The following is a 60948-nucleotide window of genomic DNA, read 5'->3' as shown; positions in this document are numbered from 1 at the left end:
TTATCTCCATTGCCCAGGAATCATAGAGATGTGAGCAGATCTTGCTGGCCATGTATTATCTGCCAAAGGACAATACCAGGAGGGAGGGTGGTTGAGGTGTTACTGGGGAGAGTTATTAATTAAAGATTAATTAATAATGTGATTAATATATGGTGAAGTGCGAATTCTTAATTAATATCTAAGTAATACTTTATTTAATTAAATATTAATAAATTAATTAGGTGATGGACATGTATGTGATATGCAAAATTGAATTAATTAATCTACAAGTTGGAGTAATAACCAAATTTAATATCAATTTTCTTTTTAAATAATTAATATGAAAACCTATGTTTTTCCAAAAACGAGGATGCTATCAGGCAGCATAATATGATCATGTCACTAATGTCAGAGGGCGTACTGCTAGAAGTGATGCCATCACCACAAGACGAAGTGTCAACATTGATCTATTCATATTATAACACTAGATTTATAGTTTTCGCTTTTAGAGTCACTTTAAAAGTATCTTCTGATTGAAAATAACAACACACTATGATTTTAGTAAATGTAGTTTTACTCCATTGTAAAATAAGACTTCAGATATATGGCATATTTTACATTTTTAAATACGTTTTTTTTTTTTTACTTATATAAAACTCCACTATGTTTTATGGAGGTATATGTTAATATGTGTTACTTAAACAATGACTCAATGGCTTTCACTTCTCTATTTCTGTGGACTTATAATGCTAGAAAATACGTTTAGGTGAGCGTGATGGGCAGCCACAGATAGCCCATTGTGTATTTGTGTAGCTAACTTTAAACTGTCAGTTTTAACCTCCACTCACCAGTCTCACATGAACAAATCCAAGAACAATAAAATAATCAAAATCAATTAAAATTAGGAGAGCGAGATGTGGGTGTTCGAGCCCATAACGTCCCACATCTATATCACCCTTTACTTCCAGCAAACAATTGTGGGAAAGTGACTGCTCTCAAAAGTAAAGAAGAAGAAATCAAAATAATAATATATCACCACTTGGGGGTAAGTAAGATAAACTTACCTCCTGAAGTTGGCATTTCAGCCCCAAATATGAAGGTAAGAAACTAATTAATAGCCTGTCAGACAAGTAATACTAGAGTGAAGGGACCCAACCAATTATTCAAAATAACTAGTATAACTCTGAACCACCATCCACTGTATTGTTTGTTTGTTTTGAATTTCGCACAAAGCTACTAGAAGGCTATCTGTGCTAGCCATCCGTAATTTAGCAGTGTAAGATTAGAGGGAAGGCAGCTAGTCATCACCATCCACCGCCAACTCTTGGGCTATTCTTTTACCAACGAATAGTGGGATTGACCGCACATTATAACGCCCCCACGATTGGAAGGGCAAGCATGTTTAGTGTAACGTGGATTAGAATTCGCGATCCTTTGATTGCGAGTCGATCGCCCTAACTTGGCGATGACTGGTAACGACTCTTTGTTAGATTATTGAAGTAAAACAATTTGTGATACAGAGTTGGGTCACGGTCTATTGTAAAGTTACAAAGCTGACATTCTACCTTGTAGTCCTTTCTTCAACTCTCGACACAGGTTTCATTGTAATGCATTGAGGTTAATACTGTCCTCCTCTTCAAACATTCTCGCCCTTTCAATCATGGGGTCGTTATAATGTGATGATCAATCCCATTATTTGTTTGCAATAGAGTAGCCCAAGAGTTAACGGTGGGTGGTGACAAGTAGCTGCTTTGCTTCTAGACTTACCCCAGCATTGGCTCATTTGTTGTCTTTGACTCTGGCATTACAAGTGTGGTTTATTTGTTATTGTAATCTTTCCACTCATGATACTGTTTTATGTAAAACCTGATTCTCTTCTTTATCGTCAGAATTTACACATGACTCCGTTTTTAGTACATTTCATTAGGGACGGCTGGAGCATATAGCCCTCGTGTAATTTTGAGCGAAATTCAAAACAAACCAAACCAAAAGTCAAATTACATAAAATGTGCGCAAATAACAACTTTTGAGGGTTTGTTTGGTTAAATCGTAGGAATAGGTGCTTATGAGTAATGTTTTATCGTACGTGTATTTTGCAAATAAATGACACGTTGATTTGGACATGCTTTTGGATGGTTTGTTTTGAAGGAATCGTATTTTGGAAAGTGAGTTTGTACAAATTGGTACTTCCTCGCGTTATATTGGAGATGACACGTTAGCCTGAAAGTATACAGAGGTCACCTTATCCTCTGATATTTGTTTGTTTTCAAATTGCGCGCAAAGCTACACAAGGATTATCTGCGTTAGCCGTCCCTAATTTAGCAGGGTAAGACTAAAAGGGCAGCTAGTCATCACCACCCACCACTAACTTTTGGGCTACTCTTTTACAAACGAATAATGGGATTGACCAAACATTATAACGCCCCCACGGCTGAAGGGCGAGCATATTTGGTGTGACATAAATTCGAACCCGAGACCCTCAGATTACGACTCGAGCCTCCTAACAACCTAGCCATGAGGAAGCTTCTGATATTTGACTTATCTTCAGAGCTATATATAAAATTATCACAAATTAATCGAAAAAAAATTTTTTTGGTCATACTCTATACCATATTGTCCCGCAAGACGATAATAATCTAATTAAACATTTGCAAACACTCCCATATGATTCGCCCAGTATGACGAAGTGCTTCCAATTACCATATGTCTGAATTCTGTTTGTGCAGCTCTTAACAGTTGGCCTTTGGAGAATGTTGTGAGAGTTTTTTTTGTTTTTTTTTAAATTAAGCACAAAGCTACACTATGGGCTATCTGTGCTCTGCCCACCACGGGTATCGAAACCAGGATTTTAGCGTTGTAAGTTCGCAGACATACCGCTGAGCCACTGGGGAGGATGTTGTGAGAGAAAAACATATGTCACTTTTGTGGACCTAAATCTGTGGGAATATTGTAAGAGCAGATCTTACGTTACTTTTGTAGGCCTAAATTAATGAAGAATATTGTGAGAACAGGTATTTTGTCACTTTTGTGGACCAAAATCTGCGGCGAATATTGTAAGAGCAGATCTTACGTTACTTTTGTAGGCCTAAATTAATGAAGAATATTGTGAGAACAGGTATTTTGTCACTTTTGTGGACCAAAATCTGTGGCGAATATTGTAAGAGCAGATCTTACGTTACTTTTGTAGGCCTACATTCGTGAAGAATACTGTAAGAACAGATGTTATGTCACTTTTGTGGACCTAAATCTTCGTGAATTATATGTTTACAGTTATGTCTCTTTGTTTCTTGGAGTAATTCCTGTGACAAGTTGTTTAACTAATCTCTGGTGTGAACTGGTAGTCGATAGTGAAGTTGCCAGTTTTCCTTGCTGGAATTATGCATTTCTTTGCTTTACCGATATGATTCAACACTGTAAGTAACTCATTCTTTAAGGTACTAAGTTTCATGCCTTGCATACTCTCATAATCACTGAATAGTAGAATATGTGAAGAAATATCAGAATCTTCTCAGAAGATGTTAATTTCAAGCGCCATCTGCACTTGTAAATAACAAGCAAATAAATTTATCTTAAGCAATCTTTCAAAGTCACCCAGTCTTATGTTTTATTAAATATGTTACATATCGACTATTTTCTGCCATGATTTTACTGGCTGAATATTCTAGAACTACGGTTACGTGTGGTTAGATGAACAGAATTTTATGACCAGTGTTACATCGTTCTTGGTTTTACCTATATAAGAATACCTGCCCTACAAGACAACTAACAGATTGCACATGATTTGATGCACGTTAAGCGAGAAGTCACTTATTTTACGGAAAGAGTTTCTAGTGAACAAAGTTCGGGAAACGTTACAGCTGTCGTTGTTCTAAGTATCAATATATCATTGAAAGCGGCCCGGCATGGCCAAGCGTATTAAGGCGTACGACTCGTAATCTGAGGGTCGCGGGTTCGAATCCCGGTCGCACCAAACATGCTCGCCTTTTCAGCCGTGGGGGCGTTATAATATTACGTTTAATACCACTATTCGTTGGTAAAAAGAATAGCCCAAGAGTTGGCGGTGGATGGTGATGACTAACTGCCTTTTCTCTCGTCTTACACTGTTAAATTAGGGACGGCTAGCACAAAGCTACTCGAGGGCTATCAAAAAATAGTAGCAAGAGTATTGAAAGTGATTATTTAAGTTTGTTTGTATAACGTGGAATGTTTGTTTGCCACGTTATACAACCAAACTTATATAATCACTTTTTTTAAATCATTAAATATTAATTCACCAAATAAATTGAATAATAACTCTTAAACTAAACAGTTTTGTATATCCAAAAAATATTAATTACTGATTTCAAATCATTCTTTCCCCAACTTGTGTGTCTACAGTGAAGTTATAATTTATAAAGCTTCTGTAATAAATAATCATTTTCTTTGAAACAAACATGGATTTTTAACGCGATAAAACAGGCAATTTTTAAATACTCTATAACTTTTTATTTTCTATTTACACAGATTTTATTTTAATTTTTTTATCGATGTGAAGTTTGTGAAAATTCGGGACAAGAAAACATAAATCGAGTTCATTGTCTCTTATTAGTGAAGAAAATCGTCCGATCATAGAAGTTCTTCTGTTGTTGTCTTGCATCTGGCTTTCTAATTCAGTTAAACACTTGTCAAAAAATTCTTGTGGATCTAAATATGTTTCAGGGGCTTACTTTTCTCAATTTTTCTTTCTACTCTAGTCGTCGGAACACTCTGACTCTGATGATTTCCTTTCGTGAAACAAATCTCGCAGTTCTTTGAAGTAAAGAGGTCTCTTTGATTTATATTTCTTAAATTTTTTGTTACGTCTACAATGTGAAGGTACCTCCTTCCTTTCAGTTAACAGAGTTTCTGATATATATGAGATTATTGGTTGATATTTATGAGGCTGTATTGGTATAAAATATTTTGTATGTGATCCTTCAAGACTCGTGATAATGTTTGTTATTTCATTTGAGACATTACTATTTTGGATGTCCTTCCTGTTGGTAAAACATTCGCCTTTCTTTCTCTCTAAAAATAACAAGAATCAGGTTAGGTTGATGTTAGTTATCATTATATAGAAATTACCTCTTGGAAATTAATACAATGAAACTACCGATAACTGGGCTATATCAATTTAGTGGATATCAATTAAAATACGTTTTCGAACAACACTTTTATTGAAATATCCAAATTTTGAGCAAACTAATTGACTCTATAAATTGATTTCTAATAAGTAAAAAGGGAAGGGAATGTTTATCTTATGCATATCGAAATATTTACAACTTTACTTTGGGGAAACACTCTGTAGAAAGTATCATATTTTTCTAGTACTAAACAGAATAAAATGTAAACAATTACTAACAAGCGTTATTAGAAATTTGAGAATTTCAAAAATAATCAAACTGAAAAAGAAATTGAAATAAAAAAACGTTGGTACTAACAACTATACTTTTGAGAATGATAAATTTCGTGATGTATATTTTAATTTAGTTGCTGCAATTATCGAGAATTTCACTCTACGTTGTTTTTGTTGTTCTTTTTTATCAGAAAACTTCAAAACGGACTATCTGTGTCTGCTCACCAAGAGCATTAATACCAGACTGTTAGAGTTATAAGTATTCGGTCGTATTACTGGGCTGCACCAGATGTCCTTAATCTATAGGTGCCTTGTATTAAAAATTCGAATATTTTAATATTTGTTTGGAAGCAGTTTAACATCGAGATGGCGCTGCGAAATTCATCAATATCGATTTGAACTAAAACGCAAGAAGAATACAAACACGATAATAATGATGCTTCATAAAAAGTAAAATAAAATACATTTTTAAACTCTATGTGGTGCGTAAATGAGTCCAGTGTTTTTAATTAGAAAGTTTCTAGCTAGCATAAATGTTAACTTGTTAGAGAATTTCTGCTGTTTAAAATTTTGGCATGACGAAAGGGGTGTTTGAACATCAGATAAGATACATCAAAGTTCTACAGTTATCCAAGCAAAGAAAATTTGGCTACTGCCGGGTTGTTAAACAGCAAATGAAAATAAGCAAATATAAATGTCCCGCCATGGCCAGGTGGTTAAGACGCTCGGCTCGTAATCCGAAGGTCGTGGGTTCGAATCCCCGTCACACCGAACATGCTCGCCCTTTCAGCTGTGGGAGCATTATAATGTGACGGTCAATCCCACTATTCGTTGGCAAAAGAATAGCTCAAAAGTTGGCGGTGGGTGGTGATGACTAGCTGCCTTCCCTCTAGTCTTACACTACTAAATTAGCAATTGTAGTATGTGAAGGATGGAAGACCTTACATCATACGTATATATGTCTCTCTACTACTAAATGGAATGAGTACAACCCAACTTTACGAGGTAATGACTCATAAACAGAGTCATACAATACAAATCTATAGAATAAACATTTATTAAAGGTTTGGAGACGGCTTGAATGGTGATGAAGAAAATGTTATTATATACTAGCGCAAGTACTAGTCCCCTGGACGAAATTTACGTAAATTCAAAATTAATGAAAAGTCATCTAACGACATGAAGAATTGTCTCTCTTATATGTGACCAGATCATGAAAACCATGAGATAAAATACTGATAAAACGTCTTCCTTTCCCCGTAGCGGGCCTAGAACCATAATTTGAAACAGCTTCTATCCAAGCGGAACCGTTTTAAAATGGTCATATTAGAAGCATCTTTCATATATCTTCCCAAATGTTAATACAGTAGAAAATATGTAATTTTTACAATTTTGTTGTTCATACATTTCACTTTATACTTTGAGTATATAGATTAACAAGAATATCAGGTTATACTTTTGTTGCTAAGCGACATGGCATAAAGTTGTTGTATTCCTATACCAAGTTAAGATTCATCCGTAACTGTGTCAATAGCGCAATAACTGTGAAAACACATGACTCATAAACAGAGTCAATAGAGTACAACAATTTCGAAAATGTTTTGAGATAGATGCAACGATAAAGAAGAAACCTGTATTATATGTATATATCTACACACAACGTCTCTGGAAGCTAGTTATCAAGTATCCATTTAAACCGACTACAATTTCCTTCTAAAAATCGATACCGCACCATTAAATTGAAACGTTTCTTATGAGGTGGAAGATTAGAGTGTAAAGTTTATAGCCTTAATATATTATATTTATAACGGTGTCTAAACTTCACGCAGAACACCAGCATAAAAATGTATAGAAAGTAAGTAAATAAATGTGACTGGAGGTACATTACATTCTTGTTATGTTCGTGCTCTACCCACCACGGCTATCGATAGCCGGTTTCTAGCATTGTAAGTCCCAGACACTCGGTATGAAAGAATGAAATGTGATGACATTTCCCATTATCACAATACTTACTTCAGGAACATGAAAATTCTGAACTTTTTTGGCCCTCTTCTCTTTTACACTTTTACATTTTCTCTTCTCGTTTCTAATAACAGACTGATCTTCATCTTTTTGTGGTACAAGTGAATATTTAATTTTTGTTCTGTCATCTTTATTCGCATGGTCTTCTGTGTTCACCGATTTTACTGCTTCACATCCACAAGAATTGCACTTCCAAATAATGACACTACAAAAGAAAAGCGCGAATAAATAACATAGATGATTTAATTTGACTCTTATTTGTACATTAGTGTTATGTCAATTAAAAATGGAATATAATTATAATCTAGAAATAATAATATTTAACAACGACAGCCACAGATACGTTCTCTCCCAGTGGAACGTCAGTAAGTATATGAACATATAACACTAAAATAGGCGGGTTCAGTTCCCCACGGTGGACATGACAAGTAGTCCCCTGCTGCATCTCTTTAAAATAAAGTTAACAAATGTAAACAGGAATAAAATGTTATAGCTTAAGAGGGATAATTTAATAATTATTATACTCGCTGATAAATTTCAATTTTAAGACCATATTGAAATAAACTGGAAATCATTAATTAGTTAAAGAACTTTTTTGGATGAAAATGCCTTTTATATTTATCTCAAGTACTCGAATTTTAATAGTTTAGGTTACCCATATTTTACACGTTTCAATTTCATGTATTTCTACTGACACGCACAATACCTTGAGGTATTTACATACAAAAAACAGGTTGAACAATAACATACTTACAAGGAATGTTTTTCATCAGAAGAACTTGTAATATTGTAAAAAGTGATCCACAATTTAAGCTTTAAGTGAATCTCTACACTTAAAATACACTTTATTGTAAACTAATGATGCTAATTTCCCCTTATATATTTCTTTTTAATGCAAGCGTTTGTAACCTTTTGATTATTTATCATTCTAATTAAAATAAAGTAACTAATATTTTTTTTATTTCTCAGCCCCTATAAATTCATTATTAAGTATATACACACATGGTTCAACTATTAATAACATATAAATTATATTAAGATCTATTCAACAAAACATAAAAAAATACTGTTTTGTTCTTGCCTTAAAGAAATGAACAATAGTGGTATTCCTACTGCAGCAGTTACCAATGGAATCGGATTTTCTAACATGGATGGTGCTGAAATGGAAAAATACAAATTAAAAAGAAAGTTAGTTTAGTGCAACTTGTTTTTGTTATATGATAGTATTGGAGGAGACTACGTTTCATTTGGTATACTTACAGTGAAAATAACAAGATAACCACAGCGTTCTAAGTTACTGGAATCGAAGAAGTTCCACTCTTTATTCAAACACGTATAAGTTTAATACATATGAAAAAAAACAGTACGGGTAAAGAAGTGTAAAGTATCACTTTAGATTTACTTTCTTCCTTGATAATCCAAGTAAAGATATTAACTTATCATATCTTATGACAACCAAATACACTGACTGTGTTTTCTTATCAAATCAGGATAATCATTTGATGCGTCACATGACTGACCACCATTACAGCAGATATATGTATTCGTAACAATGCAAAAGTGACGAGTTCTCAGACTTCCAAGGATGTATGATTCTTGACACTGATTTACTAGCAATTTGTAAACTGAATACTGTTTATATGTTTCTCTATTCAAAGAAATCTGTAATTAGTGTGTAAATGAACTACAAACGAAAGAGAATATATTGGAAACTATCTGTAATAATTCGAAGCGAAAGTGCATGGACGATCTTTTTGTTGTAAACAAATCTAAAACTCTGCTCTAGACAACCAGTTTTCTAAAATAGTCAAGGTTTAAATAATACAACAATACTAGGAGGAGAAAAATACTTATGGCATGCAGTTACTGGTCCAAAAACTTACTTCAGACAACAGAAAAGCTCAAACTGCGAACAGTGAATTAGTGGGAATGATAGACATGGTTTGGTGAATCATGTTTTACCTAAGTTGCTATGAGTGGTGAAATGGTAAGAGATTTATTATTTAGAATAGAAAATAATGTCCACAATGTACTGGAATATTATAAGAGATCGGATCTTCACACCTTACTACATTTTTTACCTTCATGAATAAGGGATTGAAGAAATTTAATGGGAAGAAAGAACAACACGCGTCAACACAAACATCGTCACTGTAATATTTTTACATCACGACATTTTGTCACCAACCTTTCCACACATATTGTCTCACGTTAAAGGTACGTTTTACGTAATTTTATATGTAGCATAACTTACTTTTCTTTGGAGAAGGAACGTATGTTTCTTCCTCCGTTTCTGTTTGACTTGGATCTAAGAAAAAAGCTTGAAATGTAAACAATGTTAACTTTGGCAATTAAAAATAAAATAATGGATGAAGTATATAGTAACTAATTTACTGCTTAGTTTGTTCAAAACAGTTTTTCCTTTTCGATTTATTTAAAAATTAGAATTCACAAATACTGATCACACATATAAACGCTTTAAAGGAAAGCACAACTTACAACACAGGTTATTTCTCAGTGTGAATCCTTCAGGACATTGGTGGTTTTCACTAGGTTGTACGCATGCTAAAATAAAGTATAAGATTTTTTGTAGTTCAAGTATTGTTGACATAAGAAATAATATTTTGCACTGTTTGTTTGGAATTTATCATAACACTACATCATGGGCTATCTATGCTATGCCCATCACGGATATCGAAACCCGGTTTCAAGCATTGGAAGCACGCAGACATTTTGCTGGGCCACTAGGGGAATTTTTGACCTGATATGACACTTTAGACTCATAACAAATTATTAACTACTTTTCTTCGTGAAAGCTCATACATTGGAAATCTTGTAAGGTATAAACAAAATCTAACAAATATAGTTGATGGCTTATCTTGTTCTTTATCTATTGTATCGTAAGTCACAGGAGGTTTCGAATCAATGTATTTTCATAATTAATAATAAATAAGGATTTACAATGCTAAAGTTGAGGGTTCGATTTCCCCTCGGTAGGTACAGCGGATATCTCTTTGAAGCTTTGCTATATGAAAAACGCAACTTTTGGTAATTAAAGGCCCGGCATGGCCAGATGTGTAAAGGCATTCGACTCGTAATCTGAGGGTCGCAGGTTCGAATCCCCATCACACCAAACATGCTCGCCCTTTCAGCCGTGGGGGCATTATAACGTGACGGTCAATCCTACTATTCGTTGGTAAAAGAGTAGCCCAAGAGTTGGCGGTAGGTGGTGATGACTAGCTGCCTTCCCTCTCGTCTTACACTGCTAACTTAGGGACGGCTAGCGCAGATAGCCTTGTGAAGTTTTGCGCGGAATTCAAAAACAAACAATCGTAATTAAAAATTTATATAACATGACTGAACGGAAAATAAAATGAAGCGTGAGAAAGAACATAAACTAAAAAATTTAAATTATTTACGAACTCATGTGTTTTTTCTGCTTTACGGAATAGTGAATAAACAACACGCAGTGCTGTATTTATTCTAGATTTTTTTTTCATTAATATGTGACGTGTTTAATATTAACTTCCAACAAATGAAGATGTCTACCCAGATCAGAATTAAAGATATGCTCAGTAACAGATATAGTTAATCAAATAAGCTCTTCAAACTTTCTTATTTCAAATGATAAAAATGTATTGTTTCATCGCTTGGATGTGAAAAGTGGCTAAACAATGTCTCTGAATACCAGAACTTGGCTGTGTGTTTGTAACAAAAGAAACATTTTTCTGCTATAACACCATAGCATTTTGCAATTTCAATATTTTCACAGACGATTAAAGAAATCATTCAACACTTTTTATTTTTTAAATTATTTGTTCTATGACTTGTAAAGAAAACAACAAAACCTTTCTAATTTCTAACATAAGGTTATCTCGTTTTCTGACTTCACGGAATGTCTAATTTCATTAATTGTGTAATGCTATTGATTACATTTATTCATATATATATATATGTATTTAGTTATTGTATATAATAATAATAAACCAAAAATTATTTCGTAATGATAAATTTATATCCAGACAAGTTTGATTTTCAACGTTTTAACACCTCTGGTTTAACGCGGAAACAATGGCGGTGAGCTGTATGTGGGTAGTTGGAAAGGTGATTTCATGGATTTTGGAAAATTAATGTACAATCATTAAATATATATCGAACTTATAACACTTTACATAAATTGTAGTAAAAATGGATGGAATCCGATTCATAATATAAAGTGTGTTTTTTTTTAACTTCTAAACACTACCAAAATCAATTCTTATAGGCATTTACCTTCTAAGAAATGAGTGATGGAAATTGGTTTGTGTGCTTTTATCTCCCAGTTTCTTGAGTATTCAATAATGCACTTATAAGCACCGGCATCAGAAATATCAAATTTATCAATCACCAAATCACCCGTGGCTTTGTTTACGCGAATTTTCTCGTCATCTGTTGCTATTACACCGTATGGGCCAAACCAATAATATCTGAAAACATCAAAGGTATAACATTTGATCTTATAGTTGTCAGGGACACATGGAATCACCTGTGGGGCGCCAAGTATAATATTTTCAGGTTTAAGTTTTATGTGCCCAGGCACTGCTGTTATTACAGCATATAATGCCATAAAAAGCAATGTTTTGAAAAAGAACTTCACCATCTCTATATCTTAAAGTTTGCTTGCAGTAGTATGTTAAACGTTTTACAAAATGTCTCCTAATTATCTGTGTTGCTAAGATACTGTTTCATTGTTAATATTATAAATATTGTAAGCACGTAAGAACCACAAACAATATGTCATATAAGTTACGGAGTTACGGATTAAACACTAAAAGCTGATAAAAGTTACGGAGTTACGAATTAAACGCTAAAAGCTGACAAAGTACAGAAACTAAAAGTTGTAAAATTTATGATGAGGCTACAGAAACCACAATTCCATTTTTAAACAGCTTTGAGTTGAATTTAAAATATACAAATTCAAAAATGTGTGAAAATAAATCTAATGTTTACGTTATTTTTATTACAAAATAAGATATTGTTGTTTCACAACATGCTTAGAGGCAACAAAGAAACACCACAAACAATATATCATACGGAGTTCCGATTAAACACTAAAAGCTGATAAAAGTTAAACGCTAAAACTGACAAAGTACAGAAACTAAAAGGTGTGAAATTTATGTTACGGATTAAACACTAAAAGCTGATAAAAGTTACGGATTAAACGCTAAAAACTGACAAAGTACAGAAACTAAAAGGTGTGAAATTTATGATGAGGCTACAGAAACCACAATTCCATTTTTAAACAGCTTTGATTTGAATTTAAAATATACAAATTCAAAAATGTGTGAAAAAACCTAATGTTTACGTTATTTTTATTTCAAAATAAGGTATTGTTGTTTCACAATAATACTTGCTAAATAATCACAGTTATTGTTGTGAAAATAGTTCAAACAACTCGCCTGGCAGGTAAATTACATAACTTAAAAACAAGTCTCTGAAAGACTCAAACCACACTTTTATCTTGCAATTCACAGGTGATGTTGCAGTCTGGAAGAGTGTCGAAAAACATATAACAGCAACAAATGGCCACTACTAAACAATATAGAATTTTAACTGCAGTAAGTGGAGAATTAAAATAAATGCGCACAAAATACAAGTCATATTATTTACAAAATCGTACAAAAAGAAAACAAATTAATATATTAATATTACAGTTATATCTAAACGTGACTCTCTTACAAGTAACAATATAAAAGGGCCTGGCATGGCCTAGCGCGTTAAGGTGTGCGCTTCGTAATCTGAGGATCGCGGGTTCGCGCCCGAGTCGCGCCAGACATGCTCGCCCTCCCAGCCGTGGGGGCGTTATAATATGCGGTCAATCCCACTTTTCGTTGGTAAAAGAGTACCCCAAGAGTTGGCGGTGGGTGGTGATGACTAGCTGCCTTCCCTCTAGTCTTACACTGTAGATTAGGGACGGCTAGCAGAGATAGCTCTCGAGTAGCTTTTTGCGAAATTCCAAAACAAACAAACAATATAAAAAAAAATCATAGGGGTTACTTTGATTTAAAATTAAACTGGATACCACACTATATAACATAAAAACCAGAATTTGTAAAATAGCAAGTTACCTTAGGAATTTAGATGATTAAAACAAGAAGATTCAACAATAAACATATGTAAACTTTACAGAACATACATGACCAGTCATAGAATATGTTTGTGTAACATGGATAAATGTATCAAAAACACTCATCAATAATCAAAGTCCTTCGTCTGATACAAGTGTATCATACAAGGTCCCATATACGACAGTCATTCAGTTCAACAGCAAAACATTGGCTTGAATTATAGTGAATAACATCATTCAACGCGTACTTTCCGATTATTACTAAAGTGATATTGTTATGACAGTTATAAAACATCAAAATTATGAGATTTGATGATTTTTACCTCTCGAATATGGTTTATTTCCATGCATATTTCAAGATCTCGGATTTTATAGGGAATTTAAAAAGTTTCTATTCTTCCCTTAAGTTTCCCCAATTTGAGTTAAATTATTAAAAAATAAAAGCATCATAAACAAACTGTTTACATACTGGTTGGAACAGAATTACAAAACAAAGAAATTTATTTATTTTCTCCCATGAAGATACCTAGGGGGCTGAATAGAAAAATCGTAGAGTTAATAACATCACAGGCCTACTACCAATGTCTTCTCACAAGTATAATTAATTGTGATCACACTCTATCAGTTTAGAAAACGTTTTCACCGTAAGGCAAAGTATAGTTGATATAATATTGTACATGTTTGTTTTGAAAAATTCGTGAGTGCTTATGAAGCTCGTGAGGTAGATAGAGCACAGAGTGCCGGTTTTGTAACTTTGCCTGGAGGTGCAAGCAACCCTGTTAATGGAATTATCTGCAATTATTCAATGAGAGACTGATCGTTTTGTGAGTCAGCCACTTTCTCTTGAAGTTATTCACCTCATGAACAATCTGAACCTGTTCATTCCGAGAAAGATTTTTATAGCCTTTTCCCACCACAGGATTTTCTCATGTTTCCCTATACACCTCCTGCAGAGTCAGCTCGGTTTAATATTGCGTATTTAGGTATGATTCCTCAGGTATGTGATGTTTTATCCTTTTTTATGATTTCCTACAATCCTCATCCTTTTTTGTTGTATGATAGTTCTTAGTTCTTCTTTACCTTATTCAGTTTCCCACTTTCTTTGGTTATTAGGGTTCATACAAAGCATTTTACTTCATAATTGGTTGAGAGTTCCAGCATGTCTTGCTTCCTATGTGCTGTGGATAGTTTGTTTGACGAACCATCAAGTAGCCTATCCGTTTTAAGACTCACAGGTGTTGGAATCTATTTTACCAATTTGGGAGTACTCCATGATTTCCAGTGCTTTTAACCCATGCCTCTGTCTTATCCTTACTTTTGTGGTATTTATCTATCATACATTTACTTTCAGATACTGTGTACCAAAATCCTGAGGTTTTTGAGGAACAGCCTCTCCTTTGTTACTTCTAAGATGACTCATTTTTCATTCTCTACTCTCACCTTGCATACATAATTTTTCTGTTGTTGAAACATACTGGGTCAAAATGCAGCCTTTTGTCAGACTTATTTGCTGCCCACTTAGGGAATCATGTGTAGCTCTGTTTCTTAGTATATTTTCAAACGTATTCCAGACACTTTGGAATTGCATGCTGGGAACACCTGCATCAACACTCTACCCTTTCGTTTTTTGGTAGCTCATTTGCCACAGTTGGAATCAAGAACAAGCCCCTATTCCTGTTTCCCATCCTAGTGCTTCCCAGCTTTTACCTGTTCCTCTTTCCAGGTGTTTTCTTCAGTGTAGATCATCATAATATCAACAGTACCAGTTGATAACTGGATGGGAGCTCAGTTGTGTGACTTTCTTACCCTTTGGCAATGTTTCACCACAGATTGGTGGATTATTTGGGCATGTCCTATGCTTCCTTTACCTTCCTCTTTTTATCACAGATATCCATTTCTTTCCTTCTTCCTCAGGATCCCATTAACAGCCAGCTTCTGTCGGAGGTAGTTCAAGACCTTCTGTCCAACAGAACATTGAATCTGGAAATCATCTCTCTCACATTTTCTATTCCAGCTGTTTGTTGTTATTAAAACTGAAGACTGGCTATCTGTCATAGTCTTTCAATGAATTTCTCAGTCTCCTTTTTTTGTTTTATAATGAAATTGTTTCTCCCCTTGGTGGGTGTTTTTTCTCCTATTAGCTTATGGATGTTGGCAGTCTGATTTATTTGCTGTTAATGTTTCATATACTCTTTATCATTTAACATATTTTATTTATCCAGATTATTCTTTCCTCCATAAAATCTTGGCTGCTAGATATGGTTACTCCAATTTTCCTTCCTTCCATTTCCTGACCTTCTGTGTCCTGTATGTGCTCTTCATTGTTGTATTGCAAAGCTTCCATTCATGATTTCCATTTCCACCTATTTATCCCTTAGAAACCATCTTCTGTTTGTGATTTTTCTCCTTCCACCATATGGGTTCAACTTTTGATTTGGTTGGTTTATTCCTATGTTTCTTTATCCTCCCATACATTGCTCCAGGTGTCTTCTCATCAAATTAGGCATCTTACCTTTTCTCTGGCATCGCATCTTCATTGTCTGTCGGAGGAAATTCTTAGGCATATGGACTACATGTGATATGTTTCTCTCTCATTATTTGCATAGGCTTTCTACTTCCTCTTCAGGATGTTGTCTTCCACCTGTGACTATTCTTTAGACTTCCATGTGACAACAAGCCTGGATAAGTTATATTTAATCTTTTTCTACATTTTCAGAGGTCTTATTTCCATTCTCATTGTAATTCTCTGTTTGGATCACACTCCATGGCAAGTGTTGCCTGATCAAGTATTCTTTAACCTTAAAATCCACACTTTTTTGCCATGTATACGCACCTAAATATATTCCATGGCCATTCAGTGCACACTGTTGAGATGGGGTATTCAACAAGGTTGCTTGAGGATTAACTTTGCAACAAAAGTGCTTCACAAATACACCCATCCCAGACTGTACCAATCATGGACTACAGGAGTAAAACAGAATGTGATAGCTGCCTATCCTGCCATGCCTTATATTGAATAAATCAGCTTGGTCTACTTTAAAAACAGTTTCATGGTCACCTATTTCACTATCTGAGGTGTTGACATATTTCCAAACTTTCCACCACGTATCACACTCCCTTTTTTTTCTAGTGGAGCTGGGTGTCCTTATCAATTTTCAATTCCAAGTCACTGTGGTAGTGGAATGTGGGGCATTGTCCTGAATTGTTTAATGGCATAAAATATCTACAATTCAGTGCAGAGTAGGGAAGTGGTTTTCTGCTGGTGTAGATGACATCATATATATAGACCAAAGGAGTGAGACCTCAAATTGCAGTTAACTCGTTTGGTTGGGTTTCATCATCCTGGTCCCAGATGAAAATCTATTGGCTGGATTTTGGATATAGAGTAAAAGCAAAATACACAAGTTTTTGCACATTGTAGTATGGATGTTTGACTTCCTCCTTCAGTTATACTTTATCTGTATTGTGGAGGCAGGGCTGAATTATTTATTAGGCACAGTGCCTAGGGCCTATGATAACTATAGGTCCATGAAAATTTTCCTTAAAAGTTAATTTTTGGATTAATTTATATGGCTGGTAGGGCCTACAAACAGTAGGTGCCTTCGTCCTACAATCGTCTTGATACAGCATGGTGGAGGAACTTGGGATTGTTCTGGTTCTTTCCCTTCAACTGTCTTTTGTGTAGCTTATTCTGAGGATGTTATTTGTCTTAGGTTGGTTCTGGTCAATTTCTCTTTCATATACATTTTTTTCTATCCAGAACATCAGGTTTTCAAAGTTGATATACAATTTTCTGTTCTTAACATACGCTCTCTTCAGGAGTCAGATGTTTGATATCCCTTCTGGTCTCATTAATTTTAAGTGAAGATGGTATAATCCTCATTCTACACTCACCCTCTCTATCTGTGTCAGTTTCCAGCACCATAGATTTTGGATGTAGTTGACTTGTCAAGTACAGTTTATCATGCCCTAGTCACTTTGTGTCTGGAAACACTCTCATTTTTCACCAATACTAATTGGATTTACTTCTCAGTTTTTGTCTACCAGAATATATAACACATTTCCTAGATTGGTGAAGAGTATGGCTAGTTTAGAAATAGTGTAGTCTCCCACATCATGTCATCATATCTAATTCTTTAGACTTAAGGTGTGTCCTTCGTACTCTTCCAAAGGGTGCTTCTTTTCTTCCCTTGCACCAATTCAGTGTGTGATTCTATCTGATTATATAAGCACAGCTGATGTACCATTTTAGAAGTTAGTTTTTCTATACATAAAATGTACTTCCTCTCCACTCAAAATGAGTGCTTCAATTCTCCACTAAAACTCAAAACAGTAATTTGATAGAACTGAATAGAGGAAGTCGCACGTATAATGAGTGTATAGCACTTTCCTTTGAGGAGGATTATCCATGATAATTTGCATGAGAGACATTAAAATGAGTGATTTCCAAAGGATGGGAGGAAAAAGGCTTGTGGCATGTTTTTCTTCTTTTTTTGTCACATAGAGGGCAGCACTAAATGAGAATAGTTATATGAAATACATTTTCAGTATAGGAAACATAACTTTCACTGTTGCCCTGCTTAACATCTTATTTTGTTGAAAATCACCCATATTTTCATGAAAATTGGGATCTAGTAGAAATTTTTCCCTCTCTCTAGTATATTTTCTTGGCCTCCAAATTGACAAGGCTCCTTATATCCAATTTTATATTGTAAGCCTCGATATGGATATATCATCCAGTTGTAAAAGAGACCCAAGGCATCTCTCAGTCCTAACTTGTTAATTTGGAGGCCACAAAAACATCCTGGATGGAGGGAAAAATTTCTAGAAGATCCCAAAATATTAGAGTCCGTGAGTTTAATACAAAGGTAGATGATATGAAAAAAGATTGAAATAGGTGATGCAACTTTGAACATTTTACAGTTTTAAGTCAGCTTTATCATACTAATAAGATATAGTGTATAATGTAAGCCAGTAGTGAAAAGGAAAGGATGGTTTTCTGTGGACAAATATTTAGTCCCATCTCTTAAAGTAAGGTGTACTTTTTCTGAATTCAGCTTGACAGTGAGGATGAATCACATATATTAACCTGGTTTTGCTTGTGTTATTCAGTTGTTATACTAGTGAGGTACAATGGATGTATAATGTAAGTACTGTGGTTCCTGGGACACAAACAGCACAGTATAAAGATAGACTTTAATACAATAACAGTTTCCTTACTTGACTATTTTCCATATATTGCAACAAAGGCATTTCTGCTTAATTAGACAATGACTGAAGATGGAAATTGGTCATTTAGCATACACATTATGCTATGATCTTTTTATAGATGACTTATGGACAAAATTGAAAGTGCTTTTGTTGTTATTTTTTAAAGCTTTTAACATCTGGGGAAATAAGGTTAACACAGTATATGCAAATCAAAAAATTTTAAGAGTTTGGAAAATTTGTACCTTATGGACCATCACACTTTAATGTTATTACCTTCAAATTGAAATTCTTTATTTAAACCACATCTGAAACATAAAACCATTTTTATCAAAATCTAATTTCAAAGATACCCAAGAATAATTAACTTCTTAAAGTTTTAGGTCAATTAGGAATTGTATTTTTTTTAATGAGATTTAGTTTTCTGTGAAGAGATTTATTTTTGTTGTTGATTAATTAATGAAATTCTTATTGTAGTTTTGTTCTTATTTATTTTTCAGTTGTGTAAATAATCAGAATACTTAATAGTCTTACACAGTATTATTTGTTTAAGGGTTAATTTATCTTTTAAGAACAATTTTCAGGTTTCCTGCTGCCCTTGGAACTATTTCATTGTAAATCATGTTCAGTATTGATGGCCATAATAATGCATTATTATGAAAATACTTCTTTCATTGTAGTAAGTTTCTACAAAATGAGGTCAATCTTATTCCACACATTTTGATAAACTTATCACACAATCTCCACTGCATTTGGATGTTGGCTTTCTAGACTATGTTTAAGCAGATCAAAGACAAAAACAAAACAGCATTTTATGCTTCAATAAAACTGAATTGTGTTGGCAATCCAAATATTTTATGTTAAGGCCTTCAAAACAAATACAGATAATAATTATTCACTAATGGATATAAACTAAACTGAGTTCTTTTTTGTCTTCAATAGTGTTTGCTAATTCAGAACCTGTTAGAGGGTTTGAAGAAGGTGCACTCCAGATGTGCTTTGCTGATCTTAGGCAGGTTAGTAAGCCTTTACAAAAGTCTACTATTTAAGTTCATATTAAAAGATATTACAAGTAATGTAAACATTGCTTTTGGACTAAATACATTTTATGTGGTTGCTGTAGAATAGTCATTAATATTGTATACGTATGTAACATAGGCATACATTATATATATAGATATGTAATTAACAGTTACATTATGGAAGACATTAAACCTTGTAGAATGATATATGCTCATAGGAAGAAAAGTATGCAACTCTCATGAAATGCCTTTCAAAAATGAAACTAGTTAATGAAATTATTTCCTTAAAACTTGATAACAAACTTTCATTAAAGTAAGTAGTTTCAGCAAAAGTTTTATTTTGTAAATATTTTTTGGATTTTTCTAATAAAAATTCATTATTTAATGTAGTTATTTACACTTGGACTCTGAGTAGTTCACATGCAAAGTAATTTTTATATAAAGAATACTTTTTACCTTACAGTTTTTACATTTCATTTGCATAACCTCTAGAACCTCATAAATGAACATCAGTTGCTGTTTTTTAAGGTAAATGTTTGTACTTTATTTTCTCTTTTATGCACCGTATTACTAACTCTATTTATCATCATCAACAGAGAGTGCAGGGAAATGTTTTTAAAATTAACAAATAAAAATGTGTACATACCTTTTACATCTTTATAGAAATTTATTAGTATAGTCATCTTTTTCACATATTCGTAATTTAACGTCTTTATCTTTTCATTTATAGTTTATTTTTAATTATCCTTTAAAATTCTTTGTCACTATTTATTCTGATATGTTAACTGATACCAATAGGCCTCTTATGAAGAAGTGATTTTGACAAATTCCTCACATAGATGTGTTGCAAAAACAGGATGGCTGTTATGGATACCATCTTGTTTATAAAGCTTTCACAATCCATGTAACAAGTTAAGGTTATAAAAACCATTAAATCACTCAAATAGGATTTTTAAAACAAAATTATACATAGTCAACTAAAATATAAAAATTAGATTTAATTACAGTTCAACTGCCTCTAACTATAGCATTTTGAGGTAACAAACCACTGTAAGTGCTGTAGACAATAGTACTGCAGGCTGTTACTTCTACTTTAGAACAAAAACTGTTCACCAATTTCATAATAACTGTTGGTGGAGTGGAGTGTAAACTGAGCTCTTTATAACAGCTTTATACACTTGTATTAACTAATTACTTGTACATAATAAATTTGTTTCCAATGTATAGAAGATTGGCATAGTACCCATAAAAGGCTGTAAAATCTATTTTTGTTTTGCAGTGGATTCAGTTCTAAGACTGCACATATCGTATGTCTCAAAAGGACGTGAAAATACATTGGCATCTTGACAGTTGTATGCATTGCAAACTTATGTGTTTAGTCAGTTTCTGTTAAATTGGAGATTTTTTTTATATAACTTGGATCATGTGACAAGCAAACTATGTGAGCAAAATATTTATTTTAAATGTTTCTGTTGTAACAAAGAATTAAAACTTGGATAACATAAACATTAAATTATATACTATAATGTTAATTTCATTCACATGCATGGATTGTAAAGATGTTTAATTAAATTTTGCACATAATTCAGTAATTTGCATATAAATTAATTTTAAAATGCTGCTGTTCTGATCAGATAAACAGATATGGCTTTCAGTGTTATTTTGTTTATCAACACTACTCATCATTGAGTTTCTGATGTGAGTACTTAAGACTATGTCATTTAAATGCTTCTGTGTGCATTTTAATCTGGAATTTTTTGCCTGTTGGCTTCAGTCAAGAACACTTTTTATATATCTGGGAACCAAATATATACACGAGATTTACATACATTGTCAGTGACATCCGTCAATGTATTTATGGCATTTGTACTTGTGATTATAAATGTCACTTCGAGTAATCCAGTTGTATGTCTTATCACAGCTGTAAATGAGAGTGACTTATTTTGTCACGTAATTCTGGGAATTGTGATTTCTTCATGAAGTTATTTGCTTTTATTCTCTTTTTTTTATATTTTTTCTGTTGACTAAATCACTGGACCTTTCTACAGGCTTTAAAAGAATTTCAAAGTAATTGTTAATCAGATTGTTTACTTCTGCCATAATTATTTTGGTGAACTTTGTATTTGGTCATTCTAATTTGCTTGAGAAACATCTCTAGAATACTTTAGTATCCTCTTTTCTTAGTCTTGCCTGAAACATCAGTCTAGTCTAGTTATCTGAATGGTAAATGGTGAACAAGTTTTTGTATTTGTCTAGTTCATCCCATAGTTCTGATGCTCATGAACTGTCATGGTTAGTAACATGTATGGTCACTTCAGTCTGATTGTTAAATGAGACTTTTCTTTTTTTTATTAACTACTAGATACTAGTTATTCATTACTTTTTATCCTGTGTTTTGACTAATAATCTGCTTCCATATTCTTGGAAATCTGAAAGAACTATTTATTTAGTGGTTGTGGCTGAAAATCAGTCATTAGTCTTCTTGATACAGAGATTGGTTGATATATATACAGTAGTTTTAATATTCAGTGACCATCATGGATGTCTGTTTTCTCTTTTTTTTAACTCAAGGGAGTTTCAAGTTTGTATCATGTGAATTTTGTTGCTTTTTCTTTGTATTAGAGGATGTGTTTCTCAGGTTAATAGACTGGCTTTTATTGGTCACTAGCCATTGTTAGGGAAGGTTGTATAAAGTTTTACTTGTACAGGTCTCATGCTTTTTTAGGTACAAGGAAGCACTGTGCTGGTCTACAGTATATGGAATTCTCTCTTACTTCACAAAAGAAATATTGTTTTTATAAACACCTAAAGTTAAAAAAAGGACAAAAACAGTTACATTATTTAACTAGTGTTTCAAGCAACTGCCCTTCATTAGGTTTGATATTGTTTAAGGTTATTTACTTTTCTCAAGTTTCAACATAAATGCTCATTGTTATTTGTGAATCTTTTCCACTTTTAGAAAGAAATTAAGGATGTTTATTGGATAGCATTGTTAAATTCTATAACAGTATGACATCATTCTCTGTCCTAGAATTAATGACCTTTGTGCATCTCTTAAAAAATTTCAAAACAACTTGCAATATATTTTTATTTTTTTATTAATATCACCTATATTTTAATTCCTTTTTCTATTTCCCATATATTAGTATTGTTTCCTATATATTAATATCAATATTAGAATCACCTATATTTTTATTCATTTTTCTATTTTCCATATATTAGTATTGTTTCCTATATATTAATATCACCTATATTTTTATTCATTTTTTATTTCCCATACATTGGTATTGTTTCCTATATATTAATATCACCTATATTTTTATTCATTTTTCTATTTCCCATATATTAGTATTGTTTTCTATATATTAATATCACCTATATTTNTTATTATTTATTTTTCTATTTCCCATATATTAGTATTGTTTCCTATATATTAATATCACCATTCCCATTTTATTTTTTCTATTTCATTATATTAGTATTGTTTCCTATATATTTCTTTACATTATCATTTTCTGTAATTCCCATTCCTTTTTATTTTTCTATTCTGTGAAAACTGTTTTAACATCTTTTTAACTGTTGTCACTGCCATCTTGTAATGCACACATTTTTTTATGCACATCTGAACATGACAGGAATGTCTTCTGTTATTATTGACATAAATGACATCAACATCTGTACTTGTAATGTGCCCTACTAATCATTGCTCTTTATTATCCTTAAAAGAATAGTCAATCTTGTTAAAATATTTTATATCACCTTTATTGGGTTATATGTAGTACTGATAAAGATTTAAGCACTCATTCAGTTTCCCACGTTTCACATGTACATAAACAGTCAAAGGATTGTTAGGCTAGTTTGGACTACTTGAAATGAATAGTGTATTTTGTTCAGTTTAAATTCTTGCTCTTGCTCAGTATGTTAGTTATTGATATTTCTTTTCCAAAACTTTAGTAATGTATTTGAAAGCCACGCTGTGTAACATTGAAGAGATTCACAATAGTTATTGGTATCTGAATAGACCTATTTGCTTAAATGTTCCACCAGTCTATAGAAATACAGAGATAAAAGTTACAGTTTTGTAAATCACCTTTTGAGTATATGTATAAAGATTGGCTCTGCTTACTGTTAATAGGAAGATTTTGAATTTTTCATGAAACATTAAGTTATGAAGTACTTTATAAAAATGATAAACGTAGCATGAGATGGACTTAAAAATTGAAATAACTTTATTTTAACTAAACATTTTAGTAAACTGAAAACATTGAAGATCTACATGTTGCATTCTTTGGAAATAAGCAGCTTTATGGCTGTCACGTATTTACAGTGTTAAAGAGTATAATGTGTGTGGTAGAAGGAACACTCTAAATGTCCCTCTGGTGTTAATATATATAATAAACAGTTTGTGTCATGCTTCTTTTTTTTAATAGTAATGGTCTACAATTTATATCATTGTTTTGTAACAAAACTCCCAATTGATAGGTGAACTATGGTATTTATGTTGTGAATGTTTAACATACATATTGGTTTGTTTTTTATTCTTGTTAACTTTGGTGATAGAACAAAACAATTTAATTCAGAAATTATTTAGATTTAGAATTGATATTTTGTCTTTATTGAGCTTAGAGTAAGTTATTGCACAGTACATTTTTAAGCTTAATTATAAAACAAATAATACCCTAGGCTCACTTATTGCACCACGATAAGTTAAATAGCATTTTATTTATATTTTTTTCAGTTGTTTATTAACATTGAGGTATAGACAAAAGTAAGATAAAAAGTTACCAAGGTTTTCAATGGAGTAGTGTTTCAACTGAGCCTTTGTTACAATAATGTTTTACACCCAATGCTTATATTTAGGCCATTAAATACACCTTCTGTTACTAATGTTAAGATCAGATGATAGCTAGTTGTGTCTAAGTGTGAATGTAAAGTACGTATTTCCCTTCAGTCTTACACTGTTAAATTAGGGATAGCTAGCTGACTTCCGTCTAGTTTTACACTTCTAAATTATGGATGGCTAGTGCAGATAGCCCTCATGTAGCATTGCATGAAATTCAAAAACAAACAAACAAACAAACATAATTAAAGATATTTTAACTGTGGAAACTACTAAGTAAAATAGTTACATATGTCACATCTTCCAATTATTTTAGTTTAGTCACAGTGTCCATCAGTCTCCTTTCACTAAAACTGATTTCTTATTATTACTTTCTGACTTATAGTGTACAATACCTTCTTCTTGTAATCTTTGTTAGTTAATTTACGTATAGCAGTTTACTTTATTTTGGTGCACTGGAATTTTTCTTGCAGAATTTTTGTAGTTATATTTTCTTATAACTTCTAGATCTTTTCATGACTTGGGACTGGGCAACCTACTTTCATGACTATGGACAAGAAAATAGTAAGTACTTAAGGGTAAACCCACAAGTTGCTGTAGTTCTGCTTGAAAAGTAAGTGGAACATAAAAGTAATCAAAGTTAATTTTAAATGTCACGATATACTGCTTTATTATAAATTGTTAAAGTCTTTCCAATAATTATTATGCATGTTTTGATTTTTAAAAAAGGAAAAAGAAAACGTATATCCACCTGAAAAGTTGTATGTTTAGTTACCTAGTCATATGTTGTCTTTAAGAAACCTATTGATGTCTTACTCCAAGACACGTTCTGCAAGATGTCAAGTTTCATTTTTTAAATTAAAAGTTAAGTCTTATTTAGTTTCTCAACTAGCCTTTGACAGGTGTAAATACAAATTTAGAAAGAATGAAGGTAAGATGATTAATAGTTGTAGACTGTGAATAAAGTAATGTTTTATTTTTTCTTTCTTTAATGTTAGTTTATTTTTAGTATTGGTTAAATTGTTTGATATAAAAATATATATTTGTTCATGAGGATTATTTTGCATTGTTATCTTAAGGTTTGTGTTTAGAACAAAACTAAACCTTCTAAGCTAGCTGAATCTTGTATTTGGGATTATAGCAAAACATTTGCTTGCATTGAGGGTACCATGACAGATGAATCAATACCTTCTTATCATCATAAGTATGGTGGTATGTTAGACGTATATAACATTCATTTCTTGTTTAATTTTTATTTGAACTATATAGGTATTTTGTTTTGATCAGAAGTTGGAAACAGTTGTAGATTTTATTACCAAAAAGTTTCTCACCGTAGGTTTTTTTTTATCATAGAAATATATTAAACATAACTTGAGAATTCTCTGTATTAATACCATAATTATTAATGAATCAATTTTAACTGTCGAGAGTTTAATAATAGTTGAATGTCTGTTGTGTAGTCAGTTAATCATACATGCATACAATTTGCACATATTCACAAGATGATAGGTTCCAATGCTTCAAATTAAATAAAAATTCTTAGATTTTCATCTCCACGTGTAATGTGAGAGTAATAAAACATTGAATACAAAGTAGATAATTATTATCAATATATTATTTTTCTAAGGTAGATAGAAATAAAATCTTAAATTTGTGGTATAATGTTTATAACTAAAATTCTATTTTACATTTTGAAGTTAATAATCATGTTAGTTAATTTAGCCATAATTAGTTTCATTTAATAGAAAACCACGTAAATTCAGAATGTTTGTTTATTCATATATTTAACAGTGCTTACCACAAATTTGCACAATTAATTGATACTTTCTTGCATATAAATACGATAGTTTTCCTTAACCTTTTTTTAATGATAACTAGGTGTCTAAGCTCTTTATAATGAAAGAACACCTCATATCTGTTAAAGCATGTCTTGTTAGTTGGCATAACTAAGAATATAGATACTTGTAGGAATATCATGAAGTATATATTTTGTATAGGTTGATCTGTAAGTAATTTTGAAAATTTTATGTTTAAGGTTGTTCTATGTGTAAGCTTCTTTAAAATAGAAGTTATATATGGTTTTAACTATCAGCTTTGAGTTGTACTTATGAGATAAAATTAATGTTTTTTGTTTATGTGTTGAAATATCCTTAAGTCATTCAATCAAAGTAATTTTTTAGAAATATGTAAAGCATATAAGTGTTTGAGTCACAGTAATTATATGTTTAGAAGTTACACTGTGCACAAAAGAAGCTTCTCTACTACAATAAAAATACAACTGTTCATGAGTAATTTGTTGATCCTGATTCTAAAAATTGTTGAATATTACCGATCACCTCTAGTTTTTGAGCTGTGTTAGGTTTATTCTAAATATTCTTATATATTGTGAAAATAACTCTCTCTGATAGCTTTATTTATTTATTGAAAATTGCATTTAAGAATGTTCAAAAACAACATGTAATTATATACTGAAAATACACTTAAGCTATGTTTAATAATTTCATCATGGTATTATTTTTTATTTCTTTTTACAAAATACCTGACTGACTTGTTGCATCTTTTATGTATGTTGTTAGTTTCATGCTATAAGAATCAACAGTAATCTTCCATCATCACTGGATTCCACTGTCTTTCTTGATGTTACTTTTCTATTATAGACATATCTTGAGGGAAGTGCTCACCAAGATTATTGCTCACTGCATCTAGATCATTTGATAAGAAGCTTAATTAAAAGTGTGAGAAGTGTAACTTTAGTGACATCTTGGACCCAGTTTTCCTCTTGTTCTCAGGGATATCATTAATCATCACAACAGTTTTCATCTCTGTAAATTCCTAAGAAAATTTTAACAACCAGTTTGAGTGATTTCCTCGCAATAAGTTCTTTCTGACTGAGTAATGTTTCAAAATCACCATTCATCAGCACTTCCCAAATCTGTGGCCCAACAAAGATACCACCTTTTAGTTTTTACTTCACTAACTTTTTGAAACTTATAAGACAGATGGAGTGAGGGAAGAAACATATGTTGATGATTCACTGAAAGTTGGAACTCAACTTTCTGTTTTCCTGGTACGTAATTCTCACACTGGCCATTCTGTTTTTTTTTTAAATGAATTTTATGATTTCGGCTATCCCAGACAGACTACAGTGTTTGGTATACTCACTTTATAGACTTAGCAGTAGTGGATATTTGATTGCTTCAGGTATAAGCTGCATGTTCTACTATGTTCACAGCATTAATAACAGGAACCAATGGCTTAGTGTTCCCATTATTTAAAGCACAGTTTTCACATTAACTTTAGATGAATTGGTAAAATGTTTTCTTTCTTGAGAGCATATTCGGTACTTGATTCTTCAATTAGTGCATCAACATTTGTACAGAAACACAAAGTATCTTGCATGCTGTAGTGAGAAGCAAGACTTTTATGATAAATTCCATTGCCGTAAATGAAAGTTCCACATGCTGTTTCAGTATAAAACAAGTCACAAATCTGATCATTTAGCTCATCTTGTGTGATCAGATGAGGCAGTTTATGCTGAGATGCCACAGGGGTAAAATTACTAAATGAAGGAAGTAAAGATGATTCATTGTCATTTTTGCAGTATAACTTCTATTTCCCACTTTGCTGCTGGATGTGACACAAGAAAATCATCCCCATGAGATACTGGTTTCATCACAGATGCAATCTCTGGATATTTAGTGTATTGTTTAGTTTTGTCTGAATATCCAGAAATATTAATGCAAAAATAACAGTTAGTTAGATGATCTTTGGGCTCACACTGTATCATTGAAATTGTCAATGACACAATTGCTCTTCTTTTATTTAGCCACTGTGTGAAGCCAGATTTGGAAACTGTACAACACAAATGTAGCATAAACTGTTTAGGTGATTTTTGGACTTTACTTGAAGTGAAAGCAGTCAGTACATCAAATAATTTTCTAAAAAGTATAAAAGAATTATGTTTAGAGAACTAGTTTAAAATATTCTAAAAACAAAATTTTAATTTTATTTGATTATATCACAGGTATGATGTGAGGAAGATGGGCTTTGTTTTCAGTGTGTGCAGAGCCAGACAAAGTAACCAACTGAGTGAGTGAAAAGCAGTTGAGAGAGAGGTGTATCACTCTGCCCATTTTAAGCTCAGTTGAGGGACTCCTCAAATGTTCCTGGGCAGAAAAGGTGAACATGGAATGAAGCAAAATTGGTGCAAGTCATTATAATTTTATCAAGAACAAGTAGCACATATGAACAATATATATGGAGTTTTACACCAATACAATACAGTTACTGTTTGAAGTTATCAAAAATTTATTCCTTTTGTTCATTAAACTTTCTATGTAAACTTAATTTCACAGTATAAACCTATTGAACTGAGCTGATTGTATGGTATTGCACATATTGTTGATAAAGTAGTGAGATACTACAGCATCTTAAAATCTAGAGGTGATGGACAAATTCTGATTACATATCTGAAACCAAAACTATTTAATTACCAAGAATCACTTGAGTTTTATGTAGTAGCAAATGATTTGTTATGCAGTGTTACCTAAAACATTGCTTAGGGCAAATTTGTGTGTGTGCAGACTTATAAAAGGATTGATTGATTGATGAATTTGTGTTATGAAGATAAGTTTTTTTTTGTTTTTTACTTTACAATGGTGTGTTTACACTTTATATTTTATAATGCATGCTTTTGAACCAATTGCAATGTTTATTTATTTATGAAAAGTGTATAACTACCTTTCAAGTTGTTTTAGAAATAAAATTATTGCTAAAAATACAAGTTTCAAATAATGCAACATTTTTTTTAAAGGGTCTTATATTTTTTTTAGGTAGGTCTTGTTCAGGCTTGTGAATGGAAAGGATTTGTACAATTTTAATAATATAATTTACTAATTTTTTAAAATATTATTAATTTGACCTATCCATACTTTTAGTGTGAATTAATGTTCTTTACTCCCTTAAGGGTGAGAGAAGCAGACAAGAAGAAAAATGTATTTTCAGCATTAGAAAAGAATCAACAAGACAAGAAGAAGTTGGTAGAAACTGTCCTAAAACAGCTCAGACAGTTAACATCAAACAGTGATTAGTATAATTGTACTTAAGTCTTCCCTTTGTTACATATTTTGGTTTCCTATAATTACTGGCTTGATGGAAAGTATCTATTCAGTTTTTTGTGTTTAATGAATTAGTAAAATGTGACTGTTCAATGTCAAGAACATTGATATCAATTATTCTGAGAAGTGACTGAACCAGGCTTTCAGTTAACATTAATAAAATATAAAGATTCTTATTATTCTTTACCATAGTTTTGTTAAAAGTAGATAGTTCATTTACTCATTCATTGAGTAAATATTCATTTATTCTGAATATGTACATGAAGATCAAAGTTATAAAATAGTAGGTTATGCTCTAATTAATATATATTGAATGGAAAGTGTTATTTATCTGTCATTTTCTGAACAAATGTAATACTTTTTATTTACCTTAAAGAAAAAATAAAGACATTAAAATATAACTACTTTTTTACCATTAATCCACACATGAATCTTAATACTTTCATAAAAAGACACAACATACAATTTTAATACTTACACAAAAAGACACAGCACAGAATTTGTTCACTAGCACATACTGTCACTCAGTTTTTTAAGTTTGGTGTTAAATCTATCTTATACAATACTTAAATAATAATAACATACAAACAGAGGCTTTGAAGAAGTTTGATTTTTATTTTGTTGTTGTTTAATAAATGTAACAACACTATAAACCTCACAATAACGTAATTTGAAAAAAACAGACAGCTGTCACTTAGCACTTTGCTAAGTTTGCACTTAGCTGAGCCAGTTTTCTATTACAGTGAGCTTCAGAAAGCTCTACACAAGTCATACTTATTCACTAAGCTGATATCATATCTCTGTTACAAAACACAATTATTGAAAATATTTTGTTCAGAGGAAGTTTTGTAAACAAGTTTCCAAACGTGAATTCAAATGTTTTCAGTTTAAGACTATGACTTGAAATGTCAACTCTATATATTTCATCAAATTTTCACACATTTTACTAGTAGGATAATATTTGTGAATATGGATGTCTGTACACTGTACACAAATATGAATGAGGAAATAAAAAACAAATAGGGAAAAAACAATTGCATGTTATTATTATAATGATACAATATAGGTGCAAGGTTTCTTAATAGTGAATTTACTGGATGCATATTTATTTTTATGTATGTTAGAATTTAATAAAAAATATTTTTTTTGGACAAAAGTTATTTAAATGCAATTTTCATCTACATTTGTACTATCAAAATAATTTTTAAAAAGCCAAGATTAAGAATTATGTTATTTTATGCTTAAGACATATTTTTATTTTAAAGAAACAACACATGTGAATTAATTGCACCTGAACATTTCTTGTTTCTATTTGAGTTTCAGTTATTACTGTTGTGTGTTTTTCTAATTTTGTTCAAATCTAAGTATTTATGTGTTTGTAATTAAGCACAAATATATACAATAGGCTATCTTTGCTTTACCCACCTTGTGTGTCAGAACACAGAACCAAGTTTCTGGCATTAAATGTCCACAGATATACCACTGTGCAGCTGGTACTGGTGCAGGAATTCTGAGAATTCTGTCAACAAGTGCAAAACATGGATAACTAATTCAAACTCTTGATACAGGGATGTTATAGTCATTCTGCAGTTAACAAATGTGTAAAAAGTTATAACTGTTTGAAAATATAAGTACTCATAATACCAACAATGCTGTAAGAATATTATTACAAGTTACACCTTTTATAGTAAGAAGGAATATTTTAAAAAGAAGCACAACATTTCAATCACTCATGCAATCATTCTCCAGAACAAAAGTTTTTATGATAAAGAAGGTTCCAGTAATTATATCAACATTCAACACCTTTAAAATGTGTTTAAATTTTATAATTGAGTGATATCAACAGAAACAAATTGACAGATTATTTATATACTTATAATAAACGGATAGTTAAAATGAAACTATTGTCGTAAAATGTTTTGAAGCTTTTAAAGAACAAATACAACAAGCTGGCTTAGATTGGAAATGTCGGTGGTCTTGTAGAGTTGAAGGCTGAATTTTGCTGGGCTTGAAATCAGATCTGCAACTACTTGAGCCAAGATGTCATTGCTCATGTCATCTATTCTGCTGCTGATGGAGTCGTTTGAAAAAGGAATTTGGGATAACTTATTTTCAGCAGCTTTTTCCAGCATGATATTCGCCATCTTCAACATAGATGGTTTTACGAGTGCTTCACCAATGGTGTGTGGTTTGCCCTGCTTTGCGATCAAGTACGCAACTTCATACGATGCTGTGAGGATCGGTTTGTCGATGGATACAAAACCGAGAACAGGTAAAGTAGCCTTTTCATCGAACCTGGCTCTCTTTACCCTGAATTCAGAAAGCGTTGTGTTCTTGTATTTCCTATCTCCATGCAGTTTTAGGGAGTGTTCTCTTAGTTTTGCCGATGCTAGACTAGAATTGCTCAAGTTGGCATTGAAAATCATGCGTTGAGGACGCTGACTCCCATCATGTTCCGTTATACACGTGAATCCAAATTGTACGTATTCGTCCGACCACTTTCTGTTTTTGCTCGACATAGTTAGTATGAAGGGACTGAAAGATCAGGAAAAAATCACAAATGACGGACGATTACTACAATCACAAGTCGACTGCTAAGCACACGACGTTCCCTGCAGCACATATATTAAGGCCAAGTGATGTGACATGATCAGCCACAGCCAATGATGGCCAAGTGGAACATGACGTCACGAATCATATGAGTAGGGTGAATGGAACGGACACACACACAATGTGTGTCTTGACCTCTGCCAAACCCCTGAGGTTCGGGTGAACCCAGGTTAAGAACTGCTGTCTTAGGGGCTGAATCAGTATATGAACAGATCAATCACATCTATGATTTCCTGTTCTTAATTTTATGGTAGCATGTTCCCTTTCAATATAAAAAAATCACAATTAATGTTTTGCATATTTTGAATCCTTAGCCCCTGCATTTTCAATGTCTAATCAAAAACTCTGAGAACCGCTGTAAACCCTTAAAAAATATGAAAGCTAAAAGATATTCTATTTAAATGCCATATTTACATTCCATTTTCATAGCAGTGTGATCGACAATTGTTTTTATCCATTTTTGGAAATACTTTTACCCAGTTTGTCTGTAATTCCTCCTCATTATCAAAATGCAGAATTTCTTATTGCTACTTCCTTTGAATGGACTGTACCAATAACTTTTCATTGATGGGTCAATCACAAATGTTAAACTCTGTGTTAAACAAAGAAAGTACTTTTACTAATTCATGTGGCCAAACAAAAATGTTTATTAGTATTATAATTCCTGAATATTTTAAAATAGACATAAAGCATAGTCCTCACTGATCAGAGACCAGGAACTTTCATGGTAACAGATTCACAAGAAACAAGCAGTTGAGTGAAGACAAGACTAATAAGCTTAGTAATAGTACAAGAAAATCACTTGGTAGCCACAAGCTGTTGATACTCACAGTGCAAGTACCAGTCTTGAGGCTAACATCTAAGCATGATTCCAAGGTGCAAGATGCTTTTAAGAGAAAATCTGGAGATTTGTATACTTTTGAAGGTACCATACCAAAGAAAAGAAATATTACACAAGAAAATATCCACAGTGGTAATATGTTTGTTGATATGGACAATCGATCAGAAGTAGCAAGGGAGTTTTGTCGGTATTTGTGAGAGATGGGTTGGTTGATTTAGTGTTTTATAGCAAAAAGCAGCTAGGCTATCCCTGCCAAACATCCAGTAAAAAGTTAAAAGTACATTTAGTAAAATTTATAAAAGGAAATTAAGAAAAACAAAACAAAGTTAAAAAACAACAAATAAATAGCATAAAACCAAAGTGTACATCTAGTCTACAAAAACTACAGTAATTCAAGTTGTAAAGGACTTTCTGTAGTTATCATAACTCACCAGGAAGACTACCAGGTAAGTACAAAAACCACCGTCAGTCACCTGAAGTTGGCCTTTCCAGTCCTGGTTCTGAATTATTTGACATTATGGCCATTTTCAAAAAGGAAAGTAATAAAAAAGTTTTAAAAGACGTGTAGCAAAATTATAACAATAACTCGCCAGGATGACTAACAGGTAGTTCAAACAGCAGCGTTAGTCACCTGAAGTTGGCCTTTCCAGTCCTGGTTTCCAGTTATTTAATATTACAGACAGTTTCTAATTTCAAATGAAATTAGATGAACTGTGATTTTTAAAAGGGAGCCACAGGAAAGGGAGAATGTATAAATTAAAAGCTTAAATGGCATTAAAACGATTAATGGCCTTTAAAAAACAAAAAACATTATCAAGGTGGACAGTGTCACCATCACCAATAACACTGTCTAACATTATGGAAAAACCTTGGGGCAGAACACGTTTAAAATGGTGCCGTTGTTGAGAGTCGTAATGACGACAAGAAAGTACAATGTGGCTTATTGGGACCTGAGTGTTATACAAACTACACACTGGTGCATCAGTTCCAGATAAAGGAAAAGGATGAGTTAAAAAACTGTGACCAATGTGTTGTCTAGTTAGAACAACTTCCTCTTTCCGATACTTATGAAAGCAAGACGGGCAAAGACTATGGTCCTGTAATCAAGGTTCAGCCGTGACAGTGCCAGAGCAGACAAACTTAGTTGCATTGTCGGCAACCTCATTCCTGCAAATACAAATATGGCTTGGTATCCAGAAAAACTGGATAGAAGTACATGTTACAGAGAAATGGGCCAGACAGTTTTGAATATCGGCGAGAACAGAGTGTGAACCAACATGAAGTGATTCCAGGGCCAGTAGAGTACTGGCAGTTTGAGTACTGCTTAGCTTTTACGTAACCCAGGGCAAGAAAATTGACATACAGCTCAGCAGCGAACATAGAAGCTGAATAGGGGATTCTTCGAGCAAACACCGAACCACCAACAAACCATGGTAGAACCCACACAGTCACCTTATTTCGAACTATAAGTATAAACAGGAATGGAAGGATGGTTCAAAAGATGTTCAGCAAATAGCAGACAGTATTTCCAATCAGTAATGTCTACTTTCCTCAGATGACTTAAAGAAACGTCACATTTGGGGACTGTAAGAAGCCATGGTGGGAATGAGCTGACCAGTGGATACAGCAGTGTTATCCAAGGACAGACCCAATTCATCCAACTGCACCTGGATATGAAGGCCAAAAGAGCAATGGCAGACAACAGGTAGAGAGAACAAATAGTGATGGCACGACCCAAGGAAATACGGATCGCTACAGCCTTCAAGGGTATGTCAAGTGCCAAATACAGGGTGGCTGATCAACCAACTCTGCTACCCCTCCATGCACTCGTTACTAAATAAATAATTATGACCTTATGTCAGTACACATGAATACTAGTTAGCAGATGTTATGTTCTATTGAAAAACAAATAGTCTTTCAAACAGTTTCAAAACTTAATTTCTAAAACTGTATGAATCCAATACATACCTGTTCTTCCTGTGGTTTCATGGAGTGTGTACTGCTCTTCAGAAACTGCATAAGAGCTGGACTTAGATGGCATATTTCTTTCTTAATGTAAGAAAACCCACTTTCATACTTCAGTTTATTCTAAGGTTTGCTTAGAATATTCTTGAGCAATAGTGAAACAATCACATTAAACATTTTTAATGGTTAAAAAAAAACAGGCAAATCACAATCTCATTGTATGTGAAATAATTTTAAAATATGATAATAATTAACGTGAAATACACAAAAACTTTTCAAAGTCAGAATTCATTTGATCTTCATTTAGAAACTGTGGAAGCAAAAGAGCACATTTATATTAAATCAGAAATTTAGTATAAAGATATTACAAGCTCAATTTGTTTTATAAATAAAATATTATTAGCATGCCATAAAGTTCCTCAGAGCAGTAAACTTACAAATTAATACAAAGTAACTCCTTTGATTCTCAACAAAAACAAAAACTATAAGTTAAAGTTTCGAATTACAGGAATAGATCTGCAGCTTAAATTCCACAACCAGCAAAATAATTTGTTATTTCAGTGATACTGGGAAACAATAAAATATGTGTTAATACAGCATTATATATTCTTCAAAAAAGAAACTCAAAAGGCAAAATATGAGACAAATTGTTAACAAGTTTATTTCGGGTAGTTCTGTATGACATGTGTGAAACTTTGCACATTCACTGCTGAACATCCAAAGTCTGCAAAGGCGAAGTCCACGCTCACTAGGTGAAGTTTAACGTTACTCAACGTCAATAACGAGTATGCCCCCCGTGAGCATCAATAACTGCTTGGCATCTCCTGCCCATGGAAGCGATGAGATGACGAATCACATCCTGTGGAATCGTTGTCCATTCAGCCTGCAAAGCTGCTGCAAGCTGAGGTAGAATCTGCGCCGTCGCAGATGTCGGTCCAACTCATCCCAAAGATGTTCGATGGGGCTTAAATCTGGTGATCTGGAGGGCCAGGGAAGAACGTTGATGTTGTGGTGTCTCAAGAAGACAGTGGTGAGTCGGACTGTGTGAGGACGGGCGTTGTCATGTTGAAAAACGTCGTTGACGTTCACCATGATGGGTTGCACATGGGGCCTAAGAATCTCGTCGACGTATCGTTGAGCCGTAAGATTCCCTCGAATGTGCAAAAGGTCTGTTCTGGCATTGTAGGCGATGGCAGCCCACATCATGACGCTGCCACCATCAAATCTGTCAACATCCTGCACACAGTTTGCTGCAAAACGTTCACCTCTGATCGGAAATCCTACGCAGAGCCCTGGTATGGTTGAAACAGTAGATGTCGCAGTGGTGGTCCTATCCCGAAGGTTTTGTAACCGGATGTTGCGATCTTGTGCGGGTGTGGTCACACAAGGTCTGCCAGATCGTGGACGGTCACGAGTTGATTCATGTTGTTGGTGACGATTTCATAGTCTTATGATGGTGCTTAGGTGGACATTCACAGCTCTGGCAACATCTGATCGAGATTCGCCTGCTTCCAAGCGACCAATGGCGTTGATGCGTTGTGCTTCAGTCAGTCTTGGCGTAACTGTATTGCGTGTCGGTGGCTTAACACTGAGCTATGGAAACCGAGAACCCGTCACTTTTATAGGGATTTTGCACATGTTGCACTTGCAGAACATGCAGATCTCTCAAACAAAATTATTGGACACGCATGCGTTTTGGCGAAAAATCCGATGTTTTCCTCCGTTTTCAAAGTGCACAACTTTTATTGTCATTTTGGTCTGACAATCAGTGCCTTAACACGTGTAACATCACATACTCTGAGCTTGAAACGTTATTACATATATTTCTCTTTAAAATAACAAAAATATTCCTTTTGTGTTTCTTATTTTGAAGAGTATATAATTCTCATGATGTATGTGTATGTAGAACTAGTGTGGGAATTACAAGGACATGTGGATACCCCAACTGTTGCAGAAAAAGGAAATGTTTTAACAACACTGTTGGGTAAATCCACTTGTAGCACCAAATTGCTTTAAATGTCAAGTCAGTTATATCCAACAATAGCATCCAAAGAGTTTTTAAAAATCCCATTTGCTGGATTATAGAATGTTTGGATGAGAGAAAGCAAAATATTGTATTTAATGGACTTGCAAACAATCTGTACACTAGTTAAGGTCACCTCAGTTTTTGTTACAATCCTCTTCTTATTGTCAAAGAAAGGATAGTATTTATTCAAAAGTATTCAAAGAGCTACTTGTATAATTTCAAGAATGGAAGAATTGACTCATGGGAATGGGTTAGTCATACAGTCTAAGCTTAGTTAAAGTACACATGTCATGTTCTTAAAAGTTATATTCAAAATCGAACTGAACTTTATTATCCATACATGTTAATAAACTGGACATTAAAGCATATTTATAATTAAAAGTTTTATATTATCTGATGTTCACGATTTAATCTGTAAGAATGTAGCTTTGTGCTCAACAGCAAACAAAGTAACATTTTTATTACTTGGATAAATAGAATTACCAAAATTAAAGTTGTTATCTCTATTTGCAATGAGTTTATTATTATAGTGACAGTTGATTTAGTTATACTTTGGATTAGACTGCATAATACTAATCAATGTAAACACTGCCTGAAGGTAACCAATTAAATTTTCCAGTTCTAAACAGTTCTCTCAGTTGTTTAGCATGCAATGGCACTACAATACATGCTACAATAACGTGAAGAGGGAAACTTCAAGTCATTTCCACGTAGACCACAAATTACTTGTAAACACTGGAAGGTTATATTTAATAAACAATACTGTCATCATAAACTGAGACAAATACCCTTATAATGCAATTTTTTCATACGTATGATGTAGCGTAGGTTTATCCATACTTACTGAAAGTATAAGAAATCCTCTTTTATTCTTAAACATAAAATTCAACTTCCAGAAGAAACTTCCTTCCTTCCCCCAATACACAACAGAATGTTTCAAAAATTTCAATCACATTTAAATACTTTTTTCTTCGTATCATTCCTTGTTTCTTGCATCAGACAGAAATAGTTGTTAACATATGCACAAGATATTGAAAATTTGTTCACCGACTACAAAACTTTGTACCAACAGAGACCAAATCTGATTAATTTTATTCCACAAGTTGACTCACTCGCAAAATTCTGCTGTCATCCCATGTCTGAAAGTAAGGATGAAAAGACAGTAAAAGAACATATTTATGATGGATGACCTGAGATAGTATGTTTCACCATGATAAACTCATTCGTAAATTTTTGAAAGTATAGAGTGTATTTTAATAAGCTAATTAATTTTCTTTGCTCTTATGCTCTTATAAGAAAGCCCCCGCTAGTACAGCGGTATGTCTCCGGATTTATAACGCAAAAATCAGAGGTTCGATTGCCCTCGGTGGGCTGAGCAGATAGCCCTTTGTGGCTTTGCTATACGAAAACACACACACACACACACTTATAAGAAAAATAGCAAAAGTGTCACATTTTAGCCTTAATATTTGCAGAACAAGTGTCTAATCCTCCATAACATTCTTCTCCTGTTGATATTATCAGTGAAAAACATTTTCCAAATTCATGTTCACTCATTAAACCTTTCAAATTATACTTTCTCAATTGCATCATCTTATCATCAGAGTAATCGATCTAGTAGGTATCAAGTCTTTCCAATTATTTGAATTTGTTTGATTTTCATTTTTTTGGATTTCATAAAATTTTACACTAACAACTTTAGTTATGCAACATGAATGTACAACCTGTTTCTGTCAGTATTTTTATCACAATCATTAATGTGTATTATTGAAAATAAATACATTTTAATGAAGATAAATAGTGAAATGTGTAAAATCAGAAGGAAGAACTGCATTAGAAACAGCAAACCTAAACTTCTAACTAATTAAATTTGTTTGTTATAACTCAAAACATGTGAGATGTTGTGGACTTGAACACCCACACCTCTCTCTCCTAATTTCTAATTCTATATCTATTGCTACTTTTTATTTCTTATGCGAAATTGGCAAATGGAGATTAAGACTCATAGATGTGATAGATTGATAGATGGTGTATCCCGACTGTAATGTGGGTCCTATTTCTTCAGTCACCTCCAAAACCAAGTGTACATATGATCCCACACTGTAGTTCGTACCCTGGGATATGTTCAGTCAATGCAGCATTTTTTATTTAATTTGTTTTTGAGTTATAACAAACTAACACACACACACGTTAATTCTATGATTACTGACATTCCATTTCTGCCTTTACTAATGCATCATTAATGTAAGAAAAAGGTATAACTTGCATAACTGTCAAGGTTTCCCCATTTAAGTCCATACAGTTCCCCTGGAAGTATACAAACAAGCTTTTGATACATATAAATATCAAATGTCCCAAAATAAGACACTGATAAACTTAAAAGAAATTATAATGGTTATTCCAATCATATGATGTATAATTTATACCATACTCTACTTCCTACTTAATTAAATTTTTATTCACTTCTGGAACACTTCCAACTAATACAATAATTAGGTGTCATGCAGAATGATACAAAAATATTAAAATGATTAACATCAACAGAGAATGCCTTTAAAAATTGCATAAACCTCACAAACAATATTATAAATAAGTAAGAAAATAAACACTTTATTAACATTGTAAAAACTTCTAAGTATCAAACATTATTATACTGTCAGTGAAAATATTTAGTACTAAATATTAAGCTATTTGTTAGACCTCAAACATGATGCAAGAACATCACTAATTGATGGTTTAATTACAAGTACTCAACTAACAAAATTAAAATCATACAACAATAGAAAAATGGCCCTGGAAATATTATCGGCAATATATGTTGGGCCTGAAGGGCATATTTATCCCACAAATTGTTTTTGGTGAATCTAAGATTAACTGATTATTTGTGAGACACTATTATCTCTACTTAGGTTATTAGGTTACCAAACAATTTCACAATATTAAATGGGTGTTATAATGAAAGATTTTGTTACTGGATTTTGCCTTTTTATACGTTTGGTACTTCTGAGTCAATAGTATGAAACTGTTATTATGCTAAAATATCCAATTAATTGTATCTATCACACTTCACAGGTCATCAAATCAGCATACCACTGTATTACTCTTAATATTACGCATGAACGTTATTCATTTTCTCAAATTATTGTTAATATAGTATTACTACAACTGGGTTTCTTAACCAACCTAATTCAAATTCTCTTAAGTCTCACTTTTACTTCGTGGCTGGCATGGCCAGGTGGTTTAAGACGTTCGACTCGTAATCTTAGTGTCGCGGGTTCGAATCCCCGTCGCACCAAACATGCTCGCCCTTTCAGCCGTAGGGGCGTCATAATGTACGGTCAATCTCACTTTTCGTTGGTAAAAAAGAACGCCAAGAGTTGGCTGTGGGTGGTGATGACGAGTTGCCTTCCCTCTAGTCTCACACTGCTAAAGTCTTCGCGTAGCCTTCGAATAGCTTAGCGCGAAACTCTAAAACAAACAAACTCTTAGTTATTACTACGTTTATATCACACTGTTACAACTTCCCTCGCGCTTTATTACTAATAACTTACAATATTTATATTTACAAAAAGATTCAAAATAAAAGAAGAACAAAAACCCCATACTAATTTCAATAATTTTTCACAAAATTGGACGAAGAGAAACCACAACATTCCTGATCACCCCAGTTGGAGAGGAAATTCTCCAGATTTTTCTATCTTTAAACTAAACCTCTGCCATGTGAGTTTTAGTTCAGGTTAGTTATGACGGCAGTTGTGGCCGAGTCGTTAAGGTGATGGACTTGAAATTCATTAGGATATTCCCTCGTAGGTTCGAATCCTACCGACTGCAAATACCGTCGTTTTGAATATCCTGAAAGAAGTAGAATCGTGTGCAATATTAGTATTTTCAACAACATTCTACTCTTTCAGTGAAGTGAAATTCTTTTTAACTAATTTCTATGAATTCTTCTGGAGGACAGCGAAATGTATGAGAGATAATATTTGTGACATATTATGGATAAAGTTTCACATATATATTTATACTAAAACGATCAGGTGTTGTCATTTTTACGACCTAACCTTTAAAGACCTGGACTGTAAGAATTCTTATTATTTAAAGTGTTTGAACGTTCAGCAATCGCGTTATGGATATACTTGGGAATTTTTAAAGCGTGCGAGGTTTCGGCTACTAAGTTTGTCATTTTTAGTTTAATAGCTTCTCTACTTACATATTTAAAAATGTTGATTGTTTCCATTCGAAAAAGAACAAACAAAAAGAATGTAGGCAAAAATGGTAAATGAAAATGTTTCGCCATCGGTTTGATTCGAACCTACGATAGAAAAACCCAATGGATTTCGAGTCTATCGCCTTCACCACTCTTCCCTCGTAAAACAAAAGCAAACGGAGAAGGACCAAAATCTGTAAGGCAGAAATTTTCGAAAGAATAACAATAAGTCGTTCAATGCAGGTAACTTACCAATAATCGTGCACAACAAATAAGTGAATCTTTATTGCATGGTTTATTTAAGGTTTTGTAATATTGGTTATTAAATATTGAAAGTGGAGTTTGTCTTTTTATCATTTTGAAATCTCATTTACTTTATTTTTATCCATTCTTCTATTAATATATATAATTTGGCAAATACCTGAGCTCCCTGTCTAACAACCGTTGCGCTTTCACTTCCATTTCTGACAGCATCGTTTGTTTACGGTTCGATTGTTGTGTAGCCTGAGATATTAGTTGCAAAACGATTACTTTCAGAAAACATAAGAATTAGAGAAAATGATAATTTTTACAATTACATTCTGATTTTCAGTGTTCCAGGTTTTATGAGCCGTTCCTTGTCATCAGTGAATGTTCCGCAGCTATACACGTCGCCGAAAGCAAATGTTCGTCTGCTAATGCTTAAAGTCAGCTTCCTCAAAATGGATAAAATAGCGAACGATTGCAAGTATTGTACGTTATGTTTTGTTTGAATAGAAAATACGATAGAAAATGCATTAGAGTTATGTGAATGTGATATTTAAGATACAATAATTGGTAAGATTCATATTTAAAACTTAAATTGGAAAATATTACGGTGGGAGAGTGGTTCAGGTGAGGTACTTGATATTCATTGGGATATTCTCCCTTAAGTTCGAATCCTACCCACTGCAAGTGCCTTGGTTTTGAATATCCTGAAGGAAGTAGAATCGTTTGCAATATTAATACTTTGGACAACATTCTACTATTTCAGTGAAGTGAAATTCTTTTTAACTGAATTATTTGAATTCTTCTGGAGGACAGCGAAATGTATATTTGTGAATATTTGTGACATATTATGGATAACGGTTCACATGTATAGTTATACTAAAACGATCAGGTGTTGTTATTTTTACGACCTAACCTTTAAAGAAATGGACTCTAAGAATTCTTATTATTTAAAGTGTTGAAACGTTCAGCAATTGCGTTATGGATATGCCTGGGAATTTTTATACCGTGCTAGGTTTCGACCACTAAGTTTGTCATTTTTAGTTCATTAGCTTCTCTACTTACATATTTAAAAATGTTGATTGTTTCCATTCGATAAAGAACAAACAAAGAGAAAGTAGGCGAAATTGGCACATGGAGAACGTTTCACAGTCGGAATGATTCGAACCTTCATGTGAAAAACTGAAGGGATTTCATCGCCTTAACTACTCAGCCACAACTGCCGTTATTTACTCTCCAAAGTGAGCGTTAATTCTCTGTTGGAAAATGAAAAAAAAATTGAATATGTTTATTTTACAAGTAATAAAATCATGTGATATGTCATTTAACTAGGAAGTGTTTGAAAAAACTTTATTTTATTCTTAACGATTATTTTCACCCAATGTTAAAAACCTTAAATTCTCGAATAATTAAGGCTATGAACAGCTTCTCTTTTTAAAGATATATAATTTTAAATATAATTCAAGTTCACATGGTATAGAAAAGAAAATTTAAATTATTTTCAAGTATTTAAACAAAACTCGATCCAAAAACAATTTCTAAATCAGTGTAATATAAACCATGTAATATGTTTTAATAAACATTAGTGAAGAAATAAACTTTGCATATTATTTGATATCGTTATTGTGAATTAAAGAACCAAGAAGTAGATATACAAATATATTTGTTGATTTTGTATAATTACTATCATGAATTTGTCAAATCCTCTGTCATTACAACAGATCTTCTTATACATAAAATTCTTTCTGATTTTCTTTTTTCAAAAGATAAAACGAGGAAAAACTGCAGGAGTCGATAAAGTGGTGAATTATAATTGTAATGTAGTTTATAGTAGAGATAACTGTTATGAAACAATATTCATATTTTGCTATTTTTGTATCTCAATAAGAAATTGAAGCATATTCTGATTAACCATACATCTAAATGAAGCTATTCTCCTTCTAGTATTTTGTTAATAGAATGCTTACAAGTAAGAACACATTTTTACCTTGTAAGTATTCGTAAAAAATGGCTCATAGATATCTGAAAACATTGACGTCTTCGTGTAAAACCTTGTTTTTATTGTTTTATATTACAAAAATTAAGGTTTTGAACGTGACCTTAAAGTGTTGACATATTATTGAAATCCCAACACTGTTTAACAATATAAGAATAGTTCTAGACTGAAAAAGAAGGTGTTTCTAAACATAACGGTAAGCAGAACACGTTTCTTCAGTCACCCTTTTTAAAACACAATAAATATAATTTATCTTTATTCGCTTGTCTTTGAGGTGAATGACGACCCTAACTGTTATTGTCGGCTACTCAAATACTACTATTTTGTTGTAAATGTCTGATTAACTAGTTTCCAGGGTTGTGATATTAAAAAAGCCTGAGTTATCTATTGAACGAAGAACATACTTAGTTTGGAAGGTTGGCAGCATTCATGAGTCATTAGTACATTCAGTCATCTTTAATATTATTTTATAATACCATTTACTAATATTTAAAATAGTCTAACTAGGCTTTTACCATTTAAGAATTTTATTAGTGATGTGTGCTGATTTACAAGCAACGAGAGCCGAAGTAATCTGCACTTGGCATCTCTAAGGGAAATACAATTGACATCTCCATTACCAACCAACTCGCAACTACTTTAAGTAATTCATGATATATCGCTCTTTCATGTGGAATTCCACAACAGTCCATAAATGTGGAGCATTTTGTCTTGGGGGACGGGAGGGTGCGAAAGGTAAAAAGAAGCGAACCATGGGACCTCTGGCAATCATACGATTTATTCTCGTTGTGAAATACTCGTTCATGTATGTGAAGAAGCAGATGTTATATAAAACCATATTATATGAAATAGATAATCTAAATAAAGTGAAAGTTTAAAAATCAATGTACTTTTTAAAAATACACAGATAAGCTCTGTACGAATTAATAAAGCCGTTGAGTGGTCTAGCTACCAAAAGTAAAATCGCCGATTTAGTCATTCACAAACTATCAGCAAAGGTAGTGGATTCTTTATAATATAACAAACAAGCCTAATACTTGATTAGGAGCTGGCGTTATTGTTATCGAATGGTTCTCCACCCAGCGATCTACATGGAGAACTCCATAGAAAGTTGCACTCTGAAGAAGAGATAATAATGAAGACGTTAGTTTTTCTCTTCTAAAAGTTGTAAGAAATGTACATATTCTCTGAAATCAGTAACCAGAGCTGAAATATTTTAAAGGAATTATAACTCCGTGAATAGCGTTAAGCAAGATGAGAGACTGGATTACATGTTTGTTTCTTAGAAAGTTGGACTGCTTATGTTTCTTATTAATACACAAAAATTGACTAGCATTGTGATGTCTGGATATAGGTAAATTTTCACTACAGGTAATGGGTTAGTGTAGGAGAGAAATATGTTTAAACGCACCACTCATATAATATACACCACGACATTATATGTGAACCATTAGTACTCTTTCGTCGTTCGCTGGTACAGCGGGAAATCTACAGATTTAAAACACTACAATGAGGGGTTCTATTCCCCACGGTAAATTTAGTAGATAACCCAATGTGGCTTTGCTGTAAGAAAACCAACAACCTAATCTTTTACAATTTTTGTGATAATTTACTGATGATAGGACGAATTAAATACAAATTGTATTTTTCAGTAACGTTTAGTGAATCACAACATTTATTGGATTAAAAATTAATATCTTAAACATACTGTAGAATGGTGTAATGCATAAAAGTAAGTTGGTAGTAATTACGACAGAAAGTGTTCGTGCCCCTGCGTCCCGAGTAGTTTTTCACGTATAAATTAAAAAGTATCATGAATAGGCTAAGAGCTGTATAATATATTATATTTATTATACTAACACACATCTAAATAAATTTTTATGTAAATTAAACGACAAATAACTGTTTATAAACAAATAACCAAAAATTGGAGGAGCAGAAAGTGTTCGTACATTTCAGGACGTGTGAAAAAAACTGATATTCCCGTAACAATTTTGTTTAGTTTGGCGAATAAACTACATTATACCATTCCAGAACTGGACACTGGGTTCATAATTATTGGAATTTTGCCAGAAAGAAAATTACTTCCGGCAATTTAGCGCCGTCTTCGTCATTACCTGCTTGGTCATCATGGCGAACAGGAAACAGTTGTCCAGTGATTTAAAAAACCGAATTATTGTAAAATATAAGTCTCGTGTGGCTCTATCTGGTATTGCTACACAGCTAAATCTACTGTTCAAAGCATAATTGCCATGTTTATGCTTACAGGATCAACTTCTAACCCCTTCGGTCTGAACGCCCCACCAAAATTCCAGAGAGAACCAAGAAGAAGGTTCTCAGAGAAGTTAGTAGAAACCCTCGTTTAACACGTAATGACATACAGAAACTGGTAAGGGAAACTTGGGTTGAAGTGAGCACCTCTACAGTTACGAACATGTTACGCTCTTCTAGGTTCAAAGCATGCCATCTTCGTAAAACTTCACATTTAAAGCTTGTTCATTTAGAAGAACGATTGAAATATGCAAGAAAGCATGTAGATAAACACTTCACCTGTTGGAAGAGTATTCTTTGGTCAGACGAAAGTAAAATCGAGTTTTTCAACCAAAATGATGTTTGCTATATTTTCCGTAAGAAGGGGGAACGGAATCTTCCAAAGAACACGGAGCTGGCTCGTTTATGCTATGGGGTTCCATCAGCTCTTCTAGTGTAGGCAGCCTTTACCGCGTCAACGAAATCATGAAAAATGGAGAGTACGTTGATATATTAAGCACTTATATTTTAAGAATGATGCTTGGAACTTGCGGCTTGGGGTTCATTGGATCTGCCAGCACGACAATGACCCTAAGCACACATCGAAATATGTGCAATCCTGGTTGCAGAGAAGCCATATAAGCGTTATGGAGAGACCATCGTAGTCACCCGATCTCAACCCAATTAAAAACGTTTGGCATGAGTTGTTTGTTTGTTTGTTATTAGAATTTCGCACAAAGCTACTCGAGGGCTATCTGTGCTAGCCGTCCCTAATTTTGCACTGTAAGACTAGAGGGAAGGCAGCTAGTCATCACCACCCACTGCCAACTCTTGGGCTACTCTTTTACCAACGAATAGTGGGATTGACCGTCACATTATAACGCCCCCACGGCTGGGAGGGCGAGCATGTTTGGTGCGACTCGGGCGCGAACCCGCGACCCTCGGATTGCGGGCATGAGTTGAAGACCAGGGCTCACCAGCGTCATTCGAAAAACTTGCAAGAGTTGGAGACCGTCTATAAAGAAGAATGGAAGAAAATACCAGTCGATTACTGTAAAACGATCACGGAGGGCGAAACAACAGATTGCGCCAAGTAATTCACCTGAAAGGTTACACAACTGACCATTAAAGTAGACGCACGAACACTTTCTGCCCCTCCTATGTTTGGTTATTTGTTTATGAACAGTTTATTTGTCCTTCAGTTTACATAGAAAGTTTATGTAGATGTGTGTTAGTATGATATTTATAATATACCCTACTTTCATTATTCTAATCATGATACTTTTCAAGTTATGAGGAAAAAACTATCCATGACGCAGGGGTACGAACACAAAACCAAGAAATTCCTACAAGTATAAGATTACTGTGTGATAAAATGTCAAAAAACAATACACTTCTACTGATGAAATAACTTGTAAAACTGAATCATTTCTCTGAAATTACCTTTGAATATTTAATCTTTTCTATCAAATTAAAAACTCATAAAAACTTCATAAATTCATAAATATTTATTTTCTGAATGAATAAAAGCTGTCATATAATTTATTGTTCAAGAAAATAAACATTGAAAATTCAAAATATTATATAGAAATAAAGCTGTATACAATTAAAAATTAAAATATGCCTGAAACGAAGTAAGTAATCATAAAGTATATTTTAACATTTATATTTCAATGTGAAAAGATGTTTCGTAAATTTCCAATTTTATTTACTTTTCTTAACTCTCTTTTAATGGAGGGTAGACGAAGATATACCTTTAATAACACAGGAAAAACAATTTCACACCCAGTATTTTTAATAACATTTTTGGCTAAAAGTGGCCTTTGAAACAGCTCTAGTTCTGTTTCACTGTGAGCTCTCTCTTCATATTTATGTTTTAGTAACATGAAAATCATTTCTAAGTTCAAACCCAAGTTTTCACGTCTCGTGTGTTAAATTCTTAATGAGCTTTAATAAATAGAAATGATAACCTGTTTGGTTTCATCTTCACAATTTAATATTTATTGAATAAGCTTAGAGTTTCTTCAGGGTTCAAAATTTATTTCACTCTAAAAGAATTAGTATGGTTGAAGAATTTTTATCATAAAACTTATTATACTTCTGTACACTACGTTGTGTCTCGATATTGTCGAAAGGACGCACATGATGTGTTCGCACGTTCGAAGCCTGTCGTTCAAGAATATTTACCACGGAAATTCGTAAAACTTTATTCTGATATCCCAACAAATGGCCTGAAGAAGGATAAAATAATATTTTCTTTCAGTAGTATTAAAACTAAAGATTATATCTGTGCTTTTCTTTTCCACTCACAAGTATCGATGACATGCCTTTATCAATAAATGTACTCAGACGGTACGTGTATGGCGAGAGTGTACGAGAAATATACGAAATATACACGAAACGAATACACTTCCCACGTAAAACCGAAGGAAACAAAGAAGGAACAAAATCCGTAAAATAAAAGTATCAGAAAGAATAAAAGGAAGTCGTTCAATGAAGGTAGTGTACGAATATTCGAGCACAACAAATAAATGAATCTTTATTGCATAGTTTATTTAAGGTTTTGAAATATTTCTTATTAAATATTGAAAGTGGAGTTTGTCTTTTTATCCTTTTGAAATCTCATTTTCTTTATTTTTAACCTTTTTTCTATTAATATATAAAATTTGGCGAATTTCTGAGTTCCCTGTCTGGCAACCGTTGCGCTTGTCACTTCCATTTCTGACAGCATAGTTTGTTTACTGTTCGATTGTTGTGTGGATACATCTAGCCTGAGATATTAGTTGCAAAACGATTACTTTCAGAAAGACAGAATAATTAAAGAAAAAGATAATTTTTACAGCTACGTTCTGATTTTCAGCGTTCCAGGTTTTATGAACCGTTTTTTGTCATCAGTAAATGTTCCGTAGTTTCCGACGTCGCCGAAAGCAAATGTTCGTCTGCTTATGCTCAAAGTCATCTTCCTCACAGTGGATGGGACAGCAAACGTTTGCAAGTATTTTACGTTATGTTTTGTTTAAATAGAAAATATGATAGAAAATACATCAGAGAAATGGGAATGTAACATTTAAAATACAATAATTTGTAACATTAATATTTAAAACTTAAATTGCATATTAGTACGACATCAATTGTGGGCGAGTGGTTGAGGAGATGTTCGTGAAATCCATTGGAATGTTCCCACTTAGGTTCGAATACTACCAACTATGAGTGCGGTCATTTTGAATATCCTGAGAGATGTGGAATTGTTTGGGTATTTCCGTGACATTCAACTATTTCAGTTAAGTGAATTTCTTTTCAACTAATTTCGATGAATTTTTCTGGAGGACATCGAACTGTGTGGGAGAGGATATTTGTGACATATTATGGATAACGTTTCATATGTATAGTTTTCCTAAAACGATCAGGTGTTGTTTTTTGCGATCTCAACTTTAAAGACACGAACTGTAAGGATTCTTATTATTTAAAGATTTTCAACGTATGGCCATTATGTTCTGGATAAACGTGGGAATTTTTATAGCGTGCTAGGTTTCGACCAATAAGTTAGTTATTTTTAGATTAATAGCTACTCCACTTACATATTTAAAATTGTTGATTGTTTCTTTTCGAAAAAGAACAAACAAAGAGAAAGTAGGCGATATTGGCAGATGGAAAACATTTCACAGTCGGTAGGATTCGAATCTACGCGGGAAATGCCCAATGGATTTCGAGTCTATCGCCTTCACCACTCTTCCCTTGTAAAACAAAAGCAAACGGAGAAGGACCAAAATCTGTAAGACAAAAGTTTTAGAAAGAATAAGAAAAAGTCGTTCAATGAAGGTAAAGTACGAATATTCGAACACAACAAATAAGTGAATCTTTATTGCATAGTTTATTTCAGGTTTTGGAATATTGGTTATTAAATATTGAAAATGGAGTTTGTCTTATTACGTTCTGATTTTCAGTGTTCCATGTTTCATGAGCCGTTCTTTGCCATCAGTGAATGAAAGCAAAAGTTTGTCTGCTAATGCTTAAAGTCGGCCCGGTATGGCCGAGCGCGTTAAGGCATGCGCTCGTAATCTGAGGGTCGCGCGTTTGCATCCGAGTCGCGCTAAACATGCTCGCCCTCCCAGCCGTGGGGGCGTTATAATGTGACGGTCAATCCCACTTTTCGTTGGTAAAAGAGTAGCTCAAGAGTTGGCGGTGGGTGGTGATGACTAGCTGCCTTCCCTCTAGTCTTACAGTGCAAAATTAGGGACGGCTAGCACTAGCACAGATAGCCCTCGAGCAGCTTTGTGCGAAAATTCAAAACAAACAAACAAGCTTAAAGTCAGCTTCCTCACAATGAATGGGATATTGAACGTTTGCAAGTATTCTACGTTATGTTTTGTTTGAATGAAAAATATTATATAAAATGAATTAGAGTAATGTCAATGTGATATTTAAAATGCAATAATTCGTAAGATTAATATTTAAAACTCAAATTGGAAATGGATTTCGAGTCCATCGCATTAATCGCTCAGACACGACTGCCGTTGTCTATCCTTCCAAGTTAATGTTATTTCTTAATGGGAAAATAAAAATTAAATTTGGATATGGTTATTATACAAGTAATAAAGTCATGTAATAAATCATTTAACTAGGAAGTGTTGGAAAAACTTTATTTTATTCTTTTGAGGACTGTTATGCACTGTATCAAAGGCACAGGTTTGCTATACAAAAAAATGGGTCGATTTAGAGACATTGAAGCATGTTAAAAGGTTCAAATAGCATGATATGTTTATATTTTCCTGGGATCTTATTGTAAGTGGGATTTAAATCTTCAATGATTCTTATATATATACATTATTTTGATAATAAACGACTGACCACTGTAAATCTTTTTACACAAGTGAAATATTATTTCACAGTGGTTTTCTTAGTTTTTTATAACAATATATTTCAAAACACGAATTTATCTGTAGTTACGGTTATATTATGGTTTCTAATATAACTGTTAAATGACAAAACTCTCATCGATTAAAACTGAAACAAATGATACAAAATAAGATAGTAAATGAATGTGTAAGAAAACAATAACTATGAAAGTGCCGAATATTTCTTTTAGTATCACATCCTCCATAATTCATTTATGTATTATAATCAATAAAGCAGTGACTATGAAAACAACTAAAATATTCTTAAAGTAAATATATTTCACTCGAGCTTCATGTATTAGAGGGACCTAAAGACTCTGTTTCCTTTTTTTACTTTACTGTGTTTTCCAGTCCTTAGAAGACAAGAAAGGTCTTCTTTAAAAATAGGTAGCATTGTGGTAATTTTGTATACATCAAAATTGTGAATTACGTTTTATTTAAAACGTGTTTATTGTATTGTGATCTGCAGATATATTCTTACGAGCCTTCAAACATTTAATCTCTTGTATATATGTTTGTATAGAGAGAAAGAGAGAGAAGAAATTATTGTCCATGAAAAGAGGATATTAACAGAAGAATTATTTTGTGAAATCTTTAATGTGATTTGAAATAATTCTGATTCTTATAATCTTGTAGCTAACTTTAATAAGAATTTTCAAGAAATACAGGTATGTAAACAGAATCTATTAGAAATATGAATCTCGCAAACTCTCTGATTTATTAACGATAGCTGGAAAATACTCACACAAGCATAAATCCAAGAAAAATTATGAAATTAATAACAGCCCAGACTGCATATTTATTTCTTAGAATGTTGAAAGGTCATCTGCTTAAATAATACACAAGAATTAATTAGTATGATCATACACTCATTCATATAATACACACTACAATACCATATGAGGAATTCTTTTGGCAAATTTAAAGTTTTGTGAAAATTTACTGATTACAATAAAAGTATTCGGGGATTTAGCGACATTAGTACTGACAAGAGCATTTCACCTCGTCATGTCGTGTATACGATAATAACAATTTTATTTTTATCTCAAAACTATTTTTTCACACTAAGTTTGGTTACTATACATCATCTTTACTCAGAATAATCTTAGTATCGATATGAAATAAATTTTAACAATTATTTTCACCCAATGTTATTTAAATAATAAAAAGCTATTCCTATTTTGTGTAAATAAAATTGTTGATTAAGAATATTTTTGTTTCTTACAGTTTAAATACTGTTATTAGATTAAACGCAGATTATTATTTATTTGGAATACACAATTACAGAATCATCCAATCATTAGTAAGAAACTTCTTCAGAAGAAGTGGAAAGAAATGTAATATTTCATTTAATAATTCACGGTTTCTTTAAACATTATTATTTGTTCTGAAATACTACCATTGTTATTTCAGGATACTACTTAAAATGAAGCTTTAACACCTTAGTATATCACCTTTAAATTTATAGAATTATAAAATGAAAGGTATGTGTTTTTATTCCCTCGTTTGACACATGGCTTATCTTGTAGAGAAGGGTATTTTATTTAAGCTGTGCATAATAAATAGACGGGCTATTGGTAAAACCTGTAAAATAATTTTTTACACTTTCTTTGACAAATGATTAAAATCTCGGCGTTGTATATTTCTTGATCACGTATAAATATTGTAGAATACGTTTTATTCACTCCTAAAGATATTATTCCGTTAACACGGAAAGAGTCTAAAGTACCTTAAATATGCTATACACGTAAACACCATTAAAACAGTAAAGTGTTAGATGGAAGAAGAGAGCCCCAGGAAGTTTGTGATTTCTCATCTTTTATCATATATAGCTACATTACGATGAAGAAGTGTTTAGACTATTTATAATATGATAGTATACACTTACCAAACATTAAATATATTTTTTCACTTCTCAGAAAGAGCACACTTTATGTTTTGAACATAACAAAAGTAAGAAACATGTCACTGGATTCAAGGTATGCATTTTTGTATACTTTTTTAATATCATGCATAGCTGTTACTATGGTAATTCGATTAGCCATAGTTGATTTTTCGTCAAGCGATTGAAAAGAAACAATTAAACCTGCCAACAATAGTTACCAAAAATTCTGGGCTTCGTTTATCAACTGAAAAAGAGTTAGTTTAATTTGAATTATATTACGTCATGGACGAATAATTATCTTCTATATTCTACAATTCCGACAAAGTGCACAAAATAACCAATAAAGAGTGGTGTGGACACATTTGCAAATTTTAGAAATTTTAGTTTGTTTGTAGTTATGCACAAAGCTTCACATTGTACTATCTATGCTCTATCCACCATAAGTGTCAAAACGTGTTTATTGTGTTGTTAGTAAGCAGACATTCCACTGTGCCACTGGAAAGTTTTTAAACCTATCACATATGTAATAATAAAAGCTATGTGGAACGTTTTTTTATTCTATTGACAGAAATTTTATTTTCTGAATGAATGAAAGCTGTCATAGAATTTATTGTTATCTATTGTTCAAGAAAATAAACATTGAAAACTAAAAAATACTCTATAGAAATAAAGCTGTATATAATTAAAAATAAAAATATGTCTGAAACGATTTAAGTAGTCATAAAGTACACCTAAACATTTATATTTCAACATTGAAAAGTCTTTCGTAAATAGCCCTACAATGGATCAGCGGTATGTCTACAGAGACTTACAACGCTAAAAACCGGATTTCTATACCCGTGGTGGGCAGAGCACAGATAGCCCATTGAGTGACTTTGTGCTTAATTCAAAACAACAACGACAATAACTTTGTTTTAATCTTTTGAAAAAAATTAAAATTTGCTGTCAGCTATCGATAAAAGAGGAAATCTATATTAATAAATGTAAGTAATGAAAAATATTACAAAAAATAAACGAAAATATCTTTAATAATAAAAATTAGAAATACAGTTACGGTAGCGATCATAGATGTCTCTTTATCATTACAAGTTTACGTCTAAAAACGTGACATTTTTTCCTTTGATTCGATTTTCATTTTATTTCTGGTGTGTCACGTTTGTTCATATTATTGGTAATAAAGGTGTTCTGTTTACTTGGATTTAGTTGTAAATTATTTTGTGTAAGTAATGTTTTCCATTGGTTATTAATAAGTAGTAGTTAAGTTTATTCTTCAACACAACAGAAGAAAAAGAAAGAACAGTAGAAACACTGAACTTAGAATTGAAACTACAGTTAACTGGGCCAAACATAATAAAAGAACAAACACTATAGAAGGCTTGTGAATGAATAAAAATATATTTAGCTACACTTCATTAATGAAATAGAACACTATGGTACTATATTCGAAAACTCAATATTTAGCAAACTATAATTGTAATTCCGTGATAAACTAGGTAATGGGGCAATTATTAAACTAACAAGACACTACAATAGTATAAATATCAAAGGGACATTCATGGCAGAAGAGAAAATACGGTACAATACTTGATAACTTAGAAAACAAAATAAAAACAGAAGAGTTCTCGTCATCAGAAAATTATTTAAACCATACATTTTACAAATACAATTTTGAGGTAAGCCATGTTTATTATTCTGAATATTTCACCGTTTGAATTTTTTAAGTACAAAATCTGATCTCACTGTTCATCAAAGGTTATGTTTGCAAAGGAAATGCTCTAGTTAAATTGTTGCTGATAATGCTGTCCTTCATATCTATTTGTTTTATTTTATGTATTCCAAGCTGAATATACTTATTAGTTTTGTAAGGATTCTTATTATTTAAAGAATTTGAACTTATAGAAATTATGTTTTCAATATTCGTGGGAATTTTTATAGCGTACGAGGTTTCGGCCACTAAGTTTGTCATTTTTAGTTTAACAGCTGCTCTACTTACATATTTAAAAAGGTTGATTGTTTCTATTCGAAAAAGAACAAACAAAGAGAAAGTAGGCAATATTGGCAAATGTAAAACATTTCGCAATTGGTAGCATTCGAAACTACCAACGAAAAACCCAATGGATTTCTAGTCCATCGCCTTAACCACTCGGCCACGACTGCCGTTAATTACTTCTCCAAGTGAGCGTTTGTTCTCAGTGGGAAAATAAAAATATAATTTGGATATGTTTATTATACAACTAATAAAGTCATGTGATATATCATTTAACTGGGAAGTGTTTGAAAAAAACTTCATACTATCTGGACTTTTCTGTCATTTCATTTGGGAGCTATCACAACACTAAAATATATACTCTCTCATCGACCACAAAACTAAGCCTACACAGTATTGTAACCGTGGCTAAAGCATGAGTAGCGTATATAATTGGCAAAGTGTGGTGTCTCTCCGTCCGAGTGTTCTCTATCTTCATCGGATTTTGATTTATGTTTTCGATGACAGACGGTCAGGTTCAGCGTTGACATTTTCTTCCCTCTCAGGAATATTTATTTTGTTTCTCCTGTTACAGAATCTTCGATAGTAATCCTTGTCACATTGGTGACTCACTCACATTATATTACATATTGCCCATTGTCTGCAGTTATAATTAAGATCACCCTCTTATGCCTCGTCCAGTTCGTAGGGTGATGTTAACTTGTATATTTTCACCAACTTCACTCATGTATGATCACACTATCGGTCCGTGTTCACAGTACGGTTCCCCCTTAAAGAACGAAGGACGAAAATAAATTGACGGTCCTCATCCTATAAACAATAAAGGATCCACGTCTGTGCTGTGAACCTCATCACAGGTTGTGATTGAGAATAGAGCTTGTAGTGTCAAACTTTTTCAAACTGAAATCGTGATGCCTCCAATTAATATCCAAACATTCCTTATGAGAGAACGTTCATCCAAGGATATGCTCTACTTTCACCCAATTGGATCGAACGTTATCATTCTCAAAAACGGCGTGGTTTGATCCCAAATATTTCGATAGGTCACTCGTCTGAACTACATCAAGGAACATGCTCGTCCTTTGAGCCGTCGAGGCGTTAAAATATTACTTTTAGATTAATGTAGTCCCAGCCGTGTCTTCCTTCTTGTCTGTAGTTTTAAAAAATGTGACGGTAGTCAAAGATTGCCCTTTAGTAACACAATATAAACCATTTGACACCCAGCATTTTTAATCATTTTGTCGGCTAAAAGTGATCTTTCAAACAGCTCCAGTTCTGTTTCACTGTGGGCTCTCTCTTCATATGTATGTTGTCGTAACATGAAAATCATTTCTATGTTCTTTACAAGTTTCCATATCTCGTGTGTTAAATTCTTAAAGAGCTTTAATAAATAGAAATGATAACTTCTGTTTCGTTTCATCTTCACAATTTAATATTTATTGAAAAAGCTTCGAGCTCCTTCAGCGTTCAAATTTTATTTGACTCTATAAGAATTAGTACGGTTGAAGAATTATTATCATAAAACTTATTATACTTCTGTACACTACGTTGTGTCGCGATATTGTATAAAGAACGCACATGGTGTGTTCGCACGTTTGAAGCCTGTCGTTCAAGAATTTTTACTAAGGGAATTTGTAAAACTTTGTACTGATATCCGGACAAATGGCCTGAAAAAGGAGAGAATAATATTTTCTTTCAATTGAAAACAAACTAAAACTAAAGCTCATATCTGTGATTTTGTTTCCCGCTTACAAGTATCGACTATATGCGTTTATCAATATCGGTACGTGTTTGACGAGAGTGTACAGACGAAACGAATACTCTTCCCGCGTAAAACAAAAGAAAACGGAGAAGGACCAAAATCTGTAAGGTAAAAGTTTTAGAAAGAATAAAAAAAAGTCGTTCAATGAAGGTAACGTACGAATATTCGAGCACAAGAAATAAGTGAATCTTTAGTGCATAGTTTATTTAAGGTTTTGAAATATTGTATATTAAATATTGAAAGTGGAGTTGTCTTTTTATCATTTTGAAATCTCATTTTCTTTATTTTAAACCTTTTTCCTATTAATATATATAATTTGGGGAATTTCTGAGCTCTTTGTCTGACAACCGTTGCGCTTGTCACTTCCGTTTCTGACAGCATTGTTTGTTTACTCTTCGATTGTTGTGTGGATACATCTAGCCTGAGATATTAGTTGCAAAACGATTACTTTCAGAAAAACGTAAAAATCAGAGAAAAAGGTAATTTTTACAGTTACGTTCTGATTTTAAGTGTTCCAGGTTTTATGAGCCGTTCTTTGTCATCAGTAAATGTTCCGTAGTTTGCGACGTCGCTGAAAGCAAATGTTCGTCTGCTGATGCGTTATGTCAGCTTCCTCACAATGGAGGGGATAGCGAACGTTTTCAAGTATTGTACGTTATGTTTTGTTTGAATAGAAAATGTATTAGAGTAATGTCATTGTGATATTTAAAAATATACAATAATACGTAAGATTAATATTTAAAACTTAAACTGCAAAAGGTAACTGTGGCAGTTGTGGCCGAGTAGTTAAGGCGATACTCTTGAAATTCATTGGGATATTCCCACGTAGCTTTGAATCCTACCAACTGCGAGTGTGGTCATTTTGAATATCCTGAGAGATGTGAAATCGTTTGGGTATCTTTGAGAACAATCCACTCTTTCAGTTAAGTGAATTTCTTTTCAACTAATTTCTATGAATTTTTCTTGAGGACAGCGAAATGTATGAGAGAAAATATTTGTGACATATTATGGATAACGATTTTTTATGTATCTTTATACTAAAACGATCTGGTGTTGTTGTTTTTAACGATCTCACTTTTAAAGACACGGACTGTAAGGATTCTTATTATTTAAAGAGTTTGAACGATTTGCAATTGTGTTCTAGATATACGTGGGAAGTTTCAGCCACTAAGTTTGTCAATTTTAGTTTAATAGCTGCTCTACTTACATCTTTAAATACGTTGATTGTTTCCATTCGAAAAAGAACAAACAAAGAAAAAGTGGGCTGTATTGACAAATGGAAAACATTTCGCAATCGGTAGGATTCGAACCTACGCGGGAAAAACCCAATGGATTTCGAATCCATCGCCTTAACCACTCGGCCACGACTGCCGTAATTTACGTTTTCAAGAGAGCGTTAGTTCTCAATGAGAAAATAAAAATTATATTTGGATATGTTCTTGTAAAAGTAATAAAATAATGTAATATGTCATTTAACTAGGAAGTGTTTGAAAAAACTTTATTTTATTCTTTTGAGGACTGTTATGCACTGTATCAAAGGCACAGTTTTGCTATACAAAGAGATGGGTCGATTTAGTAACATTGAAGCATATTAAAAGATACAAGTAGCATGACATCTTTATATTTTCTTGGGATCTTATTGTAAGTGGGATTTAAATCTTCAATGATTCTTTATATATACATTAATTTTGATAATAAACGACTGGCTACTGTAAATCTTTTACACAAGTGAAATATTATTTCACAGTGGTTTTCTTAGTTTTTTATCACAATATATTTCAAAACACGAATTTATCTGTAGTTACGGTTATAATATGGTTTCTAATATAACTGTTAAATGACAAAACTCTCATCGATTAAAACTGAAACAAATGATACAAAATAAGATAGTAAATGAATGTGTAAGAAAAGAATAACTATGAAAGTGCCGAACATTCTTTTAGTATCACACCCTCCATAATTCATTTATGTATTATAATCAATAAAGCAGTGACTATGAAAACAACTAAAATATTCTTAAAGTAAATACATTTCACTCGAGCTTCATGTATTAGAGGGACCTAAAGACTCTGTTTCCTTTTTTTTACTTTACTGTGTTTTCCAGTCCTTAGAAGACAAGAAAGGTCGTCTTTAAAAATAGTTAGCATTGTGGTAATTTTGTATACGTAAAAAAAGTTAATTACGTTTTATTTAAAACGTGTTTATTGTATTGTGATCACCAGATATATTCTTACCATCCTTCAAACATTTAATCTCTTATATATATGTTTGTATAGAGAGAAAGAGAAAGACAAAATTATTATTATTATCTATGAAAAAAAAATATTAACAGAATATTTTTTCATGAAAAATCTCTAATGTGATTGGAAATATTTCTGATTCTTATAATCTTATAACTGACTTTAATTAGTATTTTATAGAATTACAGATATGTAAACAGAAACTACAAAAAATATGAATTTCGCAAACTCTCTGAGTTTATTAATGATAGCTGTAAAATACTCACACAAGCATAAATCCAAGAATAATTATAAAATTAATAACAACCCGGACTGAATATTTATTTCTGAGAATGTTGAAAGGTCATCTGCCTAAATAATACACAAGAATGAATTAGTATGATCATACACTCATTCATATAATACACACTACAATACCATATGAGGAACTCTTTTGGCAAAATGAAATTTTGTGAAAATTCACTGTTTACCATAAAAGTATTCCGAGATTTAGCGACATTAGTACTGACAAGAGCATTTTACCTCGACATGTAGTGTATAAGATAATAACAATTTTATTTTTATCTCAAAACTATTCTTTACACTAAGTTTGGTTACTATACATCATCTTTACTAAGAATAATCATAGTATCGATAAAAAATAAAATTTAACGATTATTTTCACCCAATGTTAAAAATCTTAAATTCTCGAATAATTTAGGCTGTAAACAGTTTCTGTTTTAAAGATATATAATTTTAAATATAATTAACATTCACATGGTACAGAAAAGAAAATTTAAATTATTTACAGATATTTAAACAAAACCCGATTCAAAACAACTTCTAAATCAGTGTGCTATAACACTATATTTTAATAAACATAAGTAGAGAAATAAATCTTGCATATTATTTGATATCGGCAATGTGATTTAAAATACCAAGTAGTTGACATACAAATATATTTTTTTGATTTTATATAATTACTACAATGAATTTCCACATCCTCTGTCATTATAACAGATCTTTTATACATGAAATTCTTTCTGATTTTCTTTCTTCGAAAGATAAAACGTGGTAAAATTGTAGGAGTCGATAAAGTGGTGAATTATAATTGTAATGCAGTTTATAGTAGAGATAACTGTTATCAAAGAATATTCATATTTTGCTATTTTTGTATCTCAATATGAAATTGATGCATATTCTGATTAACCATACATCTGTATGAAGCTATTCTCCTTCTAGTATTTTGTTATTATTTTATAATAACAATGTTTGTTATTACCATTTATCTCCATCACTAAGCAACTCAACTACTCTAACTGATGAATGATATATTGCTCTTCCATGTGGAACACCACAACAGTCCATAGATGTGTAGCACTTTTTATTGGGGGACGGGAGGGTGCGAAAGGTAAAAAGAGGCAAACCATTGGACCTCTGGCAATCATGCTATTTATATTCGAGGTGAAATACTTGTTCATGTATGTGAAGAAACAGATATTATATAAAACCATTGTTAAAAAAAACCAATAACAAATCGAAGACTAAACTGAAGAATTTGAGTTAAAAATATGAAAATAATTTATTCACTTATCAGTTTGGAGGACACAGGATTATGTTAATGAACATTTGAAAATTGTTCTGTTTGTCTTAATCAAATTACATTTTAAATTCACTTCTGCCCCACGCTTATATTGTTTGCAAAGGAAAAGACAAAGCTCAGTTCTAGCCGTAATCATTTAATTCGTAGTTGAAACAATAAGATAAATGTTAAATAACATAATTACAATTACAATTAATAATGAAAGAAACTCATACTTATCACTAGAAGGGGATTTTTGTATGCAGACATTCCACTGTGCCACTGGAAAGTTTTTAAACCTATTACATATGTAATAATAAAAGCAATGTGTAACTTCCTTTTATTCTATTGAAGGAAATTTTGTTTTCTGAATGAATGAAAGCTGTCTTAGAATTTATTGTTATCTATTGTTCAAGAAAATAAACATAGAAAACTAAAAATATTCTATAGAAATAAGCTGTATATAATTAAAAATAAAAATATGCCTGAAATGAATTAAGTAGTCATAAAGTACACTTTAACATTTATATTTCAATATTGAAAAATCTTTCGTAAATAGCCCCACAATGCTCAGCGGTATGTCTGCAGAGACTTACAACGCTAAAAACCGGTTTTCTATACCCGTGGAGGGCAGAGCACAGAGAGCCCATTGAGTGGCTTTATGCTTAATTCAAAACAACAACGACAGTAATTTACTTTCGGAAATTTCCTAATTTATTTTTTCTTAACTTTGTTTTAATATTTTGACAAACATTAACATTTGCTGTCAGCCATCGGTAAAAAAGGAAATCTATATTGATAAATGTAAG

General features: G+C 32.6%; 1 long non-coding RNA gene and 2 other non-coding genes across 3 annotated transcripts; 2 read left to right on the top strand and 1 right to left on the bottom strand.

Moving 5' to 3' along the window:
• The first annotated feature begins 14008 nt into the window (after positions 1-14008).
• LOC143232896 (uncharacterized) lies at positions 14009-30699 on the top strand. Its single transcript, XR_013017846.1, has 4 exons — positions 14009-14076; positions 19632-19705; positions 20204-20239; positions 29518-30699. It is a non-coding gene; the product is annotated as an uncharacterized LOC143232896 (long non-coding RNA).
• A 10160-nt stretch (positions 30700-40859) lies between these two features.
• On the top strand, positions 40860-40941 carry TRNAS-UGA (transfer RNA serine (anticodon UGA)). Its single transcript has one exon. It is a non-coding gene; the product is annotated as a tRNA-Ser (tRNA).
• Positions 40942-57627: 16686 nt separating this feature from the next.
• On the bottom strand, positions 57628-57709 carry TRNAS-CGA (transfer RNA serine (anticodon CGA)). The gene has a single exon. It is a non-coding gene; the product is annotated as a tRNA-Ser (tRNA).
• Positions 57710-60948: the final 3239 nt, after the last annotated feature.

The sequence above is a fragment of the Tachypleus tridentatus genome, chromosome 11 (genome assembly GCF_004210375.1).
Source record: "Tachypleus tridentatus isolate NWPU-2018 chromosome 11, ASM421037v1, whole genome shotgun sequence".
NCBI classification, from domain to species: domain Eukaryota; kingdom Metazoa; phylum Arthropoda; class Merostomata; order Xiphosura; family Limulidae; genus Tachypleus; species Tachypleus tridentatus.
The sequence above is the reverse complement of the archived record's forward strand: the minus strand, read 5'-3'. Positions and strand labels throughout refer to the sequence as shown.